At 39.9% G+C, this 72,089-nt stretch overlaps 1 long non-coding RNA gene across 1 annotated transcript; it reads right to left on the reverse strand.

Annotated features, from left to right (window-relative positions):
- Nucleotides 1-29,060: 29,060 nt before the first annotated feature.
- LOC123455546 lies at nt 29,061-33,681 on the reverse strand. Its single transcript, XR_006633978.1, has 2 exons — nt 33,487-33,681; nt 29,061-33,291 (listed from the first exon to the last, which is right to left on the reverse strand). It is a non-coding gene; the product is annotated as an uncharacterized LOC123455546 (long non-coding RNA).
- Nucleotides 33,682-72,089: the final 38,408 nt, after the last annotated feature.

Genomic DNA, 72,089 nt, shown 5'->3' on the forward strand with positions numbered 1-72,089 from the left:
GTGGGAACTAAGAAGAAATCCAGTCCTGTTCTAAAAACCTTTGTGGCACTGGAAAGTTCTATGGGAATTATTGGTAATAATGGTTACCAACAGCATGAATGAGCAGGACACATGGCAAGCTATGCAATCAACCAGCCAGACAAGAAATACTTGTGCCCTAGTGGCATCCAGCCTCTGTGAGTAACCAACTGCCCTCCGATTAGACATGAAGCCCACTCAGTGGAAGAGAACTCTTAACTGGTACTGGGAACCAAGTCAGACCAGGAGACTCAAGAACCCTAGAGAGAAGTCCCCATTGTTCTCTGGAGTTCAGTGGGTATCCACATCAAAAGGTCTCTCAATCTTCCATGCATATTCCCATTATCTACTTTAACTTTTGGTTGGAGAATCTGTTTTATTTTACAGAAATAGCAGAAAATACTGGGGAGATAAAAGATCCATCAATACAACAAGAAATGATAGCTGACTGGTCATCATGAGATGTGTTACTGGGATCTAGGAGAAAGGACAGAGGATGCAGTAACTTGAGTATTGCTCCCAATGCTAGCTGGACAACCACCTCCAATGAAACAGCAACAAACACTATGGTGAATCAAAACACATTGTAGCCGAAATACAGAGGATACAGAGAACTAACAGTAAAACAAAACAAAACAAAAGTCCCTGCTAATGAGGGGGAATTATGTATACCCAGTCAGGAGAAAGGGCCCAAAGAGGAAACACCAGCACTCCAGCTTCAGCAGAACCAGAGTTTAGCAGCTGATGGGGTCTACCCAGTCAGCTCTCTTGCCTCTACTCCTGATCTGGTCTACCCAGTCAGCTCTCTTGTCCCTACTCCTGAGCCAGCCCCTAAGCCCAGACTAATCAGTTCTCTCTCAGACTCACCTGAGCCTGAGGGCAAAGACCACCACAATAAGACTATAAATAGATCCTTACTAGGTAGACAAGGACTCTATTTATTTTTTCTGTTCATCTCTTCTCAACCTCCAGGTTCCTGCTCTTGTAAGCCCCTCATGGTCTTTGGGCTAAGACAAGGTGCGTAGGGGACCTCTTCTCCCACATGGGCTGCTACACCCTCCTACCTTCCACATGGCAGGAGCTCTCTATACTTTCTCCTCTTTGCTTCTCTTAATCAAATGAAGTTTCTTTTGGTCTTAACTCTGGCCTATGGATTTTAATTATTTAAATTCATAAGGAAAGGATCTGGGGATATCTTAAACTTGTTGGTTCATTGGCATTGACAAGGAGTCTCCAAACCCTTATTACACTAACAACTGCCAAGTTTTGAGGATTGGTGCAGTAGGGGAAGTGGGAAGAGATGGGTAGAAATATGATGAGGTACAGCACCCTCCAGACTGACTGAGGCCCTAATTACCCCACAGCAAATACCAATAACCCTATTGAAGAGGGCCCTCGTGGAATTGGTTATGGGACAGAGGGGACATAAAACTATAACCCATGGAAATAAAGAAACAAACAAGGCTTTATTTTCTCCTTGAAAAATGGCATAGGTACAGTCTTCCAAACTGGTCCTATCAGAGGAGTCTGGCATGTTTACCCTGAATGCTTCCAGCTGGGCTCTCAGTGAAGAGCTCCCTAGACTCCAGTGTAGTTTAGACTTACCATCTCCATTACTGGAACTCTCCATACCTGCTTTCTCACCATGCTCCTTCTTTGGTGTTTGTTAGGCGACTTAGTTTTTCACTTTCATGAAAACAATTCAGTTTTACATCCCTGAATCCCAAGTGTTAGGCTCACTGGAAAAGTGTATTTTAGATTCTCTATTGTCTAGAAGAATTTTCTTCTCAACTCAACTTGATTAGCCCTGGGATAAATAGTGTTCTGAGTAAATCCAGATCTTTCTTACTCCAGAACTCAGACATTAAGTACTTGAAAGCCAGGTATTTTTAAACATACTTCAGTAATCATTGTGATTATATCTGTAATCATTGTGCCCTCTATCATTGTTACTACAACTAAAATTAACAGTTATTTCCTCTGCTCTGTGCTTTCCCTAGGCAACTGATACACTATGTGTTACTATGGTCTCACTCTCAGACTGTTCAGTTGTGAAAATACAGGATCCAGTTCTGATCTACATCTGACTTAGTCCTCCTTTCTCTCTATATGTCTTTGCCCTAGAACAATTCATTATTCTTTCAATGATTTTCATAATTTTGAAAATTCCAAGAATTCAATCTAATTGTTTTATAGAATGTGCCTTGATTTTTCAGATGAACCCTCATGATTAGATTTGGCAGGAATACCACAGACACTGCTTCTTCTTGCATTCTAGCAATTGACAGATTATTTTGAGTCATGCTATCCTGATGACAGTCACCTAGGTCATTTGGTGACAGGGGTGTGTATTTCTCTTTTTCTTCTTTGTTCTAGTAAGCATGGTACACAGAATACAGATTATCACGTGCAAAGTACCCTATACTTTCTCAAGTGACAATTTACTTCCATCAATATAGACTTCTCGTTTGTCTTGCTCATTAGCTGTCATCATTATGCTTTATTTTGATGGCTAAATTATTTTCACTTGGGCCTATGTGAGTTTCTTTGAGATAATTTCAAGTGCCTTTGAACAAGCCCCATCATTCCTTAAACATTCCCTATTATCCTTCCTCCCAAGCTGGGGGATTTTGTTATTTCCCAAGAAGCTCTTTTTTTTTTTAATTTTTTATTTATTTATTTATTTGAGAGCGACAGACACAGACAGAAAGACAGATAGAGGGAGAGAGAGAGAATGGGCACGCCAGGGCTTCCAGCCTCTGCAAACGAACTCCAGACACGTGCGCCCCCTTGTGCATCTGGCTAACGTGGGACCTGGGGAACCGAGCCTCGAACCGGGGTCCTTAGGCTTCACAGGCAAGTGCGTAACCATTAAGCCATCTCTCCAGCCCAAGAAGCTCTTTTTTGTTATTCAATAATGGTACTCATGAGCCAAGATGCAGTATTAAATGTGCTCATTACGACAGCAGTGACCCTGTGTGCAGGCTCCTATGGAGCAGAGCTGGGTAATGCCAACACCCACTCATGTCTCCAGTATTTACATCTCTATGTCATACTATGATCATCTCTCAGACTCTCTGGGGGATTGATCTTGAACACTACCTCCATCCTCAACTCAGACACCTGAATTCTTGGATGCCAAAGTCCTTGATATAAAATGGCATGGTGTTTGTATAGAAAACATCCTTCTGTTTAAGTCAAATAATTTCCACATGACTTAGAATACAGATACCATCTAAATGATATATAAATATTTGCTATAATACGTCATTTGAAATACCTAAAAATGAGATGATTGACTTGAATTAAGGAGTCTATAAGTCCAGTGACAGAAAAAGAAAGATTGCCTTGAATTGGGTTTTTAATTCCAGTGACAGAATCAGAAAAGGGGACAGCACAGAGTTTAGAGTGCTGTGACTCCGAGCCAAGGGAATCCTGAATACAATTACACACGTGGGTACCAGAAGAGAGACACGTGTCTGTCTCTCCTTCACAGGCCCCCAAAGGAATGAGCTTTGCCCATATTCTGGCTTCCAGGACTGTAGATAAAATACCTGTCTGTTGAATTATGCCATTTAATTTTATGGAAAAATGAAGAGCTTGGTGCTAGGGTCTAGGGTGTGGGCATATCACTTAAGGATCCATAAGTCAACCCCTACATATAAAGGATTCCTTTTTACCTAGCTTGAACTGCAAAGCCTCATACCATGCTAAGCCCCCATGTGAGCATGCCCGTGACAGGCCTGACCCTTGGCCTTTGCCACCTGGCTTCTTCTTTGCATCTGCTTTCTACTTTCTCCTGTCAAGCCTGCCTCTGACCCACTGTGGCTCTGAGTCCCTGCTGCACACACCTACCTTACATTTCCCATGTTCAGGCTTGCAGATTGAATTTAAGCATTAGAAGAGAAAGGGAAGAGAATTCCACTAACATGATAGCTCAATGAGAATTCATTTTAACTACAAATATTTAGTGTGGCTTACCCTATTTAGCTTCCTTAGAAGACAAAAGCAGAAATGTTTTCTGAGATGAAGGGGAAGTGTCAAATCTACTCCTATTTTCTGATGGCAGAAAATTACATACAGTGTTCTGGGCAGAAAAGGATAAAAATTCTATTTAAAATGTTCTGTCTTATTTTCCAGAATGGCTCCTTATTTGATGTAAATAAATATGACATCTTGAAACAATAAATGTAGTAAGCCCCATGTATCCAATGGAGAAGAATTCTTCAGAGATAAGGAAATGTATCAAGAAAAAGAGAACGCTCAATATGGGGGTGTACTGGGTGCTTCAGTGATTGCCCAACAAGCTCAAGGCCCTGGGTTCCATGCCCAGCACCAGCAAGAAACTAGCTTTAGATATCTCTCTTCTTTAAGCTCCTGGACTTTTCCTAGCACCTTCAAATAAACTGAGAAACAATGAATATTCATACAGGATAAAACACAGGGTTGTGGGAGAGCCATAAACAAAGTATGCTTATCACAGGGAGAGCTTAGGTTCTGATAAGTGAACAATGAAGACCTAATTCAAGTACTCTGCAAGTCCAGAGATATTAAAAAGCTATTCTAAAAGCCCTGGGAAAGAGGGAAGAAAGTGGAAAATAGAGTTTGTTCTTGCCTCATTTTTTCTCCATTATTCTAGGAAAGTATTGAGCTTTAGCTGAACTACTAAGAAAAGAAAGGCTTTAAGAAGACCTCCTTGAAATGCGTTTTTGAAACACTGGGTCTGCTTTTCTTTCCATCTGTGACAGTGTTCCTGAGGCCGGTCACCATGTCGAGCTACAGAAGCATAGGCCTTATAGGTCAATTCTGTTACATAGCATCCAGCTACATAGGACATTTTATGGCAAGTCTGCTGCTTTTAATATCCCCAGATTGTTGAATAATTCTGTTTCTAGAACATAAAATACAGGCCAGGAACCCTAGGCCACTCTTAAGCTCTGACAGAACATGACATTTCAGTAGCACATGTTCTTGGAATACTCTCAGACAATGCCATGGGCAAGACACAGGAAACATAAAATCTTGTGAGGCAAAAGTTTGTAAAACTTCAATCCTGTTACTCACTAGGAAGTATCTAGAACTAATAATCATGGATATTAAGGAAAATGTGATATAATTAATCAGGGAGACAATCCAGTCTTACACTGTTCTAATATGCTGCAGAGAAAATATCTCTGATGTTAAATTACACATCAGCAGGCTATTTGAACAAACTGGCTGAATGACCACTTCTTGCCAGCATTGTAGAGCTAAAGAAAATTGAAACTACAACAGTCAATATGACCATTTCTCAAATATACCTATTCATTTTTCATCAAAAAGGAAAGACAAATATGAGTGGAGTGCTTTTCAGTGTTAGAATTATATTTAATATGATAGGAAGTATAATGATAGCAAAATTGCAGATCTATAGTGTTGCCTGCAGTATTGTGACAATGCTAACTTTGGTCTATAGAACAAATTACAGTAAAAGCCTGAAAATGTGGTAGTCCATCAACCAGACATTCCTCTTTACCAGTAATTTTGAGTTTCACTAACATGGCCAAAATTGATTATATATATAAAATTTTATGGCTGGTTGCAAGATTCTACAATACATTCTACAAAAAGGTTACATTTTACCAGTCAATTTTATTATATATTGCTTATATGCTATCCTTTGAAAGATACATTTACTGTACAGTATATTACAAACATAGAATAATTTACTACAATATGTTATGTGATGCATTACAGTATTTTCCATATAAATTATAAATATGAGTTCATGTGTTTACTTTTATAATTTTAACATACAATAAACAGGCTGACTTCACCTTACTAGAAATGCATGGAACCAGATTGTTTCTGGTCTGCGATTTGTTTTCAGGCTTTGGAATATCTGCAAATACATAATGAGGTTTCTTAGGAATGAGAACCAAATCTATGTAACTTGTTAGTGATTCATATGCATATTGACCATATTGATCATATAATATTTCTAATGATTTGGGTCATGAAGCCATACTTGTGGAATTTCCCAATTGTGGTGTCATGTCAGTATTCAAAAAGTAACTGTTTGGAGAGCATTTTGGTTTTAGGATTGGGAATGCTCAAAGTTGGACTTAGTACTTACTCCTTGAGCTTTTGTGCTACTACTGTCTTTGTCTTTGGCAATGAACAAATTTCTAATCGTACCCCAATGGCACATCTATTTGAATGTTCCAGTATTTCTTTAGATGTACTTATATTACAATTTGCATGGATAAAGTGAATATATGAACATGCCATTATTGTGGTATGAAATTAAAATGTCCCCCATAAGTTTGCACGTTTGCCCCCCAGCTGGTTGAAAGTTGTCAAATCTTTAAGAAGTGGGGTCTGGCTAGAAGAATGGGTCACTCAGAACAGGCCTTGTGTTCTTATAGCTCCGCCACGCTGTCTGTCTGCCCTTTGCCTTCTGTTCCCTCAGACTATGAGGTGGTGAGACATCCTACTGTCATGGAGCTGTGCGCTGCCATACCTTCCCCTTCATGATGGACTCCATCTTTAAACTGTGAAACAAAAGAAATTCTTTCTCTCTTATGGTGCTTCTTATCAGACACTGGCAACAAGAACAGTCATTAGTAACACTCATAATGCACAGTATGTAACCAGGTAGCTATATTGCAGCCAGAATGTCTCAGGTGGTATTGGTTTCCAGGACAGTCACACATGTGCATTGCCCCCTTCAACTGCAGTAATTGTCATTTTATCTTTTCATTCATTTTTTTTAAATGTCTATAATTGGGCTGAAGAGATGGCTTAGTGGTTAAGCACTTGCCTGTGAAGCCTAAGGACCCCGGTTCGGGGCTTGATTCCCACTTTAGCCAGATGCACAAGAGGGTGCACGCATCTGGAGTTCATTTGCAGTGGCTGGAGACTCTGACACACTCATTCTCTGTCTCTCTCACTCTCTGCCTCTTTCTATCTCTGTCTGTCACTCTCAAATAAATAAAAATTAACCAAGAATTTTTTTAAATTAAATGTCTATAGTTATGGACAATAAACCATGATAATTACCTTCCCTCCCCAGCTTTTCCCTTTACAACTCCACACTCCATCATATCCCCTCCCTCTCTCCATTAGGCTCTCTTTCACTTTGATGTTATCATCTTTTCCCGCTATTATGAGGGTCTTGTGAAGGTAGTGCTAGGCACTGCAAGGTCATGGAGATTGAGGCCAATTTCTGTCTGGACAATTGCATTGTAAAGAGTGGTACCCTTCTCTTTGGCTTTTACATTCCTTCCACCACCTCTTCCATAATGGACTCTGAACTTTGAAAGGTGTGATAGAGGTTTTTTTGCATTTGTAGTATGTGGTGTGGTGTGTGCAACATGGTTTATATATGAAGTGTATACACATAAACGTGCAGGTGTGTGTGCCCTGGGTGCATGCAGAGGCTAGTGAGGGACTCTGAGTGTCCTTCTCCATCATCTGCAGATTTCCTGAGATGGGGACTCACTGAACTGACAGCAACCATATTTGGTCAGATTGGCTAACCAGTGAGCACCAGCTCATCACAGGACTAGTGTTGCAGGACTCATGTCCATGCCCAGCTTTTTATGTAGTTGCTAGGGTGAGCAGGCCCTCTTAAGGACCTCATGATTTCACAGCAAGAACTCTGCCCACTGAGTTGTCTCCCCAGCCTACCGTTGTTATGTAAATAACATTCTTGTATAGATGAGCCACGGCACATGGCTAATAAATAGAGCAGAGTCTCCCAACATTCTGAGCTGTTATTTCTGGTACACTATATATCTTAATACACTTATTAACCTTTTGATTTCTAGATGAAAACGTTCAGAGTAATACCTGACTTGTCATCTTTATTCATATATTCAACTTGTAGCCAAGTCATCAATTATTTTTTACTTAATTTCTACTGCTGTGTTCTAGCCCCTTCCCCCCCACCCATTTTATCAGCCTTATAAGCCAGCTAGTGTCTCTTTGTGTATTCTGCTTTCATGTTAAACAACTATTCACCATGTGATTCTTTATCCTCCATCTAGGACAGTATTTCTCAAAATACAGTCTAGTTCTTGATCTAACTACAGCAACATAGTTAGAACTTGTCAAATAAGTGAATGGAAGGAGGGAGAGAAGGAAGAAAGAGTGCAGAGGTAGAAAAGGAGGAGGGGAGAGAATATTTTATATTACAATTTAATATCTGTGTGCCTCCATGCATAGTTGATGCTTATTGTTCACAGGTTCTGCATTTGTAAATTAACCTACTCACTATAATGCACCTGGAACTCCCAAGTCTACTTATACTCAAATAACATTTGTGGTCACCCACTTGTGCAGAACAATAACTATGTGGTTCAGCTGTCACATATTCCAATAAGAGTGGTGACATCCTTCTTTCTGGGTTCTCTTCACATTTGTCTTGGTTAGGCTCTATTTGACATGACATTTTGCATTCTATGATTCAATTGCGTAAAGTGGCCCCCATATCTTGGTTCTTTTTCTGTTACTATATATAGGAGGCTTGAACAATAGATGAAGGAAAGAGGTTTTTGGGCTGATAGTACTGGAAGTCAGCAGTATGTCATTGACACTTTGTCTGTCTCATGTGGGTCATTGTGACAAAAAGTAGAAGACGCTGAGGAAAATAAGAAAGACGTCTATGATGGTCAGTGTTTCCTGTGAGAGCAGATGCCTCCTCATTTCAAATACCTCTTAGCAACCATTCCACTTCTCACATAGACACGATTTGACCAGGCTTCAAGTTTGGTGAGCATAAGCTACATTTGGATAACACAGCTAATGGGCTACTTGTGTTCCTAAGATGATAATGTAGCAAAGGGAACACACCATGTATCTGATGGGCTTCCTTCAGGCTTAAGTTACACTGATTTTGGTCATAAGTGAATCAATAATCTATAACAAATAAATTTTACTTTTTTAAAAAATAGAAGCATAGATTTCAAATGTTACATACTCATCATTTGCTAAAAGTATTGTCACCAGAGACTCATAGGAACCTAAATCTATGTTGACCAATGAATTAAATTAAATAGTTCAGTATTTACTAATTCACTGATTTTATAGAATATAACAACTTAAAATTACAAGGACTAACTGTATATAACTAATTTTTTTAAAGACCCATGCTAACTGTACATCATATATTTCCTATTCTACTTTGGTTCTGTGTCATATGTTGGTTGTGACACAATATATACCTTTAGACTACTACTAAAAGGTCAAGAGCCAAATTGGGTCATTGATTGACACTGCCATCTGTTACTATAAGAAATACAATAATCAATGTAGACATTATCTTCTTGTTGGAATAAAATACTCAACCAAAAACAGTGTATAGGAGGAAAAGATTTATTTGTGGTTTACAGGTTCAAGGAGATCCTTCATTATAGTGGAAAAAGCATGGTGTGTTATCCACAGTTCTGGAGGTTTCCACCCATGACTGATTGAGTCCTTCTCTTTGGGCCCGTGACAAACACTGTGGCAGGAAACACGTGGCAAAGCCTCCCATTCAACTCACAGCCAAGAGAAAAAGGGGGCAGAAGGAGGAAAGGAAAGGCTCACCATCCCATGTCTCAAATCTCTTCTTACCTCTCCTCACTGGCTCCATCATCCTGGCTCAAAATGATACAGGCAAAAAGATTAGATGGTTCATGACAATGTTTGTAATTTCTACTGTAGGTGTACTGTGTGACTCTTCCTGAGTAGACATGAACAAACTCAACCCAAAGAGGGACCCTACTGCAGATCAAATAACTCTACCAATGTGTAGATTCCTGGACCAGTAAGTTTATTGGTGATACTTGTAGGAGTATGGGGTGACTCAAAGGCAGTGGCATCTTCAAAAAGCCAACTCTGTATGGGTAAGGCTGCATAAAAGCTGAATCTCTAAAGCTCCCTACATGACCTGGAGGCAGCCCCACCACAGTCTCCTCTCCCAAAGCAATTCTTTTACTGCTTATATAACCTTAGAAGGGATCTGTTAATCTTGTACCTTTCTGAGCTTCAAGCTCTTATATCTCCCTAGCTTCTTGAATCTTGTGATCCCCTACCCATCTCCAGTAGGTAGTGTTTCAATTAGGAAGAAATAGCCACACAACAATCCTAGCAGTTTTCCCAGTCCCTTTAATGTGAGGCCCAGTCATTGGGGACTGTAAAGGAACCGGAATGCAAGACAGTGCAGGGGAGGGTAGTAGAATGGCCTCTTGGGTCTGCTTAGCAATTGAATTCTGTGATAAAGGACCTCAATGGCTGTGCAGCAAGTTGTGCACTGGACCTGGTTTCTGACGTTTCATGCTCACATGCTTGCTTCAGTGGGATTGGGCTTTCAGACTCTTTGGGTGCCCCTCATGAAAAGTTGTCCCTGGTGCTCCAGTTTGTTGAAATCAGTCTAGTGCTATGAAGACACAATCTAGAATTGCTCTCAAGATGATTCCTCACATCACTCAAGGCCTCCAACTGTTCTGAAATTTCTTATTATTATAACACTTATTTCAAATCATAAACTTTCATGTGGATTTGTGCTGAAGTTTTTGATGGGTTAGGATAAAATTAATAAATAGGGCAGTTGAACTGGTTTCCAGTCACTTTTACACTATAAGTAGCAACATGACTATGCCTTAATTACTCAAACATTTTGAGCTCCATATGTCCGCATGCAGAACAGAGACTAATACCTCCTTGGATTTCAGGAAAAGCAAGAGGTAATGGAAGCAATGTGCTTCAAAGAATGACTGGTTTTATAAAGAATGACTGCTCAGTCACTTTACTTAGTATTTGAGTACTTATTGTCATTATAGTGTTATCTTACCAATAGCCACAGATCAGACACCTCATCTTGTGAGTAACTTCTCTGAAGTCACCCAACTTTAAATCAGAAAGAAACCTCTGTGCTCTCAGTCATGGAGGTCAGTACTCCTGGTAGTCTTACACTGACCCAGTTTCTCCACATTCTCAAGAAGAACTATAGAATTACTGGGGATGTGATCTCATAGGATTAGTAGAAAATGAGTTGGTCTTCCTTTGGCGTAGAAGAGAGAATCAGGACAAGTTGCTGAAGGAAGCTTTATTGTGAAAGGCTTGACTCTGTGATAAGCACTGCATGCTCTCTAAGTACTCCTCTCTAGTATTTACTATTCTGAGATAAAGGTGGCATCAACTTTTACATAGTTACATGAGTTGTGAATTCAGACAAATAACTTGTGCAAAGTCATACATTTTCCTGTTTCAATAGACCATAAATCAAAAACTAGGTGGGCTGGAGAGATGGCTTAGTGGTTGAGTACTTGCCTGTGAAGCCTAAGGACCCCGGTTCAAGGCTCGATTCCCCAGTATCCACATAAGCCAGGTACACAAGGTGGTGTGTGTATCTGGAGTTCATTTGCAGTGGCTAGAGGGCCCTGGTACACGTATTCTCTCTCTCTCTGCCTCTTTCTCTCTCTATTGTTCTCAAGTAAATTATTTAAAAAAAAACTGGAAAGAAAAACTAGGATGAAAAGCAATGCTTTGTTTTTCCTTCTAGATTTTAGACTTAATTTGGCATTCCTATACTTTTTTCTTACCATCAAGGAGATTTTTTTTTTAATATTTTTTGTTCATTTTTTATTTATTTATTTGAGAGCAACAGACACAGGGAGAAAGACAGATAGAGGGAGAGAGAGAGAATGGGCGCGCCAGGGCTTCCAGCCACTGCAAACGAACTCCAGATGCGTGCGCCCCCTTGTGCATCTGGCTAAAGTGGGACCTGGGGAACCGAGCCTTGAACCAGGGTCCTTAGGCTTCACAGGCAAGCGCTTAACCGCTAAGCCATCTCTCCAGCCCCATCAAGGAGATTTTAACCACTTATATAGTTAGAAATATTAGAAGAGGGTGCTGAGGAGATTGCTCAGTGGTTAGATGCATTGCTTATACAGCCTGTCAGCCCAAATGAATTCACCACCCACACATGTAAGCCAAAGCCCTCCTATACAAATGGGGGCTTGTCTGGTACTCATTTGCAGCAGCAAGAGACCCTGGTAGGCACACACACATGCACACATACACATGTGTATTCAAATAAATAAGTTAAGTTTATAAAAAGGCCTATTAGAAGAGTTAAATCATTTACATTCAAGTTAAAGATCTAAATATGGGGCTGGAGAGATGGTGTAGTGGTTAAGTGCTTGCCTGTGAAGCCTAAGGACCCCGGTTCGAGGTTCGGTTCCCCAGGTCCCACATTAGCCAGATGCACAAGGGGGTGCACGCGTCTGGAGTTCGTTTGCAGACGCTGGAAGCCCTGGCGTGCCCATTCTCTCTCTCTCTCCCTCTACCTGTCTTTCTCTCTGTGTCTGTCGCTCTCAAATAAATAAAAATAAAAAATAAAAAAAAGAAAGATCTAAATATGTATAGGATTTGCATATAGTTTTATCAAACTAGAGGTGAATATCTTCATATTCAAGAATAAGTATGAAATGCTATTTTTAAACTATTTAAATATTCAATTAAAATCATTTATCAGTTTTAGAACATTACATTTTTGTCAAATCTAGCTCTGATATTAGCCAAAATTAATTGCTGAGATGCTTCAAAATCATAAATAGAATACCTAAATAATAGGGCTAGGTATCTACATAATATTCAGCATGTCACATATTTGGGTATGATTATTACAATTATAATGGTAACATCTGTAAGTTCTTCTGTGATTGAAAATCAGTTTATTACCTTGATTTTCAAGTGTACATATTCCCCAGTTGTTCTAACTAATATAGAAGCCACTATCCATATATGCTTATTTAACTAGAATTAAGTTAATTAAAATTTACCTCCTTGGATCTACTTTTCATGTTTCAAGTGTTCAGTAGCTAAATGTGTCACTACTGGATGAGGCAGCCACAAAGAGAGATTTCTGCCATGGCAGAAAATTTTATTGGAAAGTGACATTCTAAAAAGCACCTTTTATTGCATGTTTCTAGAGTAAGTCCATTTTGTCACTTGTTTTTAATTATTCTGGCTTCTTTTCAGAGAAAGAAAGCCATTATATGTATTTCATAAGTTTATGGTGGATGAGGATTACTTATATTTTAGTAGAACATATAATGAAGTCATGTTTTTCTTTCTTTTCAGCCCTTATTTTTAACTTTTTAAAATATAGATCAGTGATCTATAAGAAGAGAATTTCTGATACATGGTATTAGGTGCAGTTCTTACCAAAAAAGTAAATATATAGAACATTTGTAACTTATATACTATATTTTCAAAATTCTATTTTGATCATCTATATATGAGAACTTAATACTCAGAATTTTATACAAGTAATATTTTAAAATTTTTATTTATTTGTAAGGAGAGAGAAAAAAGAGGGGGGGGAGAGAAAGGGAATGGATGCAGCAGGTCTTCTAGCTACTGCAAACAAACTCCAGATATGTGCACCACTTTGTGCTTCTGGATTTATGTGGGAACTAGGGAATTGAACCAGGGTCATTAGGCATTGAAGGCAAGCACTTTAACCAATGAGCCATATCTCAACCCTCTATTCTGCTTTTTCTTTTCTCTTTATTCCTTCCTTTCTTTCTATTTTTTTTTTCTTCAAGATAAGGACTAAGGGCTCATCTAGTCCACGCTGACCTGGAATTCACTTTGTAGTCTTAGGGTGGCCTCAAACTCATGGTGATCCTCCTACCTCTGCCTCCTGAGTGCTGGGATTAAAGGCATATGCCACCATGCCCAGCTAAATTCTGCTCTTTTTTATTAGAATATTTTCAATTATGAGCTGAATTTTTTAAGATGTTATTTATTTATTTATGAAAGAGAGAGAAAAGAGGGAGAGAAAGAATGGGCAAGACAAGGCCTCCAGCTACTTCAAACAAACTGCAGATACATGTGCCACCCTGTGCATCTGACTTATGTGAGTATTGGGGAATCAAACGTTGCAGGGAGCGGCTACAGACGCCATTACAAGATGGCGCTGACTTCCTGCTGAGAGTTGTGACGAACAACTCCCTACTTGGTCATATCCTGGCGACAGTCTTGCTTGATGCTGCGCGTGCACATGATGTAATGCATCCTGGGCCTATCCCGTGGCCCTGGGTGGTGGGTGAGCAGGTGGCGGCCAATCCGTAGGTGTCTTGTAGTATTACACCCTATAAAAGCAGCTACACTCCTGCGCCCCGGCCCCTTCGCCATCAACTTTCCTGTTAACCAAGAGGCTCTCCAATAAAGTGTGATCGAGAAGGATCTTTGTTTGCTGGTCGTTCTTCTCCTGTTGGTCAGGGAGTTCACCGCAAAGTGGTGCCGAAAACCCGGGACGCTGGGTGCCTTGTAGGCATCGGGCGAGGGGCTGAAGAGGATCCAGAACTTGACACACGGAGAGGAAGACCGCGGTAAGTTACCCCAGTCATGCTAGCAAAGCATCAGGATAGTCTTTCTGAGTCTGAATCAAATGGGGAGTCAAAAGTTAGGCCTAAGAAAAAGGGAGATATAAAGAAGGAGAAACATATACAAGATAAAGATAAAAGCCTGCAGGAGGAGCTTGAAGAGATGGGGGAAATGAGTCATCATTTGCCTGAGAAAGGGACTAAAGGGACCTTTACCAGGCTGTATCCCCCTATTGAAGAGCTTGTACGTTTAAGTGTTTTTGAGACATATGAGGAAATCACCTCCAACTCAGACCTAGAGGAGGAGGAGGAGGAAGAACCATTACAAAAGGGGGGGGAAGGAAATAAGGAAGTTATAAGAGGGCACCTTTTACCTCTGTCTAGGCGCCCCCTACTGACAAAAGGAAAACAGGCCCAAGGGGATGGATCTCCGCAATTAATAGAGCCGTCTGCACCCCCACCCTATAACTCCCCTGGGGACACATGCCGCTTCATTAAAACAAAAACCTGGTCGCGGCTGGCCTCCGCTAGGAGGGGCTTCTATTATGGCTTCAAGAAAAAAAAAAAAAAAAAACTCCTTGGGAGCCCGCATTCTCCAATATTTCCCACAGCTGGTCGCTCGACAAGCTTGCTTGGGGCTTAAATATTATTTAATACATTTTGCAAAGCTTCCTGACAGGCTTATCATTCCCTATACTAAGGAACAAGTAAAAGTTTTGTCTGGCACTGTGGATGATTGGAGCATTCTCATGTGTGCTTTCCCAAATGTCACAGATAATCATTACCCAAAGAGCCCTATTTTGTCTTTTGTTGAAAACAATCTGGTTTACTTTCCTAAAATCACTGTTCAGGAGCCTATTACATCAGCCCCTGCCATCTTTACTGATGGCTCAAAGTCTGGTCGTGGGGCCTACCTGGTACAGGGATCGGAGCCTATAGTAAGAATGTTCAGACCTGACTCTCCTCAGATTGTTGAATGCTTAATAGTCTTGGAGGTATTTCAGATATTCCCCACTTCCTTTAATTTGTTTACAGATTCCTTGTATGTGGCCAATGCAGTGGCTAATTTAGAGATCGCTGCTTCGGTTCGCTCTACTAGTCTAGTGTCTAATATTCTTTTACAACTTCAATCTTTAATTTTGCAGTGAACTTGCCCTTTTTATGTTTCTCATATTCGAGCTCATTCACTACTGCCTGGCCCCTTGTCACAGGCTAATGACCTTGTGGATCAGGCCACTAGGCTAGCCCTGATCTCCTTGGATGATCCAAAGACTTCGGCAACAGAATTCCATAGACTATATCATGACCCTGCAAATACTTTAAGACTAAAATTTCCTATTTCCAGAAATGAAGCACGGGATATTGTAAAATCTTGCCAATCTTGTGTCACCTTTTTGCCTTCCCCACATGTGGGCGTTAATCCCCGAGGCCTACGTCCTAGAGACCTTTGGCAAATGGATGTGACACATCTTCCAGAGTTTGGAAGATTAAAATACCTACATGTCTCAGTGGACACCTGTTCAGGCATTATTTTCGCCTCTCCATTGGCAGGTGAAAAGGTCTCTCATGTCAAGACTCACTGTTTAGAGGCCTGGGCGGCTTGGGGAAAGCCACACCATTTAAAAACTGATAATGGCCCAGCATACACATCTGCTGGTTTTCGAGCCTTTTGCGCACAAATGCAGGTAGCTCATGCCACTGGCCTTCCTTACAACCCACAGGGCCAAGGTATAGTAGAAAGAGCAAATAAAACCCTAAAAGCCCTCTTATTTAAACAAAAAAGGGGAATAGCAGAGGATGCAACCCCTAAGGAGAGAGTTTCTTTAGCCCTCTTCACTCTTAATTTTTTTGATTTTGGATCCATATGGTAAAAGTACAGTGGAAAGACACAGTCAATCTAAGATTCCCATGCCCAGTGAAATGGTGATGTGGAAGGATGTCTTAGATAATAAATGGAAAGGACCGGATCTTGTGATGTTAAGATCCAGGGGAGCTGTTTGTGTTTTTCCACAGGACCAAGGTTCTCCGCATTGGGTTCCGGCTCGCTTGGTGAAAACAATTATCCGACCCCAACAGGAGGCTCCTGGAGACGGAGATGCCTACCAGGATGGAGAGAAGGATGGAGAAAAGGAGAGCCTTATTGATGATCCTCATCCTGTGCCTGGAATGTAGTGGAGAACAGCGTTGGGGCATTATGTCTGCATTTCCCAAACCCATGCCAGTATATCACTCCGCTGTGGTTTTTCCCCGTTTCTTTACAACAGAGAAGGAACTGGGTCTTCCCATGGTGAAGAAAGACACCTTTTCCGTTTCTATCGGAGAACAGCGGAGTTTCCAGGCATCGGGGACATTGTGCTTTACACTTGATCCAACTTATGAGGACTGTATGGTCTTAAAGAAACAAGCCTTTGCTTGGTTCCATGGGGACATGATTTGGGAAAGAAATGACCAACAGAGACGTAATGATTGGTATGGTCCAGAGAATAAGACTTCCCAATATAAATTTGGTAACTATATCTATACTGAATTGGCAATCTGGCTTAATGGAACATTTCTGGTTGGTGTAAACATATCAGACAAAGCATACCAACCACGACTTGCTCCTCATTGTTGGGGAAGTGATGAAGGGGAAACCTGGCCGTGGTCTGACTGTCAGTCTACCGGTGTTGGCTGGACGAGTAAGGGAAAACTCTTTAATTTCTCCCCGGACATGAGGGGTCCCCATCCCTATCCGGCCTTATGGACTGTGGGATTTTTCAGACAAGATAGAAGGTATAATCCATTTTCAAAGTGGATTTTGTGTGGAACAAATGGAAGCTGTACTGATTTCACACCTTTTGTGTTATTACAGGGAGGACAAGTTGCTTGTAATAATGTGACTGCAGTCTTTAGTGAGAAGGAGCAGTTGGTGGAGGAAGCTGATGAGAACTGGGGTGCTTTATACAAAACTATCAACACCACAGGGGGAATTATGAGCATTGGACATGGGTGCCAAACTAACGCAAGAAATGCTACTTTCTCCCCAGCACCAGTTTGCGTTCACCCACCATTTATGTTTGTCCTCAGTAATTCCTCCTTTAGTAGTTGCTCCAATACCTCCTGCCTCTTGTCCCAATGCTGGGATGCTCCAAAGTTTAAGAATGCTATGGTCCTTAGGGTCCCTCGCTGGGTCCCTGTGCCTGTGGAAGCTCCCAGCACGCTGACTTTATTTAGGAATAAAAGGGATTTTGGCATCACAGCAGCAGTTATAGCAGCCATGGCTGCGATAGCTGCTGCCACTACTGCAGCGGGTGTGGCCATAGCTTCCTCAGTACAGACGGCTAAAACTTTGAATAACTTGGCTACTTCTACCTCAGAGGCCTTAGACACTCAGACAGCTTTAAATTCTCACTTAAAGGGTGGTATCCAAATTTTAAACCAAAGAATAGATTTAGTCCAAGAACAGGTTGATATCCTTTGGCAGCTAGCTCAGCTGGGATGTGAATGGAAGTATAATGCATTATGTGTTAATAGTGTCCCTTATGAAAACTTCACCAGAGCTGCTAATCTGTCTCGTAGTTTGTTGCTAGCCCTCTCGCAAAATTGGTCTAAGGAATTTGATAGGGAATTGGAGGAATTAAGACAAGCTATAGTACATATTAACTCCACACGAGTGGATCTTAGCTTGGCAAAAGGCTTTACTTCTTGGATATCATCTGCATTCTCCTATTTCAAGGAATGGGTAAGAACTGGAATGTTTCTGGTGTGCTGCCTAGGAGGGTGTGTGCTTTGCCTATGGTTGGTCTGTTGCCTGCGAACCCAAACTAGGAGAGATAAAATGGTCATTTCACAAGCGCTCGCTGCCTTAGAATGTGGCTCCTCTCCCCAAATCTGGCTGGCAGCCTTAAAGGGAAAATAGCTCCCCTGGCCCTTGCACCCTCGGGGTCTCAGAGTACCCATTGCACGAGGATGGGCAGGAATATGGTAGCTTTCATTTGACCGCCACCTTTGCACTTCAGGGGACCTGTACCATTGCACTGAGGAAGGGGAGGTTGGACTTCTTCCCTTGATCAGTCAACACATCATGAGGTGTGGACCTGATCGGGAAGGCATGTTTTCTATTTACGCTTGGCCATTTTATTAAACAAAAAAGGGGGAGCTGCAGGGAGCGGCTACAGATGCCATTACAAGATGGCGCTGACTTCCTGCTGAGAGTTGTGACGAACAACTCCCTACTTGGTCATATCCTGGCGACAGTCTTGCTTGATGCTGCGCGTGCACATGATGTAATGCATCCTGGGCCTATCCCGTGGCCCTGGGTGGTGGGTGAGCAGGTGGCGGCCAATCCGTAGGTGTCTTGTAGTATTACACCCTATAAAAGCAGCTACACTCCTGCGCCCGGCCCCTTCGCCATCAACTTTCCTGTTAACCAAGAGGCTCTCCAATAAAGTGTGATCGAGAAGGATCTTTGTTTGCTGGTCGTTCTTCTCCTGCTGGTCAGGGAGTTCGCCGCAAAACGTGTGTCCTTAAGCTTCACAAATAAGTGCCTTAACTGCTATGCCATTTCTTCTGCCCTGATTTTTTTTTTTTTACATCAGTAAAACCAAGTTTCCTAGTTCTTCTTTTGATAATTTTGATGTTTTCTTTTCCAACAGATTTATACATTTCATCATGTTTGTCAGATGTAGCGAGTGACACACTATTTCCGTCATACTCTCTTTGCTTTTAGCATGAACAGGATCTGTGGTAGTGCAACTTCCTGTGTGTAGAAGTCAGGGACTACTACTTAACCCATAAAGCATAGGGTGCTCCCCACAACAAAGAAAACCTTGGCCCAAATGTCAGTACTACCAAAGGTGAGAAATCCTGCCCTAGGATGATAATATAAGTTCTAAGATTTCCACAATTATCTTAAAGTTAATATTGTACTATTTCACAAATTTGAAGTCTATGGCTCTATAAGTCCATATTCCTACCTCTCTCAGTCCTTTATTCTATAGCTATTACATAAATTAAATATGCACAGATTATACATACAAAAACACAATGTTTCCTTTAGACAGCCATGTGTGTTGTATAGAAGTTAAAATAAAAGTAACAAAATAAAGACAATGTCCAATTATCACATGCTGAAACCCTAAAACCAATGTGATGTTATATTGAAGGTGGGACTTTTAAGAGGCAGTTGGCTCTTAAAGGTGGAGCCTCATCAATGGTTTGACTGCATTCATAAGAAGAGACCAGAAAGCTAGCTAGTTCCCCCTGCCAGGTGAGGATACAACTGAAAGTGCTATCACCAGAACCCAGTACTGGAGACCTGGTCTTGGATCTCCAGTCTTCAGAACTGGAAAAACAAATTTCTATTGCTTTTGATTATAAGGTACCTCATTATAGTGCCTCAAACTGATTAAAAGAACAAACTCTTGGTTATTTACACAAGCATTTACAATTTCTGATGTTCTTCATGAGAATCAAAATTTCTACTTGACTTACATTTCAATCAGCTAAGCCTGAAGAGTTTCTTTCAAGCATTTTTTCACAATGATTTGACTGAAGAGAAATACTGATAGCTTTTTTTTAAAAACTTTAAACACTATTTTGTCAAAGCATGTTGTGCTGTATAAGGAATTGTTAGCTAGCTGGCTTGTTTGTTCTTCTGTGCTATAAAAGTGTCACTCCTTCCCTTTTGTCTCTAATGTCTCTGAAGAAAGAAAAAACAACAACAAACAGGTGCTAATCATGTCACTGTACTCTTGAAACATACAGGATTCTCTTTAATCTCTTTAATTTTTAACAGTTTGATGGTGGTAGTGGTGTAACTGTTGAGTTTGGAAGCATTAGGATCTTAAATCTGTAAATTTATATCTCCCGCCATCTCTTGGAAAACATTGGTTATTACTTATTACTTCTTTATAATTTTACTGGGAACTTTAATATATGAACATACTGAAACTTGGCCACATTCCCCTTTGGCCCCTCTCCCGTCCCCATTCCACTAAGGGTCCTCCTCAGTGGGGGTTATCAGTAATACTCTAGGTTTATGAATGCACTAGGTAGTCCAGTGGGGAGGGGCAATGCCTTGCACTATGCCTTTATACCCTGTGGCACTGACACTCTTTCTGTCCCCTCTTCTGTAATGTAACCTGGGACTTGGAAAACATAAGTGTCCTTTAGTATTGAGCTCTTGGCAACCTGTTGTTTTCTGTTTTGATAAGTTTTGAGTCTCCTCAGTGTCAATTGCAGCCTCAAGAGAAGGTTGTCAGGCTGGCAGTGACAGCAGAACTCATACCATTTGGACTATAACTTCCTCTGTAATGTTTTCTGGGAGGTTTTATTGTTGCATATTTTTTCTCTTTTACCTTGAGACTTTAAGTCCGTAGCAGACATCCCCATAATCCAAGGACTTTTAACTGAGCCATAATACCCAAAAAAAAAACCTCCCAAACCCCATAATGGCACAGAATAAACATTAACTCTTCAAAAGACAGCCCTGGGCAGAGCAAAGAAAGTCAACCAATGCAAGATTTAAACAGGGCAAACATCAAATTCTGTAGCTCCAAGTCTAACAACTCTAGTCACTGACAAGTCCCCAAGTCTGATAATTCTAGACAGTAACAAGTCTTTGGAATTCCAATCCACCTCTCTAGCTAGGCTACTCACAGTCCATAGTTCTTACTGCATTCAGGTCTTTCAACTCTGACCAGAATAGTCCATGAAGCTATACATACAGCACTGCAAGGTGTCTCTTGGGCCAAAGTTTCAAATCATTTCCATTCTACTCCTCTTGAAATTCAGCTCCAAGAGACCAAAATGCACACAGTCAGGTTTCTAGCAGTAGTAACCCCACTTCTCGGTACCAACTTTACTGTTGCTGTTAGGTGCTCATTGCTGATAGAAAACATCCAGCCAAGAGTTGCTTGTGGGGAAAAAGGGGGGTTATTTTTGGCTTATAGACTTGAGAGGAAGCTCAATGATGACAGGGGAAAACAAAGGCATGAGCAGAGGGTGGACCTCAACCCCTGACCAACATAAGGTAGACAATAGCAATAGAAGAGTGTGCCAAACACTGGCAAGAGGAAGCTGACTATAACACCCATAAGCCTGTCCCCAACAATACACCACTTCTAGGAGGCATTAATTCCCAAATTTCCCTCAACTGGGGACATAGCATTCAGAACACCTGTTTATGGGGTCATCTGAATCAAACTACTACAATGAGGAATGCCTTCCTCAAACTGTTTTCTCTCCCTCATTTGAACTGGCTGTAAGTAGTGAATATTTTAATTTGAGAAGCCATTTTTTAGATTTGTAAGCATCATGAAAACTCCCCTGAAATTTGCATAATTCCTTGAGAGTTCATATACTCCATTACTGATGACTTGTCACCAAATTCCACTCCCAGTACTACTGTGTTTCTGCTGACATTATGTGCAATGTATACCTCAATGGAATGTCTTTCCGACAAGCAAGTTTAAAGAAAGCACATTAAAATTATAAAATTAAAATTAAAATTAAATTAAATTAAAATTATAAAAATTACAAATTCTGTCAAATCCTTCATTCTGAAAATTTCATTCAGAAAAACTAAAGGCTACCAAAGTCACTCTTGAAAAACAACACTGGCATTCTACACACTTGTAACTAGAAACCTGAACCAAGGAGACTGTCCATGAATTAAATGACTATGACCCTGCAAAATGAGATGAAGCAAGGCTTCCTAGTGGCACACCAAGGAAAAAAACATTAGAGAGCCGGGCGTGGTGGCGCACGCCTTTAATCCCAGCACTCGGGAGGCAGAGGTAGGAGGATCGCCGTGAGTTCGAGGCCACCCTGAGACTCCATAGTGAATTCCAGGTCAGCCTGAGCCGAAGTGAGACCCTACCTCGAAAAACCAAACACACACACACACACACACACACACACACACACACACACACACACACACACAAAAACACATTAGAGAAAGAAAATATTCTAAGCCCAATGTCATCCACCAGGTATCTATGGTATGTCTTTTGTCAGATGGATGCATACCTGGGATAATAGGAGAGGTAGGAAGATAGAGTCCACAGTCATAGTCTCAGACACAATTGAAAAGAAAACGAGGAAAGGGAATACTTCTATGCGGCACCATCCAGCCAAATGCCAATCTTTATGTACTGACTTCTTTCACAATATTCAATCACACCTAGTAATTGGCAGGGAACACAAAAAGGCTCTCTCTCTCTCTCTCTCTCTCTCTCTCTCTCTCTCATGCTGTTACATTCACTTTCCCTTGAGTATGTGGCCATTTGTAGCCACTAGAAATTGCAAGGGAGAAAAAAAAAAAAAAGACCTAGGGAGACCAGGTATGTTCAATCGCACCCCAGTTCCCTCCATGCCTCTCTGTTATTAGTACAAGTTAGCCTTGTCATTTAGGAAGACCCTTAAAAGCATCAAAGTCACATTTTGATAACATTCTGTTAGACAGCCAAAGGGTTCTTTTTTATTAAGAAAAAAGATATAGAAATAAAATACCAAACATTAAATTCAAACAGACGTTTCCTGAGCAATTTTCACTGAGCAAGCTTCTCAGTGGCTTTTCAGAGCTCCAGACAGGTCCTACTGACAGAATAAGAAACACCATGAAATCTCACAAAATCATGGTGATCTTTCTTGCTTTTAGAGCAATAACTATTTTTTTCCTTTTAAATTGTACATTTAAAAATGGTTTTTATTTTTTTTTTTTGTGGTAAATTTCATCTTTTATTCTTCACAGAAAGGAACCTAAAAAAGCCAGGCATGGTGACACATGCCTTTAATCCCATCACTTGGGAGGCAGAGGTAGGAGGATCACCCTGAGTTTGAAGTCAGCCTGAGATGGCGAATAGTGAATTCCAAGTCAGCCGGGGCTAGAGCAAGACCCTACCTCAAAAAAAACAAAATAAAAGAAAGGAAGATAAATTACCACTGGATGGACATAGATCTGTACATTCTGAGAGAAATAATCACTAACGTGATAAGATTCTGTTTGTGTTAACTAACCCTAAAAAGAAACTTAAGTCATCTATTAAGCAACTATTAAAATTCCTCTTGTTCTAAGTCTGATCACATTAGTGGCTATTTCTCATAACTTACAGTTCAATCTTTCCATCCCATAAGATACTCATTCTATGGGAGACTTAAGAGATTGCATTACCTAAAGAAAACCTGACAGTTCTCTCTCATCAGCTGCATATTTAAGGATCACTTTTTTTTGAAAGCAGACAGAGGGAAATGGGCATGCCAAGGGCTCTCACCACTGCAACTGAGCTCCAGACGTATGTGTCTGGCTTTACATATGAACCTTGACCATAAGGCCTTGCAAAAAACTGCCCTTCCCCACTGAGCCATCTCTCCGGCCCCTAAGGATCACTTTAATTCTGCTGCCCCAGTTCCATAGTCTGAGACTATCAACAGTCAATCAAGCAGTGACCTTTCAGCTATAACTGTTGCATACCTTTTTTGACCCCCTCTGAATACTACAGTTCTTGCAGGACACATTTTTACTATCCCAATGGTCAGCAGCTCCACATGTAGGACAGAGGTCAGGGTCACATTCTCGGACAGCCAGGTAGCACGGGCACTGCTTGGTGTTGCACTGTGCTTTGCATCCACATCCAGGAAAGCGGTTTTGACCCTTTTTCAGCTGTAAATATTTTATAATCATGGAAAATGTTAATAAAAATTTATAAAAAAATAAATAAAAATAAAAATGGTTTTTAAACCTACATCTCTATGCTACATTTTTGTCTAAATAAAATATAGAACTAGTGAATTCTGGTGTCTGGAGAAGTCATAGCCATGAATGTATTTTCTCATTTACTAATGTTTACTAATTTTATAGCTATCTGGATAGGACCCTTCCTTTATAAGTGATTTTCTATGACTGCTGAGATAGCTTCAATTCCATTTTTCATTTATACTTACTATTTAGCAATTACAATTTAGCAAAATTGCAAGTGACATATGTAACATGAGTAATGAGCATATAGACACAGAGTAGGCAAGGCTATGTCAGTCATTAATTTTATAAATATTTGCAGACTTAACACACAGGTGGCTCTACTATTAATAAAAGTCACCATCTCCAACCTGGGACCATTATAGTCAAATGAAAGTGAAAAAGAATTTAAAAGGTATTTTGTTTGGGTAACTCAAGATGCTCACACAAAAGGATAACCTCGGTCACATTTAGGAGCCAAAGGGCTTGGAGGGCAGCAGGATCGTTGGTGAGGTCAGAGAAGAACAAAGAGGTCAGGCTGAGATGAAGTACAAAGGCTGTTTATTTATTTATCTATTTTACTTATTTTTGTAGTTTTTCAAGGTAGTCTCAGGCTGGCCTCAACCTCACCAAGATCTTCCTACCTCTGCCTCCAGAGTGCTAGGATTAAAGGTATGTGCCACCACACCTGGCCCAACAAATGCTCTTTAAATGACCAGTCGACATGATTTACCTGTGCAAGACTGAAGAATGTTTATGGACAAGTGTTTCTCCTAAGCCATTGTATTGAGATAATTTTCCTTTCTTTCTTGTTTTTTTCTTTTGGCAGATAGAACCCTTAAACATAATTTTCAAATAAAGAACTCATACCATTAAACAGAAAAAATGATCCTGGTTGTACCTTCTGCCTTTGGCCTTATACAAAACAGAGAAAAAAAAATGTATCCATGTGGAGGTCACGACTGACATCAGGTGTTTCCCTTGATTGTTCTCCACTTTATTGTTTTTGAGACAGGGCCTCACATTGGCCTGGAGCTCACCAAGTTGGCTAGACTGGTTGTTCAGCAAGTCCAAGGACCCTCCTGTCTCTACTTCCCCAGTGCTGAGGTACAGCCATGTCCTGCCATGCCCAGCTCTTTTCTATGAGATCTAACTCAGGTCCTTATGTTTGTAAGGCAAGCACTTAACTGTCTGAATTATCTCACCAGCCCCTATTTACAGGCCATTCTTACAAGAGTATGCTAAAATGCCAGCCAGCTTAAAAAAATAAAGAGGGCAGACACATAGTGCTAGGCCAGCTCCAGCTCCATGTGCACTTTGCTTTGGTAACAGTACTTATGCATCTGACTCCCCCCAAAAAATATTCTAGAGAGGTGGCCCTAAAGATTCTATCTCAGAGCCTAATGGCAGATTACACACTTTCTTGACAGCAGAGTCACTCCCAGTTATGTATGGAGAAGAGCCATAACAGGAGCACCAGCAATGGCCATCAAGTTTTACCTACCACTTACAAAGAGTTAGAAGGGTTCTGCAGTGATGACTTAATTTCATGCCCAAAAACTTCTGGACTTAAAATAATTATCATTATTATTAGTTATGAATAAAGAAATTCATGAAGGTGCCCTAGTCCCACCAGGGATATAGGAGTGATATTTAAACACAAGATCTAGGCTGGAGAGATGGCTCTGTGGTTAAGATACTTGTCTGAAAAGCCAAACAACTCAGGTTCAAGTCCCTAGTACCCACACAAAGCCAGATACACAAAGTGGAACATTCATCTGGGGATTGTTTGCAATGGCTAGAGGCCTTAGCATGCCCATTATTTCTGTCTGTCTCTCTTCTCTCCCTTCCTCTCCCTCTCTCTCTCTCTCTCTCTCTCTCTCTCTCCATGCTCGCAAATAAATAGGTAAATAAATATTTAAACACAAGATCTTCTAACTCCCAAGTCCATGGTCCTTGCTTACTGTCTCCAGTACCAGCAGGAAGGACCACCATTACAAAGGGGAAAGCCAAAAAAGATTCTTGTGGGGAACAAGGAAGGGAGTTATGAGGCAAAAACTCCAATACTTCAGTGTGATTAACATCTGATGGCAAAGGCATGGTGGTGGAAGATAGGAAGGACCTGATTAAGATTGTTGAAATTCAATTTACCCTTTCCTGTAGTTTTACTTTTCAGACAGGATTGGCTACTTATAAGTATTAAGTGAAAGAATCCAGAAATAAAAGATTAATATTGTAAGTAATTTCTATTATAGTATTTTTAATTTGTTATATTTTGTGATGAATTATTACTACTAAATTCTTACAGTGCCAAGTTCATAAGTAAAGTTCTAATACAGGTATGAGCATTCATGAAAAAGTATATATTTGGTTCAGCATCCAGTGGGGGCTTTAGAATGTATCTTTGCCAGGAATAGGGGCAATTACTCAAATACAATATTGACACTGACTAAAGTCCACACCATATCCTGATGCTATGGCTATGCCTACAGAGTAATTCTTTGCCATGTCTTGAATTTTATACCAGCTCTTTAAACAGAGCATAAACAAACTAACAACCACATAGAAGGGTGATTTTTTTAGGTAAAATTTTTCTATTATTCCATTTTGTATCTTGGACAGTAACCACTTTAAGAAAGTGTAATTATCCTTGCTTTTATCCTTGAATTTTAAAATAAGTCGTTCCATTCATGTCATCACATAGGGAATTGAAATATGTTTGATTGGTAATGAGTTCTCCTCACAAATAATGTTTATCTGTCCTGTTATATTACTGTTTGATGAATCATTCAAAATCACCCTTTTAAAATATGTACTGAGGAGCATATTTGCCATGAATAAATCACATCCTCAAAATATCATAGGTAATAATTATACCCATATTATATTGCATAGGCCTCATCTGGCTTAGTATCTGTGTTTATAAATAAAGTTTTATTGAAATACAGCTATAGCTGTTCATTTATAGACTGTCTATGACTGTTTTATAGTTGTGTCTGCCAAACTGAGTAGTTGCATAGAGCTCCGATAACCTACAAAACATAATCTTTACTACTTGGCACATCATACTAGAACTCTGTGGATCCCTGCCCTCTATGGTGAGCCAAGTCTACATAGAGTGAAATATGTTATTCTTCTATATTTTTTTCTTTTGAATAGCCATTAATTTACTTATTCATTCATCAACTAGACAACTATTAGATTACTTATTTATTCATTAATCAACCAATGCTTGTGAGCAACTTTCAGACACCTAACACATGGACAAAGAGCTGTGAGTGATCCGGAGAGAAACAGATTAACAGAATGGTGTGCAATGAGGCTCTAAGGAAAAAAATGGGCTAAAAAGGAAGACAGTAATTTGTCAGACGGAGATGCAGACAGGGTCTCAGATAATTACCCAAATTGGGCTCTTTAATAAGGTCATTGAAATACTATTGTTTAAATAATGGCATTGAAAAATCTCTGGACAATGTGCTTTCATGACTTCACAGTGGCACTAAAATCAAATGCCAAAATGGTTTGGAAGAGAAGATGAAAGAGATGAAAGAGGCTGATCCCATTCAAGCACCTAGTAGTATGATTCCCAGTCCTTTCTCCAAGTGATAGGAATTAGGTAACCGATTTTTGATAAAATATATGAGGAAACTAATCCATAATCTACCTGAGCTTGGTATACCACAGCCACTTAAAGAATTCCCTAAAGCTCACTGGTCCATATTGAAACTTATAAGTGGAGAGGTCAGACTTATATGTGAGCAGAAAAAAACCAACCTAATCAATAAATGATCAATGCAGTGAGTAGGCTTGCTCTTTTCACTTCCCAATGAAGGGCAGTGGGTGCAATGAATGCTTTCAACATATACCGCCTAAGTGACCATCCAGGAGTTAAGTTTAACCATTGCAAGTAACAAAGACATTCAAGCATATGTTCTGTTGTCACACTGCACGCTTCCCTGTAGTAATGGATAAAAGCCAAAGCAATAACAAAAATTAGCAACCCTAAATGACCCTTAAAAAGATTATACTGAACAGTTTGATGTAATTAATTAGGTTTTAATTGAACAGTAAGCAGTCAATGTAGTTGAGTAAGTGGATATGGGCTATGCTTCCCACAAACTAGACATCTGTGCATTAAAGAATGATTTTAAAAAGAATGATAATAAAAAATTTTCTTACTTATATGATTTTAAATTTACATTTTATTTATACTTTGCACTTAAGTATTTAAGAGAATGTGTATTGACTTAGGCAAAGCAAAGTAAATGGCGCAGGAGCAAAGTCAAAGTGTTCAGTTATTAAAATAATTTTTAAATGCCTCATTTTGGAAGGAAGTGCTTACAAGGTCATTTTTTTTATTCAACTAATATAAATTGACATTTTTTCAATTATGAATGATTGTGAGTACAGTTTGAACCCTCCATGATAAATGCTACTGGGGACACTCTCAAAGCTGGTAAAGGTATGATTTATCACAGTATCAGACAATAGTCTTTGTTTTAGCTCAATAAGCTATGTTGCCATGTTGATTTTAAACATTGTTGGATTTCTTTAAACAATGATGATCAATTATTTTTTTTTGTTTTGTCTCTGGAAACTTCAGAGGATTCTGGTTTTGTTTTGCTTCTGCCATAGTCTCTGCATGTACATAGTTCTGAATACCTTTTTACAAACTAAATGAAAACAAAATATTCACAACTAAATTTCTTTTGCCTTTTCATAAGGTTGAGGAGGGAGGCAAAAATTCAATATAACAAGTTGACAAGAAGTTATGTTATTCCTCTCCAGTACTTATGTAGACCAGTGCTTCTTGTTTGATGATGCTTTCATAGTACTTTCTCACCAAAATTAATTTCAAATCAAAAAGGCAGAATAATAACTACTTTCAGCACAAAAAAAATGTAGCAGAAAGAAACTGTGTAGATAGCATATCATTAAGAATGAGAAAAATCAAAGTGTTCTTGAATACACATTGCTTTAATTTTTCTCCTGGTGGACTTCCATATTATCTTGAAAAGATCTATTAAAAAGTTGTCTCTGAAAGATCCACTCAAACTGCAGATACAGAGATGCTTGAAAGGGGAAGTGGGTCATGCTGTAAATGGATTACGGGAGCTATTTCCATGCAATATATATGTCAGCAACACAGAAAACACTCTACAGAGAACTTCTGCAGATAGACATACTTGTCGGAAAAAATATGTCTTTTGTGTATTATGAAACAAAAGTGTGGGGTGGCAGCTGTTAAACTCCTGTAAGTGTGTGTGTATGTACATATACATATACATATATATATATAATTTAAAATTAGCTTTTTAAAAAAATTTCTAAATGTGGAACCCTTTCTAGGTTATTTTAAACAAGCCAGCAATGGCAAGCTTCAATCTGTTTGGATAGAAAAGAATTTATATAAATGTTTTGTTGAAGCCCAAAAGGGAAATAGAGTTTAAATATACAATGCATGAAAGATACATGCCTAGCTTCAGAACAGTCGAGAACAGAAAAGGAAAACTCATCTAACGTTCTTGAAGTCTCCCCAGCAGTCTTTAAACTTAAATATCCTGCAACTTGCAACCTGGTTTCAGTGACCCCAGCAGTGAGATATGAACTGACCTTCCCTAACTGTCCTCTCCTCCCTCTTGCTCTTAGGTGAGGGGACAGGAGCTAGAGAAGCAGAAGGTCAACGTACAAATAGAAACAAATCTGCATTTTACATGCTTTCTCTGCACTTGAGAAATAAAAATGGAGGCAGATAAATCTGTATAATGCTAAACCAAATCTCTTTAATTCCAGTCAGCTTTTATCATTCAGTCACTGATTCTGTGTGTGGAAAAATTCATGCTAATTCCCCCTAGCAACAGCCTCAGCCTATCAGGAGACTTTATGTACCGTGCAGCTGCCTGCCAGAGAGAATAACTCTAAGTAGGTCAGGCCTGTATTTCTAAAAATGCTACGGTCTGGTAACCCCACTGTCCCGTCTGTCTGCCCTGCCCCATAATAACCTCAATTGCTTGGTGACACAATGACATACTATCCTGTTGGAGTGCAGTCACATCATGCTACATTATTCTGCTGCAAGCATGACTGCTGGGTGAAGGACCCTCCGAGGGGCAGCATTAATCAGGCAGCCATTCATGTCCACCAGCATTTCAATGTAGAAATGGGGTCTGCATTAATGACCAGCTGTTTGAACCAACACAAACAAAATAATGTCTTCCACCCTGGTGGATGCACAGAATATAGCATTCTGATCGGGCAGGTCATTTTTTCTTCTTCTCTTTCTTTCTTTCTTTTTTTTTTTTCTTTTTTTTACTAAATCAAAGATGTAAATTAAACAGCCCCAGACAATATCAGCTGTGGCAATCTCAAAGTGAGTATACTTAACTTATATTACATGCAATTCAAAAAGCAATTGATTTAATGCACACAGCTCTTTCTGCTTACAATATTCACTAATTCACATTAACAGAAGAAGGAGAAGATGCATAAGTAAGTAACACAATCCACATGCACATATTGCCGAGGGAGCCAAATGCCCTGAGCTGAACTAACACCCACTTGTCTTTGGGCAGAGAAACAAAGCAGGTCAGGAGTAATTGTGCAGTGTGAACACAAATGCAGATACAAACTGAATGTCGTGGAGGACTACTGCAAACAAATATGGGTAAACATCCACAGCCCACCAGCCAGCCAGCTCCCCCCACCATCTCTTTGTGCAGGCTATCACAGTACCAAACATCTCCACTACTGGAGGAGAGGGAAGTGAATGTGGCCTTCAAACCTTAACAACTGTGGTGCGCTGACCTTCTAGGGGATCGCTGAGAATGTGGTTTGGCTTTGAGACAACAAAAGCTCTTCCAAGTTATAAACTAAGGCTAACCAGCAAGAAAATTCAAAATCACACAGTTGTTTGTGAATTATTCAGTGGACATTTTAGAGTTTACTATAGCATAGGTACTTAAGTGTAACTTTTGACTTCTCTCCATTGACATGAACAAAATTAAACACAAATGATATGTGGGTTGAGACAGAAGGCTGGCAGTGTAGTTTGGGGAATCTTGGAAAAGTATTTTACAGAGATAATGCTTGCAAAATTAATCTATATTTTTAAGGGTTTGCCATTTCATTTCATGAACACATCCCCCTGACAAATTGATAATTCACCCTGCAGTGAGACACAATTCAGCAAGTCTTACACATGGAACCCATCCATATTTGATTTACAAACAGAAAATTTCTTAATCCACTTGCCCTTGTTTGAACTGTGTTTGATAACTTAGTTATGACTATCCTCTTCACTTTGTAGCACACACCACATAGTTATTCTTGGAGAGATCCAGCCACTGACGCAACACAGCACCACTAATTACAAGCCGCTGACATTCTGCTGCTCTGTGCAGCTTGGAAGCTGTGCTCTGCTCTTGGGACTTGCTCCCTTTCATCTATTCCTTCTTCCACCCTCTATGCCTTCCTCACTCTTCTTTCACTGCAAGCTTCCTGGATTCACTCTAGCGCTATCTGGAGAAACAAATAAGAACATTGGGATCCTTTAATTTGCCTCTTTCCCTGCCTCCAGCCTCTCCCTGCATACAGATCTACAGTTTGCAAATACAGTAACAAGATCCTCTGCCGGCCCCACCCTCAGGAATGCACCAACAGCTGGCCAAACATAATCCAACACAGAGCTGCTTTGTAGAATTAGTAACAAACAGTGGACAGTGAGGCCAGACAGGCGTCCCACCAGAGAGCCCCATGACAACTGTGAAAGCTTCTGGCTCCCAGCTTGCAGCTAGACCCAAGGAGCTTGGACTGGAGTGTCACACTGCCCCTAGCAGTCTAATGCTGCAAGCCTGAGTGCCTGGACAATGCTTCCTGAGACCATGTAGAGGCCACTCACCTCCCACAACAGCAAGAGAGCTGAAAGTATTCTCCATATTGACCACGGCCATACCCTGCTTCAGGTCACTGTCCCTGGAAATACAATGCCACAAACCCCAGTCTACAAACAGCATCAACAACTGTACATATCCAGAGCTGTGAGTTTGGAGGGCCCTCCCTTGTCCTTAGAAAAGGATTTCTTTTTTTAATTATAGCTGTGCCTGGCACTCAAACATTTAAATCTCACACTGTATTCATCTCCAGGAGCGCAGCGCTTAGCATCTGAAGCCTGTGCTACCCAGCTGGCCTTGGAGTCATCTGTGATGCATTTATTTTGATTAAATTGATCACATTTCTATTTCAGGGGTAGAATTTTTTCCACCATACTGAATACAGCTGTGTTTACAGGGGTTTGAAGAAGAGGAAACAAAGCCCCACAGTCCTAGCACAGCACAGCTACAGGACCTCCAGGAGTTAACACCGAAGGAGCAGCTTTCCCGTGCAAAGAAAATGCTGCATGCAGCTGCTTTGGCCTGCTTTCTGGCTACTCAGGAAATGGGTGTTGAGCATCAGCTGAAAACATGAGCTCTAACCAAGCCTGATCCAGCCAAGTGACACACTTCCTGTGTAAAATGGTCAGAAACCTACCTCTCTCTCCCTCTCTCTCCCCTCTCCTCTACGTGCATGCACATGCATTTAAATCCATGCTGGAAGGCTTCTTTCTCTGGGGACACTGTAGTCACCTAGCCCATCAATTTCTTCCTTGACAGTGCCCGGGACATCCAGACTACGACTGACAGTTCTGCCATCCATGTGCTAGGATATAAACGATGCCATTCTCCCGCAACCTGAGAACGCAGAGCTAGTGGCAGCCACAGGACGCTGGGCATCTCCGCCGCCTCCGTGTTTCCTCCGTTTTGCCAGGCTGACACAGAGGTAGATCCCTGGTCCATCCATCTTCAGGGGCACTGGGGAAATCCCGCCACATTTCGGCTTTGGTTGCCTCCCAGTCTAATCCCCAAGAGCAGCCTGAGCTGGGTGACAGAGGCAGGGACTGCCTCGCCGGGCGTGGAGGTGCGGACACTGGAGTAGTCTTCCTAACTCCCCCTCGGGGTCCTCGGCGTCTTCTCTCGCATCCCACCCGGGGTCTTCTGCAGCTTCCTCTGACCTGCAGGCCCCTCATGCAGCTGCCAGGAGACCCTGGCCAGAGCTCCACCAGGAGGTTGTTCAGACATGGTTCCAGGCTTGGGGACTCCATGGCGAAGCCCAGGCAGGAGCAAGCACTTCAGGCAGCCAGGCTATGCAGACCTCAAGCTGCAAGGAAAGATGGGTTGCAGTTAGAATTTAGAGAAAGAAGAAAAAAATCGAAAAAAAAAAAAACAAAAAACAAAAAACAGTGCAGCTCCTTGCCTGCAGGGGTTAAAAAAAATGAGCCATTTAAAAAGCAAGAGTCAAAATCAAATCTTAAAATAAAACAAACAAACAAAAAGAATCAAGAGACCAGCATACTTGACGCGACTTTTATTTCTGGCCTTTCTCGGGTTTATTGGCCTCCCTGCCCCCTCTGTTCCTGACCGGTCCTGTCTGTCCACGAGTCTCAAATGCTCGGCTCCAAAGTGCCGCAGCATCACATGAGAAGCCACATGACGATGGAGTCGCAGCTGATGTGGTCAACTATTTTGCCCAAGAAGGAGGGGGACAGGAGGGAGACAAACCTCGAGTGATGTGTGCCCCTCTCATGCTGCCAGGAAGAAATTTCCTTAAAAGAACAATGGGAAGGCAGCATCCTGGGAGCAAAGCTTGGGAATATGTACTTTTCCATATGCACACTGGTAGAAAGGACCAGCGTGCTTGGAGAAGGTGGGAACATGCTGTACCACAGACACTAGCTGGATGGCAGCAATATTATTTCTTGTGCGGATTCGGCAAAGCTGATTCCATGTAAGTAGATTCCTGAAAAGCACACACCATGTCTTCGGAGCATGATCGGGCTTGGAAAACCAATTCTATTATCTCTCCTTGCCATCTGTACCTGAACCCGCATTCTGAATAATTTATTTTTAGACTAATAAGATGCTTGCCAAGACTGCTCCCTTTCTCTAGCAAGCAGCTCACACAATGTTCACCCAAGTGGGGAAAACCAGCCCCTTTGTAGGGAGAAGAGAGGCAGGGAGAAGAGAGGCAAGGAGAAGGGTTTAATGATTATTTTTAAATACATTTTTATTTAAGGGATTATTACCACATAGCCATAAAGTTCCCTTGCAAGAAATAATTAAAAAAGGGAAAGACGTTGCCGCTTCATCAAGTTGGCATGCCTCTTCTTTGCACTTAGGCATGTCATGCTGGCAAATTCTGGGGTATTTTTCTCAGGCAGTGCAGTCTGGGGTAGCGTAGTGAGATCCCGTCACCACATGGATGTTGCTGCTAGGTGGAGTAGAGGCAAACAATCCCTGCCAGTACAGGCACCTCTGCCCAGCACTGCTCTGTGGAGTAGAGGCAAACAGTCCCTGCCCGCACAGGCACCTCTGCCCAGCACTGCTCTGTGGCTTTAGGGGTCTTTCGATTCTATAACCTGTCTTGGCTTAAACAACATCCTTCTTAAAATGGATGCCTTTCTAGAAAAGAAAATGATTCTATCAACTGACACAAATAGAATCATGAGCAGGTGGGATAATTACCTACAGCAGGTCTCATTTGTCTCTATGAGTCAAGGTAACAGAACATCGGTTCTTTCTGAAGCATGCATTGGCCTTTTTGCTATAGGAGTGTGTCAAGAACTATCCCAGACCCTGGGACAGATGGGAAGTCAGGCAGGCATGGTGTCAATGGGTAGTAATTGTCCACATCTTTTCTTTTTTCTTCAAAGGCAACCTTCTCCCAATTCAAATATTCCAGAGTTATCCAGGAAGGTCGAGGAGACAGCTTTTCACTTCACAGAGAGGCTTTTCCACTCCACCACCCTCCATCTACCAAGTCCTAACAAAGGATTTACAGCACTTAAATTTCAGATTCTAAGCTCAGGAACATGCCCTCACATACCTCCTCTATGCTCCCTCTTTATGTCAGTTCTTTGGACATCTTCTGCCAAAATATGCTAACTACACCATCACTTTTACCTTGACCACTGCTGAGGGGATCCTCTTAGCTCCTCATATTTACATGCTATCAGTTAGTGCTAATACCTGCTTGTCCATTGCTTATTTAAACAAGCTGGTCTACTCTACATACCTCCTTCATGAAACAAGAAAAAGGGGGTTATCTTTTTTTTAATAATTATAAGATAATGACCCTTCAAGCAGGGATGCTGCCCTCAAGGTAACTGAAGTGTGTTCCACTCTCTAGTGCCTTCTATGGCCATTACCCCTGAGTTTTATATCCCATAAAATACAAATTGGTCTAAATCTGCCTAACTGTGGGTCAGAGAAGTGCCATGGAAAGGCTGAAAAGGGAAAAATTGCTTGTATGTAAACATCTGGAAAGATCCTTGGTAGCCCAAGGATTTGCATGCAGCATGTGGAGTGGGGCTTAGCATAAACAGCACGTGGCAGTGTGTGCCAGAGTCTACATGAGGCATTCTAGATCCACTAGTCAACTTACTTCATTTTAACAATCTTAAGAGGAAGGAGTTTACAAAGTAAATTCTCCTAATGATGGGACGAGAGGCACAAAAGTGTTTACATAGGTTTCATGTCTAACTCACCATGTTTTACTGCCCTGAAACTAAAAGAACCTGGAGAAGGAAAGCAGACAGGTGAGAAGACATAACTATGCTCAAAGTTTTGTGGTGGAATAAACTTGGTCTTAGCAAGCTACTACTTGTGTAGATGTGAAACTAGATTGAGGAGAGCCACATTCTAAAAATAAGGCATTTGTTTCTATTGTAAGTCTTAGGAATAACAGCCAAGCTATAGTATAACAATGAGTTTCAGAGCCTTGGCTGAGGCTGGTGGAAGTTGTGGTCAGATACATGAAAAGTATCTGTGGCTCCCACAACACTGTTAACATAAGAGAATGGCATCTGAAATTGATTAGGATGAGAAGAGCTGCGAATCTGGAGGCTAACAGACAGTACTCCTGGGAACTGGGAAGATGGAGACAGCAAAGTTGACTTCCTCTTGTTCAGGTCTAAATGAATAAGGAAATCAGTTCCTTAAGCTCAGGAGTGTGCTATTTATGTGGGCCCCGAGCAACTTCAAACAAACTCTTGGGTTTTTTGTTTGTTTGTTTGTTTTCTAATTTCTTGACACAGTGCTTTGCCATGTATCCCAGGCTGGTCTGGAATTCACAATGTAGCCTACTGGAAATCTTGCTTCAGCATCCCAAATGTTGGGATTATAGGTGTACACCTGGCTCTTGATGTGTTTTCCAAAATAGTCAAAGAATGAATAAAAATAATGGCAGTAGAAATGAGGAAATCAGCAATGATACAACTATATGGAAAAACTCTGCACTGAGTTTCATATCTCACTGGAAGACCATGTGGTTTTGGTGGGTCAGCTTCCACACAATAGTACTTCCCTACAGACTTCACATCCTCTCTCTGTTCTTTAGCCAGCTGCTCCCAGCTATCTTTTTTCCCCACCATCGTGAGCCTGAGCTGGTCCTCTCTGGGCTCATCATGGCCAGGCTGAGCGTGGTACACAGTGAGTGAACCATCCACTCCTGGCCTGCCGGCTGCTCACCTACCTCATCTTAACCTCCATCGCAATGGGAAGACTTGCATTTATGCACATCATGGCAGTGAGTGTGCTAAAATCTTCAACATGCATATATTTAGATGTTACATAATTTACATATGTTATTTCTAACACATTATGTATGTATATAATAGCTAAGGGAAAAACTACACAAGTGTATCAGCCTTCTCACACAATTTGAACTAACCAAATATGAAATTAACAAATATACCTCATTTCTTGTTAGTTAATGAAGGTTAATATGACATACTGCCTCTGGCTTTGGAAGTAAAAAGGGGTGTTACTGCCTAATATAGCTGTGAAGAAAGTGTTAATAATCCTTCTCATCAACAGTAAAATTAACTGAACTTTTAAATCCAGATGTTTTAGTTAAAGGATAGCATATCATATCTAAGCAGAGATCAATGTTGGATAACTAGGGAAATGAAGAGTGGTGATTACAGTATAAAATAAAAATAAGACAAAATAAATCAATAAAATAAAAAAAATATTTGTTTTTTAAAAAGTACAGCCAAAGCCAAATTTATGCTGATCTATTTTTACTTACATCACTCTAGATAAATTCTAATAATTCATAAATACTAACAAGAACACCTGCTCTTACAAATAACTGACTTTGAATAAATGGCTCAGGGTGTGAACATGGTAACTGCTTACTTTGATATCACACACACACAAAAGCACAAAAGTATCGCACCTATGGGATGAAGAAATGAACAAGGGACTATCCAGACCCTTAAAGAGCTTATGGCCCTCTTAGCTAGGAACATACTTCCCTCCCTTTGACAAATGGGAGTTATTGCATTTAATAGTAGTAAAAAGTATAACAGAGCTTTGTTTAAAAAGTGGGTATGTTCTCTTGAAAAAGAGCCAATATGTCTCTGCCCCTTTGAAGGCCATCATAAAAGACTCAGTCTGGGCAATGTGAGGACACCATGAAGGGGATTCTGAAATCCTGTAAGAGGAAAAGGTGCCACACTATTATGGAAATCTAGGCATAGATTAATGAGGTGATCATAATGAGAAAAAGGAATCTGTAGGCTTCTGTAGTAGTTTGTTAGAGAACTTTAAATTGTGAACTGTTTTCTAACCTCCCCAGCATGCAGGCTGAATTAAAGACTAGCCCTTTAAAAAGCTGACTGACACCATGACTTAATGCTGGCTGCTAGCAGAGAACTTATTTCTCTTCTTTCTGGTCCCCAGTATTATTGCCCTGTTCAATCTTACAGGGGCCAATTGGCAAATTTAAGGTAGAAGGACTGTATTTGTTCACCTGTGAGTGGTTTGACCTTAGACTTTGCAGAGCACTGTCAGGAAGTCGGTTTTTCCATGCTCTTTACAGTAAACAAAGACAGTGTGGCTGGACTCCAAACGTTACAGAAGGTCACGGACCAAACTGCCTCAAAGACAAAGACCGCTTCCAGAAATTGAAACACAAAATAGATGTAAGCACCATCAACATTCCAAACTGTGCTCTTGCTCATTCTGTGTTTGTTTCAAACAGTGTGACACATGCCCAGCATGGATGCATAATAGAATGAGAACCATTAAACACCAGGTGCTGGAAAACACCTTAAAGGTCATCTGGTCTGATGGCAAATCTCAATTGTGAATGCTGCCCTTTAAATATCTCCTGTGTAATCGCCAGACTTGGAGGGAACCCCTCTAGTGACTGAAAAATTACTGTGCCCTGGCTGTGAGAGTCCTGCCATCTTTTTCTTTATTACTTACTTATTTGCAATCAGAGGGAGAGAGAAAAAAAGTGAGTACATCAGGGCTTTTGCCACTGCAAATGAACTCCAGGCACTTTGTGCACCTGACTTTACGTGGGTACTGGGGAATTGAACCCAGGCAATCAGGCTTCACAAACAAGCAGCTTCACTGGCTGAGCTGTCGCCCTGGCCCCCACCTGCCATCTTTTGAATGCAATAGATCAAGCAGTAAAAGTCCTGAGCCAAAAGACCAAAAGTTAGAGAGAATGTCTACAGCCTTTCTGTTGATCATCCACATTGTAGCTCTCTAAGGACATCTATAATGACATTTCCCCTTTCTGCACACAGTTTCTTTCACCACTTTCCTATGACTTCATGTTCACTGGGCTTTTCATTTCCAGTTGAAGGACACATTCATATTACCAGTAGTTGTAATTGTCTTGTAAACTTGACTGTTGACAAGTGCTAGGAGATTAGGAACGGCTACATCTGCACTTGTTGGTGAGGACTTTTCCAGAGAGAATTAACTCAGAAAGAGGAGCCATTAGTGTAGCTGGTCCCTTCCCGTAGGCTGGAGAACCCATTGGAATAAAGTGGGGAAGGAAAGAGCCACTAGTGTGGGCATTCTCCCCTCTCTGGTCTCCCTGGCTTCACAATGACATGGGCTGGTCTCCTCTGGCACACTTTCCCCATGGTAGACAGAAAGCATGAGCTGAAGAAAGCCTTCTTTAATTTGCTTTCTCAAGTATTTTATCACAGCAACAAAGAGTCTGCCACAGTCATACTTACAAGGTGTGTCACACAAAAGATAACAGGAGGTCGCATGTTGTGACGACCCACACACAGTACAATGGTCCTGTCACTATTCTCATTTTGGCAGAGCATATTTCAATCAGCACAGCCTGACCCCTTTGTTTCTCAATGTTCCTTCTTGCCTGTAGTCACACATAGCCCACCTAAATCTCATAGCTACTATCTTTAGGGAGTGCCTTTGTGCATTTCCTTGACTTGGTCTTAGTCACTACCTATGATTAGACTCACTGGTACTAAAATGTTTAAGAAAAGAAAGTAGTAGGCTGTCTTCAAGGCAAAAAAAATTCCTTATGAATACACAGGAAGATTCAATACATTTGAGGCATGGGGTTTCAAAATGCAGTGACACCTTGGGCTTTTCTACTTCCTAGCATCATAGCCTACAGGATATAAAATAGTCACACCTTGTGGGAAGAGTACTGGACAAGAAACCCAAAGCTCTGGGTTCTGGCACCTGCGTGGCATGGTTTCTTGGCTACCAGATCATAGAAAAGTCATTTATTTTCCTCAAGCTATTGATTTCCCAGCTGCAAAGCGGGACCCTCAACAATAGGCATCATGTGTTTTGGAACTTGCAAGCTATCTGTTTCTGGAGAATTTTAATTACACTTTATTCTAAAATATAATGTCATAAATAAAATAGTAACCTATCACCTCAAGTTTTCCAGGATTTCATCAACATTAAGGTTTTCATTAAATTTTGCTTCCAAATAAGTAAATGTTACATTTATGAATCAAAACATAAATTGTTTCACTTAAAAATATATCTATTAGGTAAATTAAATAAGTCTGACTTAAGCTCCTGGAACCATCTGATGAAATAATTTGAATAGGTGGACAAATTGCAGAGCTTCTTATGGTAAGGAATAAATGTCATCTTATGATATCATCACTTCCTTATAATCCAAATGTCTTCTTAAAATGTCTTTAATTAACTCTACAGAGAAAACCTTTAGTTTGCAAAGATCTAGTTTCTTTTCAATTTTTTTTAGCTATAGCCATGACAATGGAGTTGCTTGGTGTCCATCAGCAGCTCTCACAATGGGGATACTGTCCACTTTCTGGCTGGAGGTGAGGGAATAATAGCATATGGTCACAACATCAGAACACCAGCTCATCATAAGATCTGGATTTATGGGGAAATTAACATGCCGAGGTTCTAAGACAGACATAGCCAGCACCCATAACATTATCCTGCCAGGATAATAGCTCATCTTTTGACTAAGTATTGTGTTAGGCTATGAATTTTTTCTTAGATCAAAAGAACTAAAACTAAAAAATTTGAAAGGTAGGTTTCATGTTCTAAATTCTAGGCCCAGTTTTGGCACAGACTTTCTCTGTTAACTATCCTCTAAGGAACACAGGGGTCCGAGTGTCAAGGTTCTAGTATTCCCTGTTATCAGAAAAGGGTATAATTTATTGGCTTTAAAAGTTCTTCTTTCAATAAGTAAACTCTCTAAATTAGCCCATTTCCTGTTGTTATATCAAGATATTTAGTGCTGAGTGCTTTATAAAGAGGTGCATTTTGCTCACAAATTCTGGTGGCTGGAGGGTTCGTACAATTTGGTGTATATTGCAAACAAGTGTCTTTAGCCAAATCACACTGTGATGGAGAAGCAGAAACGGGCTGCACAAGTGAGGGTCCTCATTTGTAACAGGCCACGCTCATACAAACAAACTCACTCTTTACAATCAGAATTATCTGCTCATTGCTGGCACAAAGCACTCCACCAAAGCAGCTTGTGGGAGGAAAGGATTTATTTTGGCTTACAGACTCAAGGGAGGCTCCATGATGGAAAACAAGGCATGAGCAGAAGCTGGACATCACTTCTGCCACAGTAGGCAGAAACAAGAGCAAGAGTGAGCCAAGCTAACACTGGAAAGCTAGGGCTACACTACCAAGATCCACCCCAGCAATACACCTCCTCCAGCAAGGCTCCATCTCCCAAATTGCTAGTAGCTTGGGATCAAGCATCCAGAACATACTAGTTTATGGGGCCGCTATTTCAAATGGAATTCTACCCATGGCCCCCATAAAGTGATGACCATCCATGAAATAAAATGCAATTCACTCAGTCCAACCATAAAGAGTCCCCATATTTTTTTATCAACCCTAACCCTGTTCAAACATTCACATAGTCTAAGATATCTTCATTGTTAGCCTATAACTACAAAATAAGAATGACCCAGACTAAATGTTCACCCTGTAAAAGATGATACTGGGCATAATAAGGAAAGATTGAAACAAAATGAAATCTAAAACAAATAAGGCAAATAATCAAATTCTATAGCTCCAAGTTTGACATCTTCAACCAGTGACAAAGTCTCTGGAGTTCTAATTCCACCCTTCCAGCTGTGCTGCCTATAGCCCAGAGAACAATCCACCCCAGGTCAGCACCTCTTTTAGGCACCTGTCCTACAGTCCTTGTATATCCAAACTACCCTCAGGTCTACACTGCAAACCACTGCTCATCTATGCCATGGCTCCATGAGGTCTCCACACAGGGAATCAACAAGCTTGCTTCATATCACCCAGTGGCCATTAAAAAAGGGGGGATAGGGAGAGATTGCATAGTGGTTATGGTGTTTGCCTGTGAAGCCTAAGGACTCATATTTGACTGTTCAGATCCCATGAAAGCAAGACACACAAAGGTGAAGCAAGTGCAAGGACACACATGCCCACTAGGTGGCACAAGTTTCTGGAGTTTGATTGCAGTGGCCAGGCTCTGATGCACCAATTCTCCCCCCACCCATAAAATAAAATTTTAAAAATTGCAGAACCAAGGACAGTCTGTTTCTTGCATTTGTTATACTCCCATAGTACCAGGTGGGCTACCAACTCATTAATCTGGGGAGGGGGCTGCAGGGGCAGAATAAAGCTGACTTTGAAGAGCAGGACACTCCTTCAACTTTCAGGCCCCCTACTTTCAAAAGTGTCAACATTCCTATTATTGTCCCAATTCAGAACAGCTGGTCCAATCTGAACATGAACAACTTCTCAATCAATTATACCTGAACAAGGATGTCTCCAGCCTGAAACGTTTATTTCTTTCTGTGCTGTGTCCTTTTGCTTACACCAGTTGATATCCATGCAAAGCAACCCTGCACAAGCTCCCAGGTCACGGGAAGAATGCCATAAGACTCTCATGCAAACTTCCCTTAGCCCAGTCTAGACAAAGCTCTTTCTTCCCTTCATCAGCTAAACTTCGCAGACCACAGTTCTTTTTGCACTTAGGCATTTCAATACTGACTAGTATCGTCCATCAAGCTCTACTTACAGCCTGTCAAGACACCTACTAATCTAAGGTTTCGACTCCTTCCACATTCCTCCTACAAATCTGTTCTAATAGACCAAAAACCACACAGGCAGGTTTCTAGAAGCAACAATTCCACTTCTTGGTTTCAATTTTCTTGTTGCTTTTACTTTCTCATTACTGGCAGAAAGCATGCTGGCACAAATCACATGACCAAAAGCAGGTTGTAAGAGGAAAGGGTTTATTTTTATTTATGGACTCAAGGGGAGGCTCCATGATGGCAGGGGAAATGTGATATGAGCAGAAGCTGGACATCATCTCGATGACAGCAGATGAAAACAGCAGCAGTCAGATGAGCCAAACTAACACAGGCAAGGTAGGGCTAACCATCAAACCCACGACCAGCAACACACCTCTCTGAGCAAAATTCCATCTCCCAAGTTGCCATCAGCAGGGGATTCAAGCATTCAACACATGTGAGTTTATAAGAGATACATAATTAATATCACCACAGTCCCTTCCACAGCAAGTGCCCCAATAATCTAATCACCTTCCTTACACTGTACTTCTTAAGGATTCACCATCTCTTTCCTTTGCCACAGAAAACCAAACTTCCAGCACCAGAAGCCCTGAGGTTCACTGCTCAATTACTGTCTAAAAAATAACACTGTAAGGCTGGAGGGATTGCTTAGTGGTTAAGGTGTTTGCCTGCAAAGCCAAAGGACCCAGGTTCTATTCCCCAGGACCCACATTAGCCAGACGCACAAGGGGGCACACGTGTCTGGAGTTTGTTTGCAGTGGCTAGTAGTCCTGACACACCCATTCTCCCTCTCTCTCTCTATCCCTCTGTCAAATAAATAAATACAAAATATTTTTGGAAATAGTACTGTCCAAGGTATTTACAATCATGTATAGAAATACAGTGCCCAGCCTCTCTCATTCTTAAACTCCTTGTTGCAGCGTCACCAGTGTTTCACTCAGTCTCAAATCCCCACCCAGCTGTCAGGCAAAGCCCTTTCACATTACCCTCAGGATGGGGCAGCCACAGTCATGCCAGCTCACAGTGAGTCTGACCAAACAGCCACAGCTAAACCAGACACTGATGTGCAGATGGACTGATGCTGCATGATATTTTCAAAAGATACTTATGTAACAAATTGTTACAGATGCAAATGTCTAATGCCATTTTATATGAACAAAAGTTATAGACACTTGTTCATTGAGACCAGTGCAATACTTTAAAATGGAATTAGCAAAAATGACCATATCTCCATTCCAGTAGCAACGCAGACATTAGAGAAAACTTGAATATAATTGCAATGGCTATACGCAGGATGCCATGTGCATACACTTATACTACTGACTGCTACAACAGCAAAGCTTTCCCAGGCCACAGAGGAAATGGGCACACACCTAAGACTTTTAGTTTGAAGGAGCCTCCTGTTGAAATATGGCCAGCCTTAGAATGAATGGCTATTTTTGCAGAAACCCAAGATCAGTACTATTGGGTCATAGTGCTCATAGGGACTGCAGAACATAAACAGAAGACAGCCAGAGTAACAAGTCATGAGACACTCGCTTTTCCCAAATTTTCCTCAATACCTCTTTTACACAGAATTCATATCATGGAATTAAGTTTCATGAGGTTTTTCTCAAAAGTTTTGAAAGGTGAGAGAGATTTTAGGTGGTTTTGTTGAGTGAAATGGTGCTCAAATATTGACCTTTGTTCATGGAAACAATTCAGCCAAAGACACAGAATATGTGGATGACTGTATGGTATATACATTTGATTAAGATTACAAAGTTGTCACATATACTAGTAATATCATATAAAATCAAGAATGGCTGGGCAACAGAATTTTCCTTCATAACAGAGTTTGCTTATGGGCTTCTGTCTGATTCTGTTCCGGTGGTGCTGGGCTGAATGGAGAGCTTTGGCACATGACAGACAGGTGCTCCAGTACTACACACTGTGGCCACCTCTTTCGTCATTACTTTGACATGCGGTTTGTTAAGTCACATACACTAAACGTGAACTCACTCTGTGTCCCAAGCAGGCCTTGAATCTGTGATCCTCCTATCTGTGCCTGGCTTGTTGTAAGTGTTGATATTCTAAATTAAGTAGACAAAGATTTATTACTACTGAAGATATTCAAAAACATTTCCTTTTCAAGAATTAAAGTCATTTTCTAAGTATTCCAATATGTGGACATATCAACATAATTGTAGTACCTCTTAGCATGACCTTTGAAAGGAGAAATGTTTATTTCTATAACTATACTAAGAAAACCAAAACAATCTTACTACTTCCAAGTGACTAAGGCCATGAGAAGATATATCTGCCAGTGAGATTTCTTGATACAGTAAATGAGAAAACTTCAGGAAAGAATAATAATAATAATATTGAGCACACAGGCTCTGAGTGCTTTACTGAGTTAGGCACTATTTTTATCTCCACTTTACATGTAGGAAAAATATAGCAACAGAGAAGTTAAGCAACTTGACCATGACCACACAGCCATTAAGGGTGGGAGCCAGGCTCAGTTCTGGCAGTGAGACTCCAGTATTCTGCCAAGTCAAACCATCTGTTCTCTATTTCTTCCATCTCTCTTCCCTTCTCCCTATCTGATCCCAATACTTCCAAACCAAAGCAAAAGTAGATTTCTCTCTCTCTCTTTTGATCTGTTAAGTCCTTCTTCAGGAAGCAATAGGCCACAAAATATAAGTATTGTGGTTTAAATGTAAAATGTCCCCCACATACCTTAAGGATTTATAGCCCAGCCTCGCTGCTTTTGCTTCCCCATTGTGTCTGCAGTGACCAGCCTACTCCTACTGGATGTCTCCCCACCACGGTGGACTGTACCCTTAAAACTGTAAGCCAGAAAATCCCTTCCCTAAGTGCTTTGTTGTCAGCCCCTTGGCTCCAGCAATGAATAGTAACTAATACAACAAGTAAAATAGACAGCATTTCTAATAACACATTTATACTAACAAAAACTGTAGAAATAACATCATATAATCCTTTAAAGAAAATTAGTACCTGGACCAAAAGCTGATAAATTTTCTGAAAACTGAGACAGGGAGTAGGAGAGCATGTTGAGGTACAACTGAAGTGTGTGGGACTGAGTAGAAGCTAGAAGCAGCAGGAAGCCAAACAGAGCAGCTAGCTGACTTGAGAACCTGACAGGTGGCTTTGACAAGCTCACTCCACCAGCAAGATGACAGCAAGTACACACTGAGGGTTCATGGTACAGGTGGACACTTTCTAGGAGAGCTTGAGAAATCACTTCTCTCCCTTTTATAATGCTATTCCTCACATTACAGAGGAAAAAACAGAAATCAAATCACAAGGCTTAATAACTAATTGAGTCATGGTTGGTACTTGACTCCATTGGCCTCTGATGCCAAGAGATGCTAGTCATAGTTCAAGGTATCCCATAAATCAAGAAGGAGGTCTGAGCAGACAAACAGGGTCAAGTCCAGTATCAGGCTCATTCCAAGCATCACCACTGGGCAGTCTGGGAACACAGGAACACAGGTCCGAGGGGCTCCTCTTGCTCTGTGGTTGTAGGCATTTGCCTTGGGACGGCTGGAAGTCAAGACCACTGCTGACTGGGACTGGAGTTGCCTGGATCATCTCACAGCAAATAGGCAAAAATCAATGGATACAAAGCCTTTTGAGAATGAGTCAGGATATATAAATAAATAAGTAACCATAGAGCTAGAGCCTTGATAAAAATTGAAAACAAAAGAATTGAAGTAGTTACAAGAAAGTAAAATGAAAGCCAGATGAACTGGTGCAAAGCTGGGGACAGAGCCCCATCTGTGGTGGAGAAAGGATGACAAGCCACAGGAAACAAGATGGGGAGTTCTGGATGATAAAACTGTTCATGGGATAGAAGAACTGCCTGTTTTATGTAAAGCTCCAAATAGCTAGATCACAGTGGACAGTCACTCAAATAATGTCTTCATAAAGCAGAGCATTATTGAGAATAACTCAATTGACAGGGTCCTGAAGGCAACCAATGGTTGATAGCCTGTCAGGGAAAACAGAATAGTAATTATAGAAAAGAATCATATCCTCAGAAAAACAAAAGTTAATCAGACTAAGCTGGTGAAGTCTGTCCTACAGACATACAGTCTGGACTTAGGCTCTCAAAAATACCTTTTTATTTTATGCCAATTTGGTTAAGCTAATTTAATGAAATTTTTCATGTTACCTTGAAAGTAGATATACTATGACTCATAGTTCCTGACTTTCTTAAAGAGTCTTAAGAAACTAATAATCACAGAACATGGAATTATATATGAATCCACATATTTCCAATAACTTTTCAAAGAATTAAATTATGACATAATAGATTTAAGTCCACAGAAGAAAAACCAACTATGACAGTTGCTTTAAAAACATCTGAGTTACTATCATCAACTTGAAGTCATACTTAATAAAACACAAAACTGATAAACAAATTTCATTGATGAGCACTTAAATTGAACTTATTATACAATATAACCTTTAGTGAAATTTTACAACCATTTCACATATACAATAACAAAGTACAAAGACAGTAAGGATCATTAATTTTCTCATTTTCAATAATAAAGGAGTCATCCATACAGCATCAATAAAAATCGAGTCCTTACTCAGTGTCATGGCGTGAACGTGACTATCCACCACAAGTGTCTTAAATATTTCATTCCAGGACGGTGGTACTGCTTTGGGAGATTGTTGAGCCTTTAGGAGGTGGAGCCTTGATGGAGAGGGTGGGTTACTGGAGAGCCTAACTTAAAGTTTCTTGGCCCAGCCCCTCCTTTCCAGTCTCTGCATCTTGGTCTGTCAAGATTTAAGGAGCCTCACTGCTGGGAACTCTGTCATCATGACTTCCCATCATGATGTACTGTATACATTAAACTACGGACCACCATAAACCCCTCTTCCCTTAAGTTGCTTCTTGTCAAGGATTTTGCTACAGAAATAGGAAAAATAACTCACATGCTTATGTTGCCTCATTTATTTATTCTTTCCCCCCCTAATGTCCTTTTACTATTCTAAGTGAGAACTTAAGCTACCATATTACATTTACCTGTCATGTGTGAGAGTTCCTCAGACTTTCCTTGTTTTTGATCATCTTGACAGCTTTGGGGATATTAATAGTTCATATATTTTACAGAAAGTCCTACAACTTATCTTGTATGTTTCTTTGGCTTTGACTAGAAGCAAAGGACATTGGGAGGCAATGAGACATTCTCAATTCTCATCATGTTGCAAGAATATTTACCATCCATGTGCTTATGGTACCAAACCTTGCTCTGTTAGTGATGGTAGTATTTTTCACCTTTTGCATGGTCAAGTTTCTTTGCCCCTCAAGTCCTGAAAGGAAGTCACTATATGCACTATACAATATTAGAATGGTAACTTGCACCAGCCCTTAAAATCACTGCTTTACTCCTTTTACTTCAGAAACTAGCAATAAATCTATGCTCCATCAATATCTAGCCTTTGCTCTCATACTACTCCTGAGTGGGTTTTCTTACTTCTCTGCTACCCTGGGCCTTCTCTCCTAACTCCATCTGCCATGTGTCTCTTGTTTCAGGCACTTCATCCATGTTGGTTTTCCACTTGCAGATGTTCTACATTATGCCAAATACCTCCCCTCTTCATCTACTTTCCAGCCTGGAAAAGACATTCAATAAATGCATTCTGGAGAGATGGCTTAGCAGTTAAAGTGCTTGCCTGCAAAGTCTGAGGGCACAGGTCCAATTTCCCAGTACCCATGTAAGCCAGATGCTCAAGGTGGTGCATGCATCTAGAGTTCATTTGTAGTGGCTAGAGGACCTGACATACCAATTCTGTGTGTGTGTGTGTGTGTGTCTGTGTCTGTCTGTCTGCCTCGTTACCACTTTCTTTCTCAAATAAAATATTTAAAAGAAAGATGTTCAATAAATGGAGTCTGATTAGAAAAATTATGTTCAAAATGCATAGTAAACCACATAACCTTGTGGATACCAGTATTATTTTGGCTAATTGTTTCAATACACTGTATTTGGTCATCAACATATTATGTTATCAATATAAATTTGAATCATATTTAAAGATATTATAGTATGGCAGTCACATTTTTCTATCAAGGTACATATTAATCACTTATACAAATATAGAAACATATTCAGGTGCCATTTTATTTTGTGTTAAGAGTATCTTCAAATAAATAGACACCTGTATTTAGCTTGCCAATTATCTCTCTCCTACTGAGCAAACACAGAAAGCCAAATTCTAATCAGGATGCCAATCTATTCATTTACAGTGAGTAACTATTCATTCACCTGACATTTCTATCAACCAATGTACATTTTCACCCCTTATAAGCTCCTTTACAGACTGGTGAGCTATAACTAAAATGTAAATGGGAGCAGAATATGGAACAGTGGCTTCCACGAACATGTCTTCTGAATCCAGATCATTCTTCCCCAGTTTACCTCTCCACCAAACCACAGACTCATGACCACAACAGTTACCTTTGGAATTTTCCTCTCTATAGTTTCTTAGTCACTGGTTATATTTATATAGCCTTTTTCAAACATGATATAACATTCAGATTATGTTTCTGATTAGCAAATTATAGTTACTTTCAAGTCCTGTCTGATTTTTAATACATTGATTAGCATCTAGGAAATTTTGAGGTCTTTTGATTATAGAAGAATTTTAGTCATAGAAAACTTTTGGTTATCTCACACTTATAACAAAGTAAGTTCAATTTGTGGGGCATTTAATTTAACTCTTAACAGGCTCTCTTATATCCATATTATTAGGGCAGACATTCTAAGTATGCTCAAAGATCAAGGGCATTGTTTAAACAGCTTTAAGGAATCAGTATAGGGACCAACAATTTGGACCTTTGGTTGATCTATAAGAAATGGACCCAACTATACTTTTCCTGCAAAGGTAAAACTGAGTGCAAAATCTTTCATCTTCCAAGACTTCCAGTGCTGAATGAGGACTCAGCACAGGCAAGAAAACAACTTGATGTGCACAGGACTGCTTCCAGAATGCAGCAAGCAGGTATCAGTTTCTGGTTACAGTCTAATTTGGTAACATCACAAGGATAGAACAGAAGATACCACAGACAAGAACAATCATGGACTGGAGGAAAGGTAAGTTAGATTCAAAAGGCACACCCAATTGTTAGGCCCATAGCAGGTATCTCTACTCACTGGCCTTGCAATTAAGTTGTGTTAAAAGGACTGTGCTAGTATGTGTCTGACACCACTTAAAGGTATCAATCAATCAATTTTTACAATGAGAGGATTAGTGACTGTTATAGAACATACTTCCACTTGTGATATTTGATAATTATTATATATGTAAGAAATTCAAGATCATATGTGTTGACGTATCCATCTATGCTCACATTTTCTAAGAAGTAATGATCTAAATTTTTCAAAACTCCTTCCAGGAAACAGAAAAATGCAAGTTCTAACCTAATGGCCTTTTAGAGAACTAGGCTCCATTCTTTTACAAAAGGAGACATATGGAGTGGCAAAAACTAAGGAGAATGAAATGAGTGAAAACTCTTGCATGAGAATTTCAGTTAACAAGACACAAAGCAGGTTTGTTTTTTTTCTTTTTGGCTATTTGAGATAAGGTCTCACTACATAGCCAAAGCTGAAGTACAGTTTGCTTTGCAGGCCAGACTTGCTTCAAACTTGTGATCTTCTGCCTCAGCCATGCAGATGCTATATTACTGACCAAGACCTCCAGGAGGAATTTTGATCTGGTTGCCTTATAATAGAATTCTTCATAAAATAAAGTTTGACCTTCAACGTGAGACCCTATCTCAAACAAATAGTTAAACAGAGTATGTTAGATTTTCTCTACTCAGACTTAGACAATAACAATTATAAAGATTAAAATAAATCCTTAAGTATTCAAAGTTATTACAGAATCTCAACAATGCCTATCACCAAAATAATCTATGCAAAGGGAGGCAAAAATCACTTCATATTTTAAGAACCTTTTGCAAGAAAGAAATAGTTACCAGAAAGATAATTTGAGGACTGGGACTCTGACCAATGTGTGCAATGTCCTACAAAAAGAACTCTCCTCCTACTGTCTACTACTTAAAAATCCTTAATCCCTTTTTAAAATTTTCCATAAAAATCAGAATGAGTAACCCATGGCCTCTTTATCTATAGTAAATGGAGATATAAAAAGGAAACACTTGCAGTTCCCTGTGCTGGAGGGGTATGGGCAGATGCTGTGTGAAGTGAGGAGGCCAGGTCCCTGCTTCAGCTCCTCCCACTTCCCTGGTCCAGTTCCATGCGCTGGAGTGTGTGTGGGCAGGCACTGCACAGGGTGAGTAGGCCAAAGGCCTGTTACATGTGCTTCTCCCAGTTCTCTAGTCCTGGTACCCTGCGCCCAACAGTGTGCAGGTGAGTGCAGCATGGAGTGAGTAGGCCAGATCCCTGTTCCCTTACTCCTCCCAGTTCATTGATCCTAGAAGGTGTCATTATGCCTTGATTGGGAAGGCCTGTACCCTGTGTAGGCTGTGGAATCAGGCCTTTTGCTCTGGTATCCTGACTGACCATATGTACCAACATCCCTCTTTACCTGAGTTGGAGAATACATAGGCCAAAGGACAAAACCTTGCTTCTTCCTCAATAAAACAGTCTTCCTAGGACTTCCGGCCAAGATGGCAACCACCTAGCTGCCCTGCAAATCCCGGGAAAGAAAGGCAAGACATTAAGGGTTTTCTGGAACTTCTTATCAGTGGGAGGGCACAGAGGGGGGGAACAGTGAATCATGGATTCCCTCGTGGGTGGGTAGACCACCCCTAACACCAAACAGCCTTCACGCCCTGCCTCTGCAGCCCCACGACCCACCACTGAGGTCCCACATGCCCCTCCACGGCTCTGCGCCTGCTGCCACAGCTGTGTGCCCACTGCCGGGGACCTGCGCTGCCTCTATGGACCCAGACCCGCCTTCAAGGTCCCACACCCCGTGGCCACCGCAGCACCCACTTCCACGCCCAGATCACGTGCACAGATCGATCCCTGCATGCAGTATGGAAGCTTAAACCACTTTGCACAGTTGCCCACACTACTGTTCAGTGAGCCCAGTCCCACAGCAATTGCCACACAAGCCCATAGTGTCTCTTGCTTACACCGGCTCAGGTGCCCTCTCCTACCTGTCTGCCATGCCCACCATCCTACATTCTCCTGTGGCAGGGGAGTGCAGACTGTTTCCGGGACCCACGGTTCCCAGCCAGAGTTTGGGCTCCTTCAGGGCTTTGAAACTCAGTCCCCCTCTAAGCATGAAGGCAGGCAGCTTTGGCGCATTACTGCTCCAGAATTCAGGCAACTTTGGAGCCTCTGTCAGGCAGTAGATAGGCAGCTTTGGCAAGTGGGAGCCAAAGCCCAGGCTGCTTGACAACTGCCCCAGGCTGCCTCAGATTCCCATTGCGCTAGAGCCCAGGCTGATCCACCCACCCACCTGCCCATACACTGTCATGGGCAGACCACAGCACAAAACAAATGACATGAAAAATCAAATGCTAGAAAACCCAGTTAGACCACCCAGTCCTACAATGAATGCATCTAACCAAAACATAGAAGATTTATTAGGATCAGAACATAAAAGTGAAGTTATGAGCACTGCAATCCTAACCAACCACTAACAGAACTTGCAGGAAAGCAACAAAGGACCTATACATTGATAAAAGATTGGAAGGAGTTCAAAGAGAGGTAACATTTTGAGGGAGAGTGAAAAAAAAAGAGGACCTTAAAAATCAGCTGGCCATACTGAATGAAGACATAAAGAAATGCAGGGATGAATTCCAAGAATCATCAAGAAAATCAGAAAATGATGTGAAAAGGGAGCTTGACAGAACACTGGAGATGATACATAGAAAAGTAGTAGAAAATGCAAACTTAATTGAACAAGCCCAAAACTCTCAAGAACAGAGTCAGCTAAGTGGAGGATAGAAACTCTGATCTGGAAGACAAGATGGAAGAAACAGTTCAAGAGTTCAAAACCTTCAGTAAGTTCAAAAGTTCCTGCGAACAGAACATGATGGAATTGTGAAATACACTTAAATGTCCTAATATCAGAATCATTGGAATCCCAGAAGGAGAAGAATTTCAGACCAAAGGCATGGAGAACTTATTTAACAAAATAAAGGAAGAAAACTTCCCAATCTCTTAAAAGAAAGGCCCAACAAGATACAAGAAGCCAATAGAACTCCAAACAGACTGGACCAAAGGAGAAACTCGCCAAGACATATTATCATTAAGACTCTAAACATTGACACCAAAGAGAAAATCCTAAAAGCAGCTAGGGAAAAACAGCGCACCACTTTCAATGGTAACCCCATCAGAATTACTTCAGACTTCTCAATGGAAACCCTGAAAGCTAGAAGGGTCTGGAGTGAAACTCTCCAAAGTCTAAGAACCTATGGATTCCAACCCAAACTACTCTACCTGGCAAAATATCCCTCATAATAGATGGTGAAAGAAAAACTTTCCATGACAAAACTCAGCTTTACAATTATATGAACATAAAACCAAACCCTACAGAGAGTATTTCAGGAAATCCTGCACAAAGAAGAAACAAATAACCAAACTCAAATGCCTACAAGAAGCAGATCACAACAACCAAACCTAGAGTAGGCACAAAAAACGTCAAAGCCCATGAAAACACAACACACATCTACCAGCACAATATGGCAGGGATAAAATCAAATCTCACAGTCATTGTCCTAAATATTAATGGCCTTAATTCACCCATCAAGAGACACAAGATAACAGGATGGATCAAAAAATTAGACCCCTCAATCTGTTGCCTTCAAGAAACCCACCTCACCACTAAAGACAGACACCTCCTCAGGGTAAAGGGGTGGAAGACAATATTCCAAGCAAATGGGAATAAGAAACAAGCAGGTGTAGCTATATTAATATCGGATAAAATAGACTCCAAACCAAATGTAATCAAAAAAGACAAAGAAGGCTATTTCCTACTCATCAAAGGAACAATCCATCAAGGGGATATTACAATCATAAATTTGTATGCACCAAACACAGGGGCACCACAGTTCATAATTAAAACACAACCTACTTGACAATAAAACAGAAATAACCACCAACACCATCATAGCTGGGGTCTTCAATACACCATTATCAGTAATAGACAGATCATCCAAACAGAAACTCAACAAGGAAGTAGAGCTCAACAAAACCATAGAGCACTTAGACCTAATAGACATCTACAGAACTTTCCATCCCAAATCCACAGACTACACATTCTTCTCAGCAGCCCATGGAACATTTTCTAAAATAGACCATATACTGGGTCACAAACACTGCCTCCACATATTTAGGAAAATTGACATAATTCCCTGCATGATATCAGATCACAATGCTATATTGCTAGAAATCAACAACAAAAGACCAACCAAGAATCCCAATAGCACAGGGAAATGGAACAGCACACTTTTAAACAATAAATGGATAGTGGATAAAATAAAAAAAGGAAATTGCAAAATTCCTGGAATTGAATAACAATGAGAACACATCATACCTAAACTTATGGGACACAATGAAGGTGGTCCTCAGGGGAAAATTCATAGCACTCAATGCCTTCAGAAGAAAGACAGAAAGATCCCAAATCAATAACTGCACCATCCACCTAAAGGCACTGGAAAAAACAAGAAAAATCCAACCCAAAGAGCTCCAGAAGGAAGGAAATAATTAAAATCAGAGCAGAAATTAATGAATTGGAAACCAAGGAAACAATTAAGACAATTGACAAAACAAAGAGCTGGTTCTTTGAAAATATAAACAAGATTGACAATCCCCTGTACAACTTGATCAAGCAAAAAAAGGAGAGGCTTTTAATTAACAAAATTCAAAATGAAAAAGGAGAGATAACAATAGACATAAGTGAAATTGGGAGAATCATCAGGAGTTATTTCAAAAACCTCTACTCCACAAAACTGGACATGTGGAGGAGATGGATAAATTCCTGAACACATACCATCTATAAAAGCTAAACTCAGAGCAGATTAATCACCTCAATGAACCCATCACACTCATGGAGATTGAAAAAGTAATAAAAAACCTCCCCAAAAAGAAGAGTCCAGGACCAGATGGCTTCTCAGCTGAATTCCATCAAACATTCATGGATGAACTCAAACCAATCTTCCTTAAACTGTGCCACACAACAGAAGAACAAGGAAAGCTACCCAACTCCTTCTATGAAGCTAGTATCACCCTAATTCCAAAACCAGGCAGAGATGCCACAAGAAAAGAAAACTACCAGCTTATTTCCCTAATGAACTTAGATGCAAAGATCCTGAACAAAATCCTCGAAAACCAAATCCAACAACACATCAAAAGCATCATCCACCTTCACCAAGTGGGATTCATCCCAGGAACACAAGGGTGGTTCAACATACAAATATCTGTCAATGTAATACACCACATAAACAAACTTAAACATAAAAGCCACATGATCATTTCAATAGATGCAGAAAAGGCCTTTGACAAGATATAACATCACTTCATGATGAAAACATTGGAGCAAATTGGCATAATTAGTACATATCTTAACATAATAAAGGCAATATACAAAGCTCTGAAGGCCCAAATAATACTTAATGGAGAGATACTGGAGGAATTCCCATTAAGATCAGGAATAAGACATGGTTGTCCTCTCTCACCTCTGTTTTTCAATATAGTACTGGAAGTCCTAGCTCAAGCAATAAGACAGAAGAAGTAAATAAAAGGGATAGAATTTGGAAAGGAAGAAGTTAAGTTAGCTCTATTCATTGATGAAATGATTGTATATGTAAGAGACCCAAGAGACTCCATCCCCAAACACCTGAAGGTGATTAACTCCTATAGCAAAGTAGCAGGATACAAAATCAATGCACAAAAATCAGTAGCATTTCTATATGCAAATGACAAAGATACAGAGAAACAAATAAGGGACATAGTCCAATTTTCAATACTAACAAAAAAAATAAAATACCATGGAATAACGTTAACCAAGGAAGTGAAAGATCTATACAACGAAAACATAAAAACACTCAAAAAAGAAATTGGGGAGAACTTGGGAAAATGGAAAGACCTCCCATGTTCCTGGTTAGGCATTGTGAAGATGACAATCCTACCAAAGGCAATATATAAATTTAATGCAATTCCAATTAAAATCCCTACAGTGTTCTTCACAGAGATAGAAAAAAAAGGTCTCAAATTTCATATGGAAAGGCAGAAGGCCTCGCATATCCAAACATATCCTCAGCAAAAGAAATACCTCTGGTGGCATCACCATATCTGATCTAAAGCTATATTACAAAGCCATAATAATAAAAACAGCATGATACTGGCATAAAAACAGGAGTATAGAGCAATGCAATAGACTTGAGGACCCAGACTTTGGTCAAGCAACTATAGCTACTTGATATTTGATAAAGGCCTGAACAATATAGGGTGGAAAAAAGATAGCATCTTCAACAAATGGTGCTGGACAAACTGGATAACCACATGCAGGAAACTGAAACTTGATCCACACATTTCACCATGCACTACACTCAAATCCAAATGGATCAAAGACCTCAACATAAGACCAGAAACTCGAATACTACTGGAAGAAAATTTAGGAAGTACTTTCCATGATATAGGAATGGAAAAAGACTTCCTGAACAAAACCCCAGTGGCTCAAGTTCTTAAACCATCACTCAATCAATGGGATCATATGAAGCTGAAGAGTTTCTTTACAGACAAACATACAATAAGCAAAGCCAATAGATTACCCACAGAATGGGAGAAAATATTTGTGGGTTATCCAACTGATAGAGGCCTAATCTCTAGAATCTACAAAGAACTCAAAAATCTAAACAGTAAGAAGTCAAACTCCCCTTCTCACAAAATGGGGCAAAGAGATGAACAGGCAGTTCACAGAGGAAGAAATACAAATGGCAACACACACTTAAGAAAATGTTCATCATCCCTAATCATCAGAGAAATGCAAATTAAAACAACTATGAGATTCCACCTTACCCCAATAAGGATAGCAAACATCAAAAAATCAAATGAAAATAAATGCTGGTGAGGATGTGGAGGAGTAGGAACACTCATTCACTGTTGGTGGGATTGTAGGATGGTAAAACCACTTTGGAAAGCAATATGGAGACTCCCGAAAAAGCTGACTATAGAGATACCACCAGACCCAGTTATTCCCTTACTGGACATCTACCCTAAAACCATCAAACCACAGGCCAGAGAGATTTGTTCAACCATATTTTAGTGGCTCAATTCGTAATAGCTAAGAGCTGGAATCAACTCTGATGTCCATCAAAAGAACAATGGATAACTATGATGTGGTGTATCTACACAATGGAATTCTATACATCAGTAAGAAAAAAATGACACAAAGAATTTTGAGGAAAAATGGGTGAACCTGGAACAGATCATTCTCAGTGAACTTACCCAATCACAGAAAAAAAATCGCCACATAGTCTCACTCATCTACAGCACCTAACCTGAATCTACCCAAGATACCTTAACCACCCAGAAAGCATCTCATGGACTAGAACTGGGAAGGATGGGGAGGGAGGGGAAAGCATCTAAGGGGTGGCAAACACGAATCTAGATCCAAATGGCAATGGTACCATTAAATTCTACTTCCTAAACTTACTCTCCATTGGAGAATCTGCTTCTCTTTTCCAGATAGATGCAGATCCTAAGGAGAGAGCCACCCCATCATACCTCAAAAGAGCTCTGGCTGAAACTAAGGAAAATTGGCAAAACAAGCATGGGTGCTGTTTTCCTGATGAACCGGATACCAGCATAAGGGGGAAGGAGACCAACACAGAGAAAAATCAATGCCTACTAAATCTAGAGCCAGAGTCCCAGAGGCCCCCAACACCTCATCACTGAAGGAGACCAAAAATGAATCCAACATGGCTCAGGGAAATTTGGCAGAAGAGGGGGCGGAAAGAATGTCAGAGCCACTTGTTGGGTCATGATATACAGAGACACTTATCATACCAATAACTGGGCTAACTCCACAATGCACGACCCATATACCTCAACTATGAGGGGCCAATGTGGAGGGGGTAGGTCACGGATGAGCCTAATAATGATACCAAACTGCCTTTACTTGTAGAATAGAAAATTAATAAAAAAATAAAACAATCTCCCTAAACTAGGTAGACCACAACACAAGAAAAGCCAATGAAAGTAAAATGAGAAAATGACAGATCTCCATGAAGGATGCCTAGAGATATAATGGAAGCCTCTAATGAAATCACAGAGATATCAACAGAAATTCACTCCCAAAATGAAAACACAAAACCAATGAGACCCTAATCAAAGGAATCACTGAACTGGCAGCAAACTATCAAAGAATCCATAGTCATATCAATGAAATTGTACAGAATCATCTCTTAGAGAACAGTTTTTGAGAGTAGGTGTAACCTAATTCAAGAAAACAGAACTCTCAAAAGAGGTATGAATAAATTGAATGTGAGAAATGGAAGATATCAACAACTGATTAAGCTTAATGATGACTTGATCAAATGTAAGAATGAATTCCAGGAAGCACCAAGAAAATCATTACTCAAGCTGAAAATGTACCTAAAAAATTTATGAACACAATGAAAAATAACACAACAGAAAACAAAAATCAAACAGAACTTATACAAACCTCTCTGGAACCCCTTACTAAGAGAGTTACTCATTGTGAAAGACACAACTTCTGATCTGGAAGACAAGAGGGAAGAAAGCGAGTGGGCGGTCAGAAACTCCACTAACTTCAAAAATCAAGTAAGCACAGTGTGAAGGACGTGTGTGATACCCCAAGATGAACAAATCTCGAGATCATGTGTGTATATACCAGAAGGAGAATGAAATCCAGGCCAGAGGCATAGAAAACATATTTAACAAAATTATTGAAGAACATTTTACCAATCTCTCAAAAAAGAGGCTGATCCAGATACCAGAAGCCCACAAAACACCAATCAGACTGGGCCAAAGACAAAACTCTCCAAGACACATCAGAGTTAAAACTCTTAATGATGAAAAAAAGTGAATGTGCTAAAAACAGAGAGAAACAACTCACAACATACAAAGGTAATCCCATCAGAATTATGTCAGATTTCATGATGGAAAACCTGGAAGCTAGAAGGGCCTGGAATGGAACACTTCAAAGTCTAAAAAACTTATGGCTTCCAACACAAGCTACTCTACCCTGCAAAAATATCCCTCATAATAGATGGCAAAAGGAAAACTTTACATGACAAAAGTCAACTTTATGGTTATATGAACACAAATCCAAACCTACAGAGAATACTTCAGGGAACACTCCATACAGAACAGTCAACCAATCTCAAGAGCCAACAAGAAAAAGATCATAATGACCATAAATAGACCAGGCTAAACATAAAAGTACAAGAAAGTACCTAACCACATAAAATACCTCATAATGGCATAATGGCCTCAGAATAATAACCTTAAATATTAATGGTCTTATCTCACCCATCGAAAGGCACAAGTTATCTGGGTGAATCAAAAAATGGAACCTTCTATCTGTTCCCATCAAGAAACCTACCTCACCACTACAGATAGACAGCTCCTCGGGGTGAGAGAATAGAAAATGATATTCCAAGCAAATGGAAATAAAAAACAAGTGAGTATTGCTATATTAATATCTGATAAAATAGACTTCAAACCAAAAGCAAGCAAAAAGGACAAAGAAAGCCACTTCTTACTCATGAAGGGAATGATACAACATGAGCACACCACTATCTTAAATACATATGCTCAAATACAGATGCACCACAGTTTATAAAACAAAAACTACTTGACAACAAAACAGAAATAAACATCAAGACCATCATAGTCAGAGCCTTCAATCCTTTACTATCGTCAATACCCATTTGTTGCTATTGAGAATGTGACAGCCTCACTGATTTCTTTCTCTGTATATTTGTCCTTTGTATATAGAAAAGCTACTAATTTTTGTGCATTGTTTTTTTTTTAAGCTGCCACTTTACTGAAGGAATTAATCACCTTTAGAGGTTTTGAGATGGAGACTTTCAGGTCACTTATGTACAGGATCATATCATCTGTGAATAGGGCTAACTTGACTTCTTCTTTTCCAATTTTAAACCCTTTTATTATTTTTTTTTCTCTTGTCTTATTGCTTGGTCTAGTACTTTCAGTTCTATGTTGAAGAAAAGTAGTGAGAGTGGGCACACCTGTATTGTTCCCATTTTCAATGGGAACTCCTTAAGTCATTCCCCATTAAGTATTATTTGGGCTCTAGGTGTTTTATATATAGTGAGGCTATCGCATTTTCAATAGCAACAACAAAAGATTAAATATTTTAGAATACCACCAGCCAAGGATGTGACATATCTATATAATGAAACATTTAAAAACTCAACAAAGAAACTGAGGAGGACTTGAGAACATGGAAAGAAATTCTATGCTCCTGGATAGGTAGACTTAATTTTGTGAAAATGGCAATTCTACCAAAAGCAATAAACATATTTAACACACCACCAATAAAAATGTCAGCAACATTCTTCAAAGAAATTGAAAAAATGATCTCAAAATTCATATGGAATTGCATCAGGCCTTGGATATCCTAACACATCCACCGCAAAAAAACAAGAAAAAAAAAAAAAAACACCTCTGGAGGTATCACCATACCCAATCTAAATCAATATTACAAAGCCATAGTGACAAAACAGCAGGGTACTGGAATAAAAACAGACACATAGACCAGTGGAACAGAACTGGAGACTCAGACCTTAGGTCAAGTAACTACAGTTACTTGATCCTTGACAAAGGTGCTAATAATGTAGACTAGAGAAAAGACAGCATCTTCAACAAATGGTGTTAGACAAATTGGATTACCATATGTAGAAAAATGAAATTAGACCGACACATTTTTCTATGCACAAAAATCAAGCTCAGATGGATGTAAGACCTCAATATAAGTTCTGAAACTCTTCAACTACTGGAAGGAAAAATAGGAGGCACTCTCCACAATATAGGACTGGGGAAAGACTTCCTTAACAAAACCGCAGTAGTGCAGGAAATTACACAAGCACTCAACCAATGGTATCTCATGAAGCTAAACGTTTTTGCACAGACAAACATTCCATAAGCAAAGCCAATAGATTACCTACTGAATGGGAGAAAATCTTCACCAACTATACCACTGACAGAGACCTAATACCTACAATCTACAAAGAACTCAGAAAACTAAACAGTAAAAAAAATCAAGCGACCCACTCCACAATTGTGGCACAGAACTGAATAGGGAATTCTCAGAGGAAGATTTTACAAATGGATGACACAAACTTCAGAAAATGTTCGACATCCCTAACTATTAGGGAAATGCAAGTTAAAACAGCTATAATATTCCCCAGTGCAATAGTAAACATTAAAAAATCAAATTAAAACAAATGTTGACAAGGATGTGGAGAAATAGAAACACTCATTCACTGTTGGTGGGAATGTAAACCAGTACAACCACTATGGAAATCAATATGGAGACTCCTGAAAAGGATAAATATAGAGTTACCAACAGATGCAATTATTCCCTTACTGAACATTTACCCTAAATTCTCCACATCTCAGTTCAGAAATATTTGCTCAACCATGTTTATAGCTGCTCAATTCATAATAGCTAAGAACTGAAATCAAGACAGGTGCCCATCATTGGATGAATGGATAACCAAATTGTGGTATATCTACACAATAGGATTCTACCCAGCAGTAAGAAAAAAAGACACAATGAAACTTGTAGAAAAGTGGTCAAACTTGGAACAGATTATACTAAGCAAACTCACACAATCATAAAACGATAATCAACGCATGGTCTCACTGATCTGTGGTTTCTAACCCAGATCAGCTTGAGTTGCTGACATTCCTGAATTGCATCTCAAGGCTTAGATGATGAGAAGGGTGCTACTTGGGGGAAGGGGAAGGGTGGTTAAGGGAGACACAAAACTCAACCAAAATTGAACTAGTACCATAGAAACCTACACCCTGGAAGCTAGACTAAAAGATTAAACACTCAATATGACCTTAGGAGGAGCACCTGAATCGAAGGGCCCCATCTTCCACAAAATTCCCTGAGCCCATCACTGAAATATATTTAAAATCTAACCAACATGGCTCAGGAAATTTTATGGAACAGGTTGCAGAAAGATTGTTAGAGCCACAAATTGGGATGTTATTGACAGAGGGATTGCCTCTCCCCCATAACTGACCTCTACCCCCACAATGCATAATACCCAATCCCTATGGGGTTGTTCTGCATCCCCAATGAGGAGGGCCTCTTTGGGAAAGGGTTAGGGATGAGGGAAAGGATAGTACCAATATGTGTTGTTTACATACCAAATATGTACATATCTAATAATAAAATACATTTTTTAAAAAAAGAAACAGTTGGCTAAAGTGATGGCTCAGTATGAAAAACACTTCTTGCACCAGACTGAACACCTGAGTTCAGATCCCCAGGCCCCACATAAATCTGGGCACTACAGCACTTGTCTATAATCCTAATGAACCTATGGAAAGATGGGAGACAAAGGCAGGAAAGCCCTCAGAAGATGCAGGCCAGCTGGCCTTGGAAGCATAATAGAAAATAACAAGGCCCTGCCTCAAACACCTCATGTCATCCTCTGACATCTGCACTCATCCTGTGGCATGTCCATGCACTTGTGCTTGCGTGTGTGTGCACACACACCCAATTAAGGGAAATACTCATGAAGGATGGAAAAGAAGAGGATGGTATGATATAATGGCTATACCACAGCTAGGTCCTATTCATCATAAAATTAAGACCAGGCATTCATGTAGATTATTAATCACCAAGGTTTTTTTCTAGAATAAATATGCTCTGCCATTTAATGATTTCACAATTAGAGATCCTTGACAAACTATAGACAGTAACTTAACTTTTCTATGACCTAGTTTTCTCTTTAGCAAAAAAAAAAAAAAAAAGTTGCTAAGATAGGAGAAAAACACACTTCCCTGTAATGAGTCTTGTTAATCAACTGTCTAAACAAATCAAACAGACCCTCAGAAATGGAGAATGGGAGTATTAAAGTGTGGCACTGAAAATTTTGAGACATAACAAAGAAAGAGAGTAAGAAAAATGGAGGGAGAGGAGATCTGTCTTTGTACAATAGGCAAAGATGCAGGAAAGTTTCAAGATACAGTGCCAAGGAGCCACTGAAAACTTAAAGTCATGCATCTACTATTTCAATGCTCTTGTCAACGAGCTCAGAATTTTCCTTTTAAGAAATATATCAAAATACTTGTTATTTGCTTATCTATACTGTTCATCTTTCATAAGAGAGATCCAGTTTTTTGCCTAGCATAGAACATGTATTCCAAAATATATTACACAGGATAGGCATCTATGCATAATGTGTCATGTAAAAGAATTCATAGAAAATAATTTGTTGTAATTACAGTGATGGGAGGCTCAGTCAAAAAGGGAATGTAAAGAGGCTGATTTCTTTGTCTGATCCAACAAAGCATTCTTTAGTTCATCTTATATGTAAAAGTCTGGATGAGTTTGGGACTACATCATCTAGAACCATCACTCATTAAGAGTTCTTGAAGCTTTGGGCAGATTAACAGGGATACTTGGGTATGGACAATTGTTTTAAACTTGTAACCTCTCATATTTCTAGATTAAAAAAATCAAAATAACAAAGTTAAGTTGCAGAATGGTCATAAAGGACAAAGGAGGAGTCATACAGTACCCTTCTTGGGGTCAGACTTTATTGTCAGCTGGTGACTGAAGGCACATAGAGACCACCAGTGTAGGCCAAGGAGGGTTCATTTCAGAGAGAGAATGCAGCAACATAATGTATTGGGAGAATTGTAAAATGTTCAAAGTGTATACATACTGAGGAACAATAGAGGAATTCTATCTTCAGTTTTTATAAACTGAGTGATCTCTTACTACAGAGCTGACCTACCTGAGAAGGAAGGAATATACTACAAAATACTTAGTCATGAGAGAGGTAGGAGCAGGCTTTGAGTTTTAGCATCTCTCAAAATATATTCTTGAATTCATTATGCCAGTTGAACCAGGATAATGAAAAATAAAGAAGTCTATGGAAAAATTATCACAGACAAATTATATTTTTGAGTTATAAGTAAAAGAATTTAGTATGTAGATAAGTATACCTTCAGTAAAAAAGATATATACCCATACCAAATCTATACTGTATAATATGAGGACATTCCCAGTTTAATTTTGAAGTCTATTGTTTTAGGACACTTCTAGCACAAAGAAAATTACAGGTGAAACACTGGGGTCAATGTCACTCTGGAATTAACAAAGAAAGATACTTTAGCAAAGAAAATGAGAATTATAATAAGAGAGACATTGTGAATTCAAGCAAGTTTTAAGTTTTCAGAAGTATGAAAGTGGTGACAATGCAACATGTTATTAGAAAGTTAAGTGGAGGCTGGCAAGGTGACCAGACTGGGCTACATGAGAACCTGAATTAAAAAAAAAAAAAAAATCAAACATGCCCAGTCCTTGCTAGGACAGTGGGAGGCACGGTCATCTGGAGTAAGTAGGCCAGAGCCCTGTTTCTGAGCTCTTCCACCTCCCCAGCCTGCGTGCCTTGAGCAGGCAGTGTGTAGGCTGGGGTAGAAGACTAGAGTGAGTAGGCCAGAGCCCTGTTTTTCCACCTCCCAGGTCTCAGCTCCCTGTGCAGACAGTGTGTGCGCAGGCACAGCAGTCTGAGAGAATAGGCCAGAGCCCTGTTTTTCCTCCTCCCAGGTCTCAGCTCCCTGTGCAGACAGTGTGTGCGCAGGCACAGCAGTCTGAGAGAATAGGCCAGAGCCCTGTTTTTCCTCCTCCCAGGTCTCAGCTCCCTGTGCAGACAGTGTGTGCTCAGGCACAGCAGTCTGAGAGAATAGGCCAGAGCCCTGTTTTTCCTCCTCCCAGGTCTCAGCTCCTTGTGCAGACAGTGTGTGTGCAGGCACAGCAGTCTGAGAGAATAGGCCAGAGCCCTGTTTCCAGGCTCCTCCTGCCTCCCTGGTCTAGGTTCCCTGTGCTGGTCTCTGTGCTGGAGGGTATTGCACAAAGTAGGCCAGATCCCTGTTTCCTTGCTCCTCCCATTCCCCTGGTCCTGGTACGTCCTACAATGCCTTACTTGGGGAAGCCTGGTCCCTGTGTGAGCTGTGGAATCAGGCCTTTTTCTCTGGTATCCTGACTGGCCACTGGGTGCCAACATCTCTGTTCACCTGAGTCAGAAGGTCAACAGGCCAAAGGCCAAAACTTGCTTCCTCCTGAATAAAATAAAAAGTACTCCTAAAATGGGTAGACAACAATGCAAAAACACCAATGAAAGTCAGAAAATGGAGAGATCGCCACCAAGGATGCCTACTTCCACAATGGAAGCCTTCAATGAAATCATAGATAAATCGACAGATCCATTCCCAAAATGAAAACACAAAAAACAATGAGACACTGATCAAAAAAAAAAAAAAAAATCACTGAACTAGAAGCAAATTATCAAAGAACCAACAATTGCACGAATGAAATTGAATAGAACTGTCTCCTAGAGCATTCAGCTCTGGAGTAGGCTTAACTTGATTGAAGCAAACATTAGAACTCTCTAGAGAGATATGAATAAATTGAAGGTAAGTTAAGAAATGGAAGATCTCAACAACCAGTTGATTAAGCTTAATGAAGACTTTATCGAATGCACGAATGAACTACATGAAGCACCAAGAAAATATGAACTCAAATTGAAATTGCACCTCAGAAAAGAGATGGACATGATTCAAAATAACACAACAGAAAGCAAAAATAAAATAGAAACTTAAAATCTTCTCTAGAACCCCTCAACAATAGTTACTCATGTGGACGAAAGACCCTCTGACCTGGAAGATAAGATAGAAGAAATTGATTGGGTGGCCAAAATCTTTGCTAAGTTCAAAAAATCAAGTGAACAGAATATGAGAGAACTGTGGTGCATCCTAAAATGACCAAACATTGGGATTATGTGTATACCAGAAGAGGAAATCCAAGCCAGAGGCACAGAGAACAAAATTAGTGAAGAACCTTCCCCAAATCATACAAAAGAGTGTTAAAAGGAGTAAGGGAGAAACAATTAAGAACAATCCCATCAGAATTACATCAGATTTCTCAATAGAAACCCTGGAAGCCAGAAGGACCTGGAATAGAACACTTCAAAGTACAGAAAACTATGACTTCTAACCCAAGCTAAACCCAGCAAAAGTGTACCTCATAATATATTGTGAAAGAAAAACATTTGATGAAAAAAGTAAACTCTATGATTAAATGAGCACAAAGCCAAACCAACCAAGAATTTTTGAGGAAATACTCCACATAGAACAGTCAAACAACCAGTCTCAAGAGCCAACAAGAAGATCACAATAACCAAAACAGACCAAGTAAAAACAGTACATAACACAAAAAGCACCAAATCCCATAAAACACCGTATTATAGCAAGGATTAATTCAAACTTCCCAGAATAACCTTAAATATTAATGGTCTTAACTCACCCATCAAAAGACACAGATTATCAGGGTGGATCAAAAAACTGGACCCTTATATCTGCTGTCTTCAAGAAACCCACCTCACCACTAAAGAGAGACACCTCCTCAGGGTAAAATGTTGGAAAATGATACTCCAAGCAAATGGAAATTAAAAAAGAAAAAAACAAGCTTGTGTTCCTATATTAATATCTGATAAAAATAGACTTTAAACCAAAAGTAATCAGAAAGGACAAAGAAGGCCACTTCTTACTCATCAAGGGAATGATCCAACATGGGCACTTCACAATCATAATATATATGCCCCAAACACAGGGGCACCACAGTTTATAAAATAAAATCTACTCAACAATAAAACATAAATAAACATCAACACCATCAGAGTTGGAGACTTCAATACTCCACTATCATCAATAGACAGATCATCCAAGCAGAAAATTAACAGGGAAATAATAGAGCTCAACAACATCATAGATCAACTAGACCTAATGGGCATCTGTAGAACTCTCCACCCCAAGTACACAGAATACATATTCTTCTCAGCAGCCCACAGAACCTTCTCCAAAACTGACCATATATTAGGCCATAAAGCATGCCTTCATAAAGTCAGGAAAACTGAAGTAACTTCCTGCATCATGTCAGATCACAATGCTTTAAAGCAAGAAATTAACAACAAAAGACACATCAAGAACTCCACCAGTTTCTGGAGACTAAATATCATACTTACAAACAATGGTTGGGTTGTAGAAAAAACTCAAAAAGAAATTCTAAAATTCCTAGAATTGAATGGTAATGAAAACACAACCTACCAAAACTGATGGGATACATTGGAGGCAGTTGTAAGGAGAAAACTCATAGCCCTAAATGCCTTCATTACAAAGACAGAGAGACCCCAAATCAATAACCTGACTGTACACCCAAAAACACTGGACTAACAAGAAGAATCCAACACAAAAAGTTCCAGGTTGAAGGAAATAATCAAGTAAAAGTGAAAGAGAAAGGGACAGAGAGAGAGAAAGAGAGAGACAGAGAGAGAGAGAGAAGTTTCAAATTAACAAAATCAGAAATGAGAGAAGAGAGATCACAACAGACATCAATGAAATTGGAAGAATCATCAGGCATACTTCCAAATCCTCTACTCCACAAAATTAAATAATCTGGAAGAAATGGATGAATTCCTATACACATACCACCTACCGAAATAAAACTCAGAGCAGAATAATCTCCTGATCAAACCTATTACATTCATGAAAAAAGGTAAAACAAAGGAAAAGGTAATAAAAAACCTCCCAAAAAGAAAAGTCCAGGACTGGATGGCTTCTCAGCTGAATGCTATCAAACCTTCATAGAAGAACTGAAATCTTTTTCTCAAACTGTTTTGCATAATCAGAGACCAGGGAATCCTCCCCAACTCCTTCTATGAAGCTAGCCTCCCCCTAATAACAAAACCAGAAACAGATGTAACAAGAAAGAAAATTATAGGACTATATTCCTAATAAACTTAGATGCAAAGATCTTGAACAAAATCCTTGAAAACCAAATTCAACAACACACCAAAAATAGTAATCACCTTGATCAAGGAGGTTTCAACCCAGGGATGCAGGGATGGCTTAACATATAGAAATCAGTCAACGTAATATACCACATGAATAAACTGAACCATAAGAGCCACACGATCATCTCAATTGATGCAGAGAAGGCCTTTGACAAAATACAACATCACTTCATGATCAAAACACTGCAAAGAACAGGCACGGAGGGCTTATATCTCAACACAATTAAAGACCAAATAATACTTAATGGGGAAAAACTCAAGAAGTTCCCACTGAGATCAGGAACAAGACATAGGTGTCCACTCTCAGCACTACTCTTTAACACAATACTAGAAGCACTAGCCCAAGCAATAAGACAGGAGAAAGAAATAAAGGGATTCAAATTTGAAAGAAAGAAGTTAAGTTAACCCTACTTGCAGATGACATGATCCTATATATAAGTGACCTGAAAGTCTCTATCTCATAACTTCTAAAGGTGATAAATTCCTTCAGCAAAGTGGAAGGATGCAAAAATCAATGAACAAAAATCAGTAGCTTTTCTATTTGAGAAGGACAAATATACAAAGAAGGAAATCAGTGAGGCTGTCCCATTTTCAATAACAAAAAAAAATTAAATACCTTGGAATAACACTAGCCAAGGATGTGAAAGACATGCATAATGAAAGCATAAAAACACTCAAGAAAGAAACTAAGGAGGACTTGTGTACATGGAAAGACCTTCCATCCTCCTGGATAGGTAGAATTAATATTGTGAAAATGGCAATTCTATCAAAAGCAATAATCAGATTTAATGCAATATCAATTAAAAAACCAGCATCATTCTTCACAGAGATTAACAGAATGATCCCAAAATTCATATGGAATGGCAGAATGCCTTGGATTTCCAAACATATTCTCACAGGGGAAAAAAAAAGACACCCCTGGTGGTATCATCAAACCAGATCTAAAGCTATGTTACAAAGCCCTGTAGTGACAAAGACAGCATGGTACCGAAATTAAAACAGACACACAAACCACTGGAACAGAATTGTAGACCCAGAACTTAGGATAAGCAACTATAGCTGTCTGGTCTTTGAGAAAGGTGCCAAAAATGTAGACTGGAGAAAAGACAGCATCTTCAACAAATGGTGTTGGACAAATTGGATGACCATATGTAGAAAAATGAAATTATAGCTACTCATTTCACCATACACAAAAATCAAGTCCAAATGGATTAAAGACCTCAATATAAGACCTGAAATTCTTCCCATTAGGGAAATGAAAATTAAAACAATTATGAGATTCTACCTTACACCACACTAAGGATAGAATTACAGCCAGGTTTGCATTGCTGGTAGAAATCATCCAACCAATAGCACCGTGTGGGAAAAATAGGTTAATTTTGGCTTATAGGCTCAAGGGGAAGCTCTGTGATAGCAGAGGAAAACACCAAACCACATAAACCACCACAATATGAAAGAATTAAATCAAACCTCACAGTTATTACCCTAATTATTAATGGCCTTAAATCACACCATCATAGTTGGGGACTTCAATATTCCACTATCAGCAATATATAGATCATCCAAACAGAAAATTAACAGGGAAGAGCTCAATAAAACCATTGATCAATTAGACCTAACTGACATTTATAGAACATTCTACCCCAAATCCACAGATTACACATTCTTTTCAGCAGCCCATGGAACCTTCTTTAAAATAGTTTATATACTGGGTCATAAAGCCTGCCTCCATATACCTAGAAAGATGAACATAATTTCCTGCATGATATCAGATCACAATGCTGTATTGCTAGAAATTAAAAACAAAAGATGCACCAGGAATCCCACCAGCTCCTGGAAACTGAACAACATACTTTTAAACGTTACCTGTGCAACTCCATCTCAAAACTCTTAAAGGTGATTAACTACTTCAGCAAAGTAGCCAGATACAAAATCAATGACCAAAAGTTGGTAGCCTTTCTATATGCAAAATACAAAGGTACAGAGAAAGAAATAAGTGACATTGTCCCATTTTCAATAGCAGCAACAACAACAACAAAATTACCTTGGAATAACATTAACCAAGGATGTGAAAGGCCTATACAATGAAAATATAAAAACACTCAAGGAATAAATTAAAGAGGACTTGAGAAAAATGGAAAGACCTCCATGTTCCTGGACAGGGAGAATTAATATTGTGAAAATTGCTATCTTACCAAAGGCAATATACAGATTTTATTCAATATTAATACAAGTCCCAACATTGTTCTTCACAGAGATAGAAAAAATGATCTCAAAATTCATATGGAATGGCAGAAGGTCTCAGATATCTAAGCATATCCTCAGCAAAAGAAATACCTCTGGAGGCATCACCACACCTGATATAAAGCTATATTACAAAACTATAGTAATAGAAACAGGATGGTACTGTCATAAAAACAGGAGTATAGACCAATGTAACTGAATTGAGGACCAGGACTTTGGATCAAGTAACTATAGCTATTTCATATTTGACAAAGGCCCTAACAATGTAGGCTGGAAAAAAAGATAGCATCTTCAACAAATGGTGCTGGACAAACTGGGTAACCATATGCAGGAAATTAAAACTTGATCCACACATCTTACCTTGCACAAAAATCAAGTCCAAATTGATAAAATACCTCAATATAAGACCAGAAATTCTGCTACTACTGGAAGAAAATATAGGAGGAACTTTCCATGTTATAGGAGTGGGAAAAGACTTCTGAACAAAACCCCAGTAGGTCAGAAACTTAAACAATCACTCAATCATTGGGATCTCGTGAAGCTGAAGACTTTTTTCACAGACAAACATACAATAAGCAGAGCCAATAGATTACCCACAGAGTGGGAAAAAGTTTTTTACGGGCCATACAACTCAAAGAGGCCTAATCTCTAGAATCTACAAACAACTCAAAAACTTAAACAAGGAAAAAAAATCAAACAACCTACTGACAAACTGGGGCACAAAACTGAATACGTAGTGCTCAGATGAAGAAATATAAATGTCAAACACACATTTAAGAAAACTTTCAAGCCGGGCATGGTGGCGCACGCCTTTAATCCCAGCACTCAGGAGGCATAGGTAGGAGGATCGCTGTGAGTTCAAGGCCACCCTGAGACTCCATAGTGAATTCCAGGTCAGCCTGGGCCAGAGTGAGACTGTTCTTCAAAAACAAAAAAAGAAAAAAAAAAGGAAGAAAACTTTCATCATCCCTAATCATCAGAGAAAGGCAAATTAAAACAACTATGCGATTCCACCTTATCCCAGTAAGAATAGCAAGCATTAAAAAATCAAATGAGGGCTGGAGAGATGGCTTAGTGGTAAAGTGCTTGCCTGTGAAGCCTAAGGACCTCAGTTCAAGGCTCGATTTCCCAGGACCCACGTTAGCCAGATGCACAAGAGGCACATACGTCTGGAGTTCATTTGCAGTAGCTGGAAGCCCTGGCGTGCCCATTCTCTCTCTCTGCCTCTTTCTCACTGTGTCACTCTCAAATAAATATATAAAAATAAAAAAATTTTAAAGTCAAATGAAAATAAATACTGGTGAGAATGTGGATAGATAGGAACCCTCATTCACTGTTGATAGAAATGTAAGATTGTAACATCACTATGGAAAGCAATATGGAGACATAAAAAATTTGACTATAGACTTACCAAAAGACCCTGTTATTCCCTAACTGGGCATTTGCTCTAAAAGCTCCATGCCTCAGTTCAGAGAGATTTGCTCAACCATATTTATAGCTTCTCAATTCATAATAGCTAAGAGCTGGAATCAACCCAGATATATCCATCATTGGACGAATGGATAACCAAATGGGGTAAATCTACACAACAGTAAGGAAAAAATGACACAATAAAATTTGAAGAAAAGTCATCAAACTTGGAACAGATCATTCTCAAAGAACTCACCAAATCACAGAAAGTTAATTGTAGCATGGTGTCATTCATCTCTGGCTCCTAACCTGAATCTGCCCGAGATTCTGACATACCTAATAAGCATTTCAAGGACCAGACAGTAAAGAGGGTGGGGTGGAAGGGGAGAGTAAGGGTGAATAGAGGACACAAAACTGAACCCAAATAGCAATTGTATCATAAAATTCTATATCCTGAAACAAAGACTAAAATATTGAACCTTCATCAGGTCCTTAGAGGGAACACCTGAATCACAGGGCCCTGGAGAGGGTATGATGAAGACTAACCTAATCTTCTCCTGTTTCTCTCTCTCTCTCTCCCCTCTCTTCTCTCTTTCTCTTTTATATTACATATATTTTTCTTCCTTTTTTTTCCATGGTGCTGGACTGTAACTCCCAGTACCAGCATGTGGTTAAAAGGGTATTTGATGACCCAGCAAAGGTTAAAGGTAAGACACTACTGCCAAATACACCATATGCTGTTGGTACGGAATATGGAGTGACCTGGATGGAATCTGGAAGAAAGTCAGTCCCCAGACAGCTAACTCATCTAGTGCCAGAAGGTGAGACATGAGTGACTGGTGGAAAATGACCAATATC

The sequence above is a fragment of the Jaculus jaculus genome, chromosome 17, assembly GCF_020740685.1.
Source record: "Jaculus jaculus isolate mJacJac1 chromosome 17, mJacJac1.mat.Y.cur, whole genome shotgun sequence".
In the NCBI taxonomy this organism is placed as follows: Eukaryota; Metazoa; Chordata; class Mammalia; order Rodentia; family Dipodidae; genus Jaculus; species Jaculus jaculus.